The sequence below is a fragment of the Puma concolor genome, chromosome A3 (assembly GCF_028749965.1).
Source record: "Puma concolor isolate L17-30 chromosome A3, mPumCon1.1.hap2, whole genome shotgun sequence".
In the NCBI taxonomy this organism is placed as follows: domain Eukaryota; kingdom Metazoa; phylum Chordata; class Mammalia; order Carnivora; family Felidae; genus Puma; species Puma concolor.
The window spans coordinates 93,984,178-94,056,266 of record NC_141669.1 but is presented as its reverse complement, the minus strand read 5'-3'; the positions used below and the strand labels follow the sequence as shown (position 1 = coordinate 94,056,266).

General features: G+C 40.2%; 1 long non-coding RNA gene across 1 annotated transcript; it reads left to right on the top strand.

The window, feature by feature from the left end:
• The first annotated feature begins 31,258 nt into the window (after positions 1–31,258).
• Positions 31,259–51,721, top strand: LOC147582606 (uncharacterized). The gene is made up of 2 exons (XR_015248754.1): positions 31,259–31,430; positions 51,401–51,721. It is a non-coding gene; the product is annotated as an uncharacterized LOC147582606 (long non-coding RNA).
• Positions 51,722–72,089: the final 20,368 nt, after the last annotated feature.

The window sequence follows — 72,089 nt, the reverse complement described above, 5'->3', positions numbered from 1 at the left end:
TTTTGGGTCAAAATCCAGCCAGCCACCTGTTTTTTTATAGCTCAAGAGCTAAGAATGGTTTTTATGTTTTTCAATGGTAACATTTTAAAGGACTATATAAGCACTGAGATAATATTATTAAATTTTTCCTCTTGACCTACACATCTAAAATATTTGCTGTTCTGTTCTTTAATGAGAGTTTGGCAACATCTGATGCAGAGGAAATTTTAATCTTCCAAAATTCTTACAAAACAACAAATGGATGTTTCAGGCTGTTGTTCAGATCAAAAGTACACAGGATGAAGTGAACATGTGTACACCTTACTTTTGCCAGCAGAGAGATTGTTAATGTCAGAAGAATCTGGTCGAGAAATAGACTACCACATGACAGGAACAAGTTGGTCACGGTCAGAAAGCAAGTTCGCCAGTCAGAATACTACAAGTTAGGAGTGTAAAACCACGTAAGAAATACGCCACGGAGAAATGTATTCAGTCCTATGAATTCATGAATGAAAATGCCAACTTGAACTTGTTTCAACCCATTTTTATTCATCAGTATTAACACTGACCCCTTGTACTTTTGCGTTAAAGCGTGGCATCCACATTACAATCCTTCGCATTAGCAAGTGATACATGTTTGTTCTTAATGATTACATAGACTGTCCTCAGACAGACTGAAGTCCCAACTTTTCCTTCCTAGCCTGCCCAACAGCATTATGCAGAACGGACATACCTACACATGTCCACTTGGGGGCTCCATAGAACAATGTCTGTGTTCCAGGATAGTTTAAAAAAAAAAAAAAAAAATCAATAACATCTCAATTGCGACTTCAGGCCAAATGTAACACATGTCTGCATCACCTGCCCATTTTTTTTTAATTCTTGCAAATATGATAATAAAAGTTATCTGATAATTTCATTACTGAAATTATGAAAAATTGGGAGGGGGTGGGGAGTGAGATTTTTCCAGCCAGAGAAGCCAATCCAGAAGTGAGACTTAAACATTGTCCCCATTCAGGTAAGGGGATTGCGCCGATGCCCACCTAACTTGGAGCATCAGCTGGGTGTGCAGGGGTCACTGCCTTGCTGTTTCTGAAGGGACTTTCTCATGAGCACCAGGCACCATGAACTAAGCATTCCATCCTAGACTCTCACTGTCAAAAATCCAATTTCTAAACCAGTGGATGCCAGGTCTGAAGAAAGAAAACACTCTGAGTGACCCTAACTTCACAAGAAGTAACATGCAAATGGTATCCTATTGATAAAAGAACTATCCATGTCATCAGGATGTCTTTATGGCATGGAAAACATCTCGTAATAATTTTGGCCCTAAGTTTTTACAGCTCTTTATCAGGTTTATGGACTTTCACGTGTGTATCTCATTTTATCTCCTAAAATACACATGAACTATTATTTGATTGAAATGACTGTCCCAGAAATAAATGACTAGCTTTTATTATTCCTTATCCAATACTTACTGTTCCTTGACTACTCTTTGGAGGGTTGAGTTAATTTACTTTAAGCATCTGTATGCCATCCTTTCAACAACATGGTCTTTCTGAAATAGACAAAGCATAAGCTTGTGATGCAAACAGGTACATCTGAGTTATTTCAAGCCATCAATCATTCAGTACCTAAGTTTGTAAAAACCTTTCCCTGATGCACCTGGTTCTGAGAAGTTACCTAAGAGCTAAGGTGGAGTCCTTTCACTAGGATCCTTATGCATTTTTCTGAAATGAAAACAAATATCCCCAACTCCATTTAAACTATATCCTGCCATTAAAGGTACATATGCTCTGTCATGGTCTTATATTTCTCCTCCTCAGTTTGCACAAATGTTACCAGTTTCAGGGCTTCCAGAATTATTACCAGCTAATAATTTCACCAACCCTCTGGGTTTAGAAAACAATACTTGGAAGTAAGCCGTTTCTGATCTTCCACTAATCCAAGATAATTGCTTTCAGGTTTCATAGGGAATCTGAAATTCTCAATGCTGGATTCACTGAATGGGTCTACTGGAAAGAGGCTTTGTAGGGGACTTTCCGCCTCTCCCAGCAACCCTGCTTTTAGAAGAGGTTCTGTCACAAAAGAAGCCTTTATTCCTGTGGCTCTCAGTGGCCAACTCCCTGTAAAAATCAGATACACCTATGAAGGGACTCCGATATTCTTTAATAAATTCCCAGCTTCCTTCCTGCCCCCCTCCATCCTTCCCTCTCTCTCTTTCTCTCCTTCCTTTCCATCTTTATTTCTTCTATTTTCTCCCCAGTTGCTTAACAGACTTCTGGTAACCCCCTAGAAAACAGCCATCAAGGATGGAGAATTTAGAGTAGGTTGAGTGGAGGAGGGTATCCCTGGGCTTGGCTTCTCAGTTCCTGGGAGAGAACATCAGGGTTAGGTTGGTCCCACTGAGACTGCTGGACTTCAGGTAAAATCCTCAGTCGTCCTGCCAGTTTGGATTGAATTCTCAAACTTGCCCACTTGGCAGTTGGTTCTGAGAATTTACATGAAATTAGACTTCATAACCTTAAAAAAGATGTGGGATGGCAGGACTTGATGACCCATTGCCCATATACTATGCCTTCAAGAATAAGGGAGGAGAGGCCAGAATTCTAGAATATAAGGTTCATTGTGGAGAGTGTAGCTTCATCCAGGATGATCTGTTCTTTTTAAAAGACAACCCCCCCCCCCTGTTCCATGGGTACTTGAATTCTGGACACAGATGGCTTCACACCCAGGAATGGTTTCTCATACCTCCATGTTGTAGGAGAATCAAATGTCATTGCCAAGGGCTCTATGTGCCAAGTCATAAATTCACCCTGTATGTTTCATTTTCCCGGAGACATTTGGGTCCATAACTTCCCCCTTTCTTCTTTAGGCCTCAGAGTATTTCCACATACTTGAATTTATTCACATTTACCTATTCAGTCCTTGGACAATGTGAAGGCTCAGGTGTCTGCTTGTCCCCAGGCTGGCTATAAATTAACCCAGAATTAGCTTTGGGTCTTTGGAGGTCTCCTCATAATAAAACTTCAGGGACACCTAAGAAAGCCAAAGGTCACCAAAATGGCAGGACTTCCCTTGCAGCCCAGTGAGTTAGATAGATTCCAATGCAGAAAATTCATCTTAAGGAGAAGCAACCACGACTCAGAAAGTATTATGTGGTTTTGCAACTTCAACCCTCATAAGAAATACATAGGGAGAGAACTATCATTGATGCCCACTTTGCAGAGAAGGAGCTAAACTATGGGGAGTTTAGGTAAATTTCCTAAAGTCACAGAGCTAGCCAGTTATGGAAGTAGAGTCCACATAAGGTCCATCTTCTGGTCTGAAACGTCTAGGAAGCCAGAGACACCAGTGCTAACTGGGACTTACTAGGTGTGTCATATGTTCAATGTTGAGTGATCAGAAATACCACTAGGGAAAACTCGTTGACCCAGTAAAGCTAAGTTCATGTAGCACGTACTGCAATAAAGGAAGATGGCACCTAACAGTAAGGTCTCAAAAGGGGGATGTTAGGAAAAAGTATTTACCGGGTCCTGGGGCTGGAGTGCTTTTTGGCAGGTCTTGCAAAGTGGGGAGCCATTGGCATTGGGCCATTTTTTTTTTTACCTTAGCAACTGTGGATTGTTGGACACAGGAAAGTGAGGAGCATGAAATGGGCCTTAAAAAGCCAGTGTCAGTCTTAATAAGTAAACTATTTAAGTTGGTTCAGATTCTTATTTTCTAGGAGTTGAAAATTCCTGGAGCATACAGGTGAGTTACTTTTGCTTGTTCTTGGTGTTAATACAGCAGATTGGTTTCAGTTGCCAAGAGGTAAGAACAGAATGGTGGCTACAAGCAGGTAAAATTCCTGCTCTCAAGGATCTGTGTCCCCTCTGAAGTAGCCACTACCCTTATCAGACAGCTGAGAAAACAAAGCCTCAGGAAGGTGGATAATAATATTCCAGGTCACAGGTGGGTGAGAGCTGGGCCTGTTTGAATCAGGGCTTTCATTTTCACTGAGCTCCCAACCTCTGGAGAATTTGCACTAGGTTGGGGGCATTCCTCCACCTCAGGCCACTGATGTAACCACAGCAGAATCAGCAGGGGGAGAAAAAAAATGCTTTGGGGGGGGGGATATATTCAGAGACCATTGGAGAAAAATCCTACATCATAAAATAATCTGAGGACACCAGTCATCTGGCTTATCTTTCAAGTTCTTTAAACCTGGAAGAATTTTAATTATGTATTAACCTATAGATCACTGAATTTTAATCTTTTAAATTATAAAATATTCCGAGTGGGGGTATAAGTGTGGCTTGCTGGACAATAAAGAGCATTTGTTCTCTATCAAACTATAGGTCACTAAAGGTCCATTGCTTTATCTTTACTACTCAAAAGTAAACCCTCAGAGGTCTTCCTTCTGATCTGTGTCAGCGACCCAACTGTATGGGAGTAGCAGAATATCACAAAACAGCCTGAAAGTGGAGGTGTTAATTAAAAACAACCAGAAAGAAGTGAAACATCTAATCCAAAAAATGGAGCGACAGCATTTGGGGTGCTTTTTTTTAACATATGCATATTCTTATTCCTAGACATGTTTTCATTTCTATTTTCTAGTCAGTTTTTTTCATATTTTGACTTTATACTCTTTTTTTCTTTCTTTTTTAAGTCCTCTAGGCAGCAGCAAGAAGATTTTGGATGGTTTTGGCCACCAGGGGGAGTATTAGGCCGGCAAATCCACAGGATCTCAGTGGCCTGTGGGGTCCAGCATTGCCCACTAAATAAAGATGAAGGTGAATTTGATTAGACGTGACCCTCCCCTCCCCCAACCGGGGACAAAAAGAAGAAGGAACTCTGATATCCTTTGTTGCATTTTGCCCTGGCCGGGTTGTGGCTTCTTTCCCCTTCCCTGTACTGTCCACTGTCTCCCAGTGAGTTCTGTGGCAGAGGCTGAGGAGCAGGGCATCCTCCTGAAAATTTACCAGGTGGCCTCGGTTCTCCCTCCCCCTCCTCTACCAAAAGGGGGCAACGATTTAAAAGGAAAATGGCACATGACTCTGATTTGTGCCAGGCTGCTCAAGGCTTCAGGGAATCCAGCTTTCTTAAGGCTCAGCTTTTTCAGGATAATTCAAGGAAGACTGACATCAGGGACAAGATAGAAAGTCACCCATTTTTGCTGCCTGTTTCCTGAGTTCAGCAGGGAGGCAGTGTTAGATCAGAGACGTAAATGCCCTGTGTCCAGCAGGTCAGGGACCATGTCTAGTCCAGCTGATGTCAGTAGGCCACAGCCAGAATGAGGTTGGGATTTGTCACTGCAGGGAAGGATCCCAGGACTAACACCTGCCTGGTGACAAGAGGCTGGGACTCTTCTGCTCCTTGTAGGCAGGCCAGAGGGGGGCTCCAAGGAAGGGGAGCACCCATCTCTCCAGAAGTGTTTTTCACTCCTGCAGATGAGTCCCATCATCTTCCAGAACTCCCAGGGCTGCCTGTGTTGTACCCCTGGGAGCCTCCAGCACTGAGCCCAGGCCTGTGGGTCTCAGCCACCCAACTCCTTAGGCTCCATCATTGCGACCTCTTCCTGTTGAACCCAAGGGGTGCAGTTTTGTCTGCTGTCGCCTTTGTGATACCTTAGGTTCCCCTTGCCTCTTTAGTTCTGCAGTAATAGTAACAATTCTTCATATGAAATCTTCTGTGTTACAATAACTGTAGTGGTTTCTTGCTCTGATAGACGTTGCACCCAGAGCCCAACAAATCATCATTATTGCAGATGATTTGGGCTTTGGGTGTGAATTGGAAGAAATGCTAATAAAAAGGGGAGGGGGCAAGGCCAGTGCTGGAGTGGAGTGGCAGAGTTAGCAAGGTCACAAACCTTGAGGACCAAAGGCAACTTGGGGCAGATAAGGGTCTAGCCCACTAAGAACAACACCACCTCCTTGCCCAGGCCAGGCAGAATGTGCTGATCCTCATGGCCACAGTTTTCCCTTTCTGGGCTTTTTCTTCCTCGCTGTTAATCTGCTCTCTTGCCCCAAGTAAAGCCACCTTAGAAGATGATCTGTGGGTCACATTCACAGCACAGATGACTGATAAAACATTAACAAATCATAGAGAAACTTGCATTTTAAAAAAATTACCCCCATGCTTGGAATCCCAAACACTGACAACACCAAGTGCTGAAAAGGATATGGAACAACAAAAATTTTCACCCACTGCCAGTGGGCATGCACAGCTGTGCGGCTGCCTTTAGAAGGAAGTTTGGCAGTTTCTTACAAAGCTAAATATATTCTTACCATATCATCCAGCAACTGTGCTCCTGGGCATTTACCTGATGAGATGGAAACTCCTGTCCACACAAAAACCTGCATATCCATCTTTATACCAGCTTCATTCACAATTGCCAACATTTGGAAGCAGCCAAGAGGTCCTCTCACAGATGAATTAACAGACTGTGATATATAAATACAATGGAATATTATTCAGTGATAAAAAGAAATAAGTAAGAAGCCGTGAGAAAATGTGGAGAAATTTTAAATACATACTGCTAAAGAAAGAAGTCAATGTGAAAAAGCTACTTAATGCATAATTCTAGCTATATGACATCCTGGCAAAGGCAAAAGTGTGGAAATAATTAAAAAAATCAGTGGTTGCCAGGGTTGGGGTAGGGAGGGGAGGGATGGGTAAACAGGTGAAACATAGGGATTTTCAGGGCAGTGAAACTACTGTGTGTGATGCTGTAATAATAGTGGATACATGACATTGTACATTTGTCCAAACCCACAGAACACACAACACCAGTACTAAGCCGCATTGTAACTAATGGATTTTGGTTAATAATAATGTATCAATATTGGCTCAGGCAAAAGAAAACTAGAACAGGGGAGGACAGGGGGCATGTGGGAACTCTGTACTGTCTGCTCAACTTCCTTTAATCTAAAACTGCTCTACAAAAAATAAAACCTATGATTTAAAAAATCAAATCTGGGGCGCCTGGGTGGCTCAGTCGGTTAAACGTCTGACTTCAGCTCAGGTCATGATCTCGTGCTCCGTGAGCTCGAGCCCCTCGTCGGGCTCTGTGCTGACAGCTCAGAACCTGGAGCCTGTTTCAGATTCTGTGTCTCCCTCTCTCCCCAACCCTCCCCCGTTCATGCTCTGTCTCAAAAATAAATAAACGTTAAAAAATTAAAAAAAATAAAAATAAAAATAAACAATAAACAATAATCAAATCTTGGCAAAAAAATGTTGGCAGTGCTTCACCACATGTGTGTGCTACCGGGTGGTGGTCCAGCACTGGGCGATGCTCTTTGTGTCAGCTCTCGGTGTCTTAGTGCTGATTACAGGAAACCCACACCAACTTTACGGGTCCCTCTCCTGAGCTCCTCCCTTGCCACCATCTCCAGCATTTTCCACTTCCCTGGGGATCCCACTTTCTGACAACAAAGCTGGGACTTTGGTTGCCCTGCTTTGACCTGCACTTCCGCCTCTGTGCCTACAGCCAGGGCCAGACAGGAAGAACAGAGATTTTCAAATAATGGTAAATTCATCTCCTGTTCAGTGGTGCTTTACAACGTGGTCTCCTTCCATGATTTACTTCTCTGAGTCCTCAGAAGCTGTCCTGTGCATTTGTCCAGGTATCATGACCACATTCTTCAGGAGAGATGGAGTGGGCTACCTGGGATCAGAACCTCTCACTGTTGATTTAGGATACTCAAATGTTCAAAGCCAAAAGGATAAATATTTAATCAAATGAACTGGCCTATATTCCTCAAAAATGCCAACACTGAGTCACACACACACAAAACCAAGGAGATGTCCAAAATTAAAGAGACAGAGCATAGCTATAAAGGGCATTACTTTATGGAGGAACTGATAAAATGTAAATATGGCCTGTGCATTGAACAATACTATTGTACTGATGTTAAATTTGCTAACTTGAGGACTGCATTATGGTTATGGAAAGGAATATGCTTTCTCTTAGGAAATACACGCTCAAGTATTTAGTCGGTAAAAGGGCATGCTATCTCAACTTAGTTTCAAATGGTTCAAATATGCACATAAACACACGCTTTCTCACACACTCATACACATGTTCTCTCTGACACACAGCGCTGCATGCTCACACACTCTCATACTCTCACAAACTATCTCAACCACTTTCTCACCCACTGACACACCCTCACAGTCTCACACACATTGTGCATTCTTACACTTTCATACTCACACACACACTCATGCCACACACCTGCACAACACTCAGGCTGAAGGGTTTTGAAGAAAGAGCACCAGTGGGAGGAAGGAGCCTGAGGCATGATCCTGGGTCATCTGTTCATCTGCACACAGAGCCATTGACCCTGATGCACCCCACTTTCTTCTTGATGAAATGCAGGGATGACTTTTAAGAACACCTCTGCCTCCAACACACTAAACAGTGTCTATGGGATGTGAAGGAAGCCTCTCTCCCCTGCAGCTGGACTAAGCATGAGTTTCTTGATGGTAAAATAGCCTTTTCTTTTAGGAAAAGTGTAAAGCAGCACTGGTAACAGCAGAGTCCAGGAAAGGTGGAGGCAGCTGACTTCATGCACTATGGCTTCAGCTTCGGGTTCTCCATCCCATTCTCCGTCAGTTTGGGTGGAAGGTTGTAAAGACTGGTCAGGTGTAGTCTGAGTACATGGGTTGTTTACAGCACTGCTCTTTTAAAGTTAAAGGCAGAAGTAAAGTTTAGCCATCTGAAGTTCCAAAACTTAAACTTATATATATATATATATATGTATTTAAATATATATATATATGTATTTAAATATATATATATGTATTTAAATATATATATTAAAATTAAATATATATATTCTTTTAAATTCATTTTGATCACTAACTTCAAAGTCTAAGAAATGGAAATACAACATTAGAAATAGATAGTATAGAAATACACTTATATTCTGGGAAGTCTCTTTTGACTTCATTACAGGAAATGGTGAGGAAACGCTTCCCTGTGAGGGTTAGAAGTCAGGACTATAACAGACAGTCTGCATGAACTCACTCATGTGTTCCTCAGAGCTGGTTATTCTTGGCCCTTTTCAGGACAAGACAACTGAAAATAAAAAGGCCAAACAATTTTCTAGGACATGGCAGAACTGGGATCTGAACCTAAGTCAGTCTCATCCCAAACCCTGGGTCTCAGGCCAGAGGTAAGAGAGAAATGAAAAAGCTGGACATTTGGGCCTGGAACAAGGATGACTGAACCATCACGTGGGGCCACTTGGTCCATCTCCCTCCTTTAAAGGGACCCTTCCTCTAATGGAGAAATGGGAAAGAAAGGATTTGGGTTTGACAAACTTGAGTTCAAGTACGGTATTGGGTCCCAGGCAAGTCACTTCACGGTTCTGACCCTTGGTTTCCTTTTTATACACACTGACATACTGTACCTGGGACACCTGGCACAGTGTGTTCATCAGAATTCTTCAAAGAGACACAACCAATAGGAGATAGATAGCAGAGGAGCATATTTATGATAGGATTGGCTCCTTTGGCTATGGAAGCCAAGAAGTCCAACAGCCTGCCATCTGCAAGCTGGAGAAGGAAGAATACCAGGGCTGTCACTCATTCTCAAGTCAAAGGTCTGAGAACCCTGGTGTAATGGTGCAAGAGGACCAAAAAAGATGGACATTCTGTCTCAAGAAGAGAGAGAATTTGCCCTTCCTTTGCCTTTTTGTTCCACTGGGGCCCCCAACTGATTGAATGATGCCACCCATATTGATAAGGGTGAATGTCTTCACCAGTTTACTGAGTTAAATGCTAATCTCTTCCAGAAAAACCCTCAGAGACACACCCAGGAGTACGGTTTTACCAGCTATCTTGGCATCCAGTAAGTCAATCAAGTTAACACATAAAATTAACCATCACACCAGTATGTGTAAATGCTTAATCTATGGTAATGACTTTGAGAACATAGATGTCTCACTTTTTACAGCCATTGCTTGGCTGTAATACCACATTCATCCTTATTCCACATGCAAACAAAAAGCAGGAAACTTCCTGCTTTAATCCAGAGCAAACTTCTAAGATGCTCTGTGGTGGGGAAAAGGCCACTGCTGAAGCTCTATCAGGGCCTCACAGGAAGGCAACTTCGTGTGAGCCCTGGAGCAGCACTGCCTCCAATACAACACAGTCACCAAGCAGTGTCAACTTTTCCAGTGACCACATTTGTAAAAAAAAGAACAAGTAAAATTAATTTATAATGTATTGTGTATAATCCAATATACCTCCAATATTATCATTTCAACAAGTAATCAGACACAAAATTATTGATGGTATGTTACGTTCTTATATTCTTGTTTTCGTACTAAGTCTGAGAAATTTAGTAATTTTTTTACATTTATAATATATTTCAATTAGGATGATGAAGTTTCAACAGAAGTATTTGGTCTGTATTGAGATTTCACAAAGTTTACAGTTGAAAAGGTAGATTCACATACTCAAGTTGTCCTAAAACTTCTTAAGAGTTTCCAATAGCTGAACCAAGGAGCCCTTCTTAAACTTAAGCTTAGAAATTATTAAAATTAGGCAAATACAGTTCTTCAGTCACACTGACCACATGGCAACTGCTCCAAGCCACCAGACTAACAAGACTAACAGCCGGTGTAGTAGGCCATGCGGTCTTTGACATGTAGATTCAAAACCTTCTGGGTGGATTCCACTGATCTTCCTCTGAAGTGATCTGTAAGGGTCCATGTATGATAAACAGAAAGTCAAATCTCTCTTTTCAAATGATGGACAGCAATCCATGCTGGAAATGCATCTAACTTGAGACAACATTGCCAAGCATTCATTTATTCAATCTACCAATTATTCACTAATTTGTTATTCATTAATATGATGCCTCCTAAAAGCAATTTTATGCCCAGCTTTGCCCTTCAGAAAGGATCCCCTGGGTGTGTCTTTCACAATGAGAAGGAGGAGGCCAACCCAACAATGAAAGAATAGTTGGGTTGAAATAGTGCCTCCTTCAGGCTGACTGTGATGAGTGTCTAGGTCACCAATCTGGGGCATTGTCACTGCATAAAGCAACTCCCAACAGGATCATCTAGGAGGAAAACCAGTCTCCCTTAGGTATCAGCATCTTTCATCCTGACCTCCAGCCAGCAGCAAACAACACCCACCAGGCATTCCACATTCAGATTGAACATGGCAGCACTATAGTGAGTCAGGGTATGTGCACAAATGTCTGGGTCAGCCTGAAAGCCTTAAAATCTGTAGAACAGAACTAAGCACAATGGAGAAGTTTGGTGGTAGACTCAGTATCATTATGCCTCTGGCCCTGTGGCATTCATTCATTTTTCATTTGTGCATTCACTCATTTGACAAATATTCACTAAGCCAGCAATTGCAAGGCAAGGTTGACAGTATTCCTGTGGGAAAAAAAGGCAGACCCTGCCCTCCAGAAAATCAGAATCTACTGTGGAAGAATAATTAGCAGGGCATATAAGATACCACCTGGGAAACTCAGGTAGAAATTGAGAAACTGCAGAGAGCTGGAAAGCATTGCACAGAGGAGCAAACCAGAGAAATTCTATCAATACTGTCAGGCTAACACAGGCTTATCCTAGGATGGAGTGGCTTGGGTGCCACAGGCTACCCTGAGCAGGGGTGGAGAAAATTAGGGGGACCTGTGGGGTGACAGCAGATAAGGGCTATCAGATCTTGAAGAATTCTGTACACTTGCTAAAGAATTTGGGCTTTTAATGAGGAAATCTAATGTTTTAGACATTAAGACAATAGAGAGTGGTAGTTCTCAACTACCGTCTGCCTGATAGAATCAGTGTGATGAGGGGGTGTATGGGAACTCTGTTTTCTGCTCATTTTCTTCTATAAACCTACAATTGATCTGAAGAGTCTACATAATTGATAGTCTTTAAGTCTAAAAGTCTATAGTCTACTAATTATAGGAAAATCACTCTAGACCAATGGCTTTGAAAATACAGTCCAGTCACCTCTAGAATCCTAAGGGTTGTTTCAGGAGAGCCATGAAGTCAGAGCTATTTGCACAATACTGTGCTCCTAAGACACTATTTGCTTTTTTTCGGATGCTTCTCTCACGAGTGCACAGCGGCATTTGCCAGAGGTTACGTGACATGTGCCGTCACAACAGATCGAATGCAGAAGCAGACCTGAGAATTCACTTGTCTTTTGTTAAGCCAGTCTTTAAAGAAAAGGCAAAGATGTAAACCAGCATTGCTGCTTTTACTCATTTTTTTCTGTCTTGGAACACATATGTTTTCAGAAAAATAGTCTTTTTAAGTTGGGTATATCATTGTTATTTCAAAGGAGTTAATAAATGAATAGTTTTGAGTGTCCCAGTTCTGATTTCTAATGCATTAAATATCGTTGGATGTGACCCACACAGATCAAAGCCTTTAAAGTCCTCAATAATTTTTGAAAGTGTAAAGGGATCCTGGGAACACAAAGTTTGAGAAACTGTGGTCTAGACCCCTCTACTAAAAGATAGAGAGCAAGCTTAGAAGTTAGCCAATGATAGAATTGACAGGAGGGGTTGTTTTCTCCTTTTCCTTTTTTTTTTTTTTTTTTTTTTTTTTTTTTCTTTTTCTCATTTAGAGAAGTTTGGGCCTGAATGGAATCCTAACATACAGGCAGGCTGGGTCCATAAAGGGCATTATTTCCAGTCTCCTGGACACTCTCTCCTCCCTCCTCATCAATTCTCATCAATCAGAAGCTTGGATTTGGCATAAAATGCTGACTGCTTCATTCTAAGTCTTAGTTTACACGCCTGTCCTTTGTACCAGCTGAATTAATGACAAACAAAGAGCGAGGAGGATTTCTTTGAAAGTGGGAGATCATTAAGATCTGCTCTGGATGGCTGATGAGAATTCTCCCTTCTTATCACCTAGATTAATTTTCCAAAGACGTTTGCCAATCCACTAGTGCCTTTTCTCTTTCTTACAGTTTAATAAGAGATCAGCTTAAGCCCTATTAAATTACCATTTTTGTATGTTTAAGAAACATAGCTGGATATTGGCCATTTCGTATGATGTAATCTAATAATTTCTGTGGCATTAAGTGCCACATTGTGTCTTACTGAACTCAGCCAAGAAATGTGTTTTGCACCCTTGGGTGCATACAGAATAGCTGCCAAAAAACCCTTTGTTCTGCCAGTGGCGAGATGTCTTTAAATGGGTAGTAGCCCTTGGTTTTGGCCTTATTTTGGAGACCTAGCTGAACCACATGCTGCTGGGTATAGTTGAGCTTGAGAGAAAGCCAAGGTGTGCTGCCTCAAGTCTGTGCTCTTGGAACATGGTGGCCACACACTGGATTGACCAACAATCTCTATTACCTGGCACATTTACATACTCCAGTGTAAGGTTAACTCCTATTTCTAGTGACATTCATTGCAGATCCTCACAGTGCTGTCTGAATCATATAGGGAAATTTAGATTATATCCACTATAACTCCTGAAATCAATGTATCGTATTGCACATAGGTAATCTGTGTTATCTAACTCAAATATTAAATTAACAATACTCTCTCACTCTCTGCTGTCAGATTCATGCATTTCTGCACACTGCTTTTTTTTTTTTTTTTTTTTTTTTTTTTTTTTTTTTTGCTACAGGATTTATCATCTGAAAAGGGTAGAGGATGATAAGTGATATCTACCTAAAATGTGTACTGGTTAAGGGCAATAATTTAAGAGAAGTTCTGGCTCAGTTCCAGGCACATGGTTGGATCTCAAGAACTATTATTTTTTTTTCTCTTTCCCATCCAAAACACACTCACATATACACTCATGCATATGCACAAACTCCTGCAAATACACACATTTGCATGCAAAACACCCTTGCACACACATGCACACCCAAAACAGTCACACACAGTCACACATGCCCACTGTGCTCATATGCATGAATGCTTGTAAATGCCAGGGCTGAAGACAAATGAAAGTGGTAGCCTTTTATACTACTGTACATAGAAGAATGCTTGAAAGATGGCACTGTGGAATAGAAGAAACATGTATCCAGAAATCAAAAACCTGGTTCTTATTCTACTGGGTTGCTCTTCAGTGTGTTATGTTCAATTGACAAATCCTTAATCCACCAGGCCAACCTTCCTCACCTGCAAGATGAAGGTGTGGAAGATGATGGAATCCTCTTGTGATCAGAACAGTTTGACAAACACGAACAAAGGCTTTGGGGTCTGGAAGGCATGGGTGCAAACTCCACCTTCATCCCTCACTAGTTCATTCATGTGGAAGCCCTGCTCTCTCCTGGGTTCAGTGGAGGACCCAGCTTCGTGGCTCATTGTGGAGGTTAAATGAAATACAGAAACACACCTAGCCACTGTTAGGATCTCACAGAAGGAAGGCTGGCACCCAACAGGTGACCAGATCCTGTCTCTACCAGAGCCCCAGGCAGAGAGGACTCACTATCTTCCCTGATGGGGAAATAGAAAATCTTCCCTGCCTCCTCTCAATGAACTTAACACTATATTCAAACATCATGTAATAAAAAAAAAAAGAAGGAAAGAAGGAAACCCCTCACACCCACTCTGGTACACCTTGGTGTTTGCCATTATTAGAACAGCAAACTGAATACTATTGATTCAGAGGGTTTGTGGTTTCCCGACCTGGTGCAGTTAAGTTTCCCTTCTATTCCTGTGACTCATGAATACACATCAAATCCTAAATAGTTTGTTTACTGTTTGAACAGATTTTTGCTTCTCTTCCTATTTCCCTTTGGACAGATAATCCAGGTTGCTTCTTTTCACCACAAAAGCAGATGCAAAACAAAAAAAAAGAAAAATACTGTTTTAGGAGTGAAAGATGTAAGACCAAAAATTTTATGGAGAGGTGAAAAGCTTCAGTAGAGAGACTTCTCTCAAAAAAAAATCTCAGTCCAATATGTCTCAGCATAATAATGCTCCTTTCCACCCCAAAAGTGTCCTAGATTGGGTAAGAAACTATACAATAACCTTACTTAGAAGCAGAACACTTAATTTAGATGGGTGGAGGTAACAGCAGGGCAGATCTTGACTTCCACATGGGGAAGAGAGGATTTATCCTTAACCCTTCCTAATTTGCATGACTTTTAAAACCTTGCTACTTGAAGTGTGGTCCTAGACCAGCAACACCACCCAGTGACTTGAGTGATTGTCACCAAAGCAGAATCTCAGACTACACCTACTGAACCTACTGACCCCAGGTGACCCTTGTGTGTACTCAAGTTGGGCAGCTGTACATTGGCAAACCTTGCCAGGGGCACTGCACCTTGCACACTCTGGGACTCTATTTTGTTCATGGAGAGTTAGGGATAACTTTTCTAAAATCTTAGAAGATTTCCAAGTTAGAGAGACCTTCCTCCAACCATTGTAAATGCATAAATCCCTTCTGAAAGACCTTACCTGGGTAGGGGAGCCCATTGTGGGCTGGGAAGCCTTCTCTCCTAGGAAAAGCTTTTCAAGTGTTTCCCTAAGGCAAGCTCCCTAGAACTACCACCTACTGGCCCATTGTTTACATTACAGAGCCACTTAGAGAAAAGATTACCTCTCTTTGCCTGTGAAGAATTTCCTTCCCATAAATAAGATCCCATATCCAGTTCCTTTAGGAGTCAGTGGGTTCTGAACATCTCACTGAAGAAATCACATTCCTCGGTGCCCTGGAACCACACCCCTGCCGGTGGGGCCACATGAAGCCACATCAGCAGGATGAATGTGGGTCCCTTAACTTTTTTCTGATGCACCAGCACATTCATAAATTATGGTTGTCTACATTATTCCCAGGCAGTTCAGTGGAGAGCTGTGGCTGGTCCAACTCTGAGACAGGTTATCTCTGTATGTCATCAGCCAGTACTTGAAGACGGGCATCTATCTGACAGGCAGGGCTAAAGATAAATCTCAATCAACAATGACAATAAATCTCCAAAAAACAATACTAGCTTCTAGAAACACCAACTACAGCAGAAAAAGTCCAGAACATAGGCACTGACCTCCAATAAGACACAATCTACCTGGAACAGATAGCGTAGGCACCTAAACATCAGTGCATCACTTAAATTTGTTTGGTGTTCTTGGCAATACTTCTAAGAGCAGAGAAAAGGAAGGCTAAATGATCTCCAGGCAACCAACTTAAAAAAGAGTTTCCTCAATAATCTAATAACTGCCACCTACTGGATGCTTCCTTTGTGCTTGGTTCACTCCACAGCTCCTGAGGGGCAGAATCAGGACCAGAACCCAGAGCTATATGCTTGTCAGCTATCTTCTAAAACATGGGATGATACTGCACTCCATTGGCTAAGTTTTTTATCTTCCATACAAGCCTGTCCATCTGGGTGGAGGGATGGGGATGAAAATGCCATAGTGGCAAGAAAGTATGACTAATTCCTTTTAGTCCATCAAAGTAGGGTGGACACATGATTTCAAAAACAGTTGGTGATGATATATTGACATAGTGTAGATTCAAATTCTTCTGCAACACGAAAAGGCTTATATTAATAATTATGATGTTGAGTCATCCTAGAGGGGGTAGCTAATTGAGACAACAGAGAAATGTGTAAAATGTTTTTAAAATATTTCCATTAAAATGGTTACTATAAATTATTATTTATTATTTCATGGCAATGCACTATAAATGAAGTTTTTTGTAGGATATCTTTGGGAGCAAGGCTGGCCTGGCTTTAAATTCTGGCTCTGCCAATTTACTAGCTTTGTGAACTTGAGCAAATAGCCTAACTTCTCTGGACCTCAGTTTGTCAACTCTAGAGTGGGCTTAGCAATACCAACTTCCAAGTCTGATAAAGGCATTGGATGGTAAACTGTGTTTACAGAATAAGGCACCCAGCAATGCATTTATTACATAACAAGAAAATAAATTAATGAGATAAAAATTAAAAGTTGTATAAATCTATAAGAGGTATTTCAAGACATGTATATATATATATATATATATATATATATATATATATATATATATATATATATAATCTCCTTTGGGCAAGAGAATATGGCAAATGTGGGATCTGGGATTGGAACTGTAGGTGGTTTATACTACTTCCTTCACTGCAGATTCATCAAGAAGTTGAATTTAAAGTTTGGGACAGAATGTCAATAATCATTGTGGAGAGGCAGGTGCTCTGTGTTTAGAATATCATGGGCCAAAGCTCGAGAATGAATAAGAAAGAGCTGGAAAGAACAGTAAACATGTGTTGAACTCCGAGTGACAATGAGAGCAGGGCATTGATAGATAATGGGGGAAGTTGGCTTTTATGCCCCACAACAGGAACAACAAACATTTTCCATAAAGGGCTAGATAGCAAATACATTAGGCTTTGTGGACCATACAGTCTCTGTCATGACTACTCAACTCTGCTGTTGTAGTGAGAAAACAGCCATAGACAATCTGTAACTTAATAGGTATGGCTGTGTTCCAATAAAACTTTATTTTCAAAAACAGGTGATAAGTAGGATGTGACCCCAGAGGTCATAGTTTTCCGACTACATCATATCTGATAGACTTAAAAAATAACTTGGAATCTCGTCATCAAGAAATTTCCTAAATGAAAAGGATCCAAAGAAAACTATTAAAATCCTGAAGTCCAGCCCAAGAAAATTTATAGGAAGAGATGACTTCTGCCATGAAAAATAAACTCTCTTCCTATCTTAGAAATGGCTCCCAGGAGAATATCCTGGGTAGGGGAGTGTTTTCTCTACTCTGTGTCTGAAAATATACCCCCAACAGAAAATTCAAATGTGCTAAAATATGCAATTTCTTCCAACCGGAGGTGGCAGTTTGGAGAAATGAAAAGACTCAGAAGCCAGAAGCTGCTACCAAACAGAGAGGTTTATGTTCCAATGGAGTGGAAGTCATGCCATGCCCTCTATGTCGGCTTGGTCTGGCAATGGATTGCCCATTCACCAGGATTTGGGCTTCCCAAGGCAGAGGCATGCACAAGGAGACCTGCTTTACCTCTGCAAAGGAGGAAGCTGGATGCCTGAGGGTGTTCATGATTCCATGACTGGCTTATTGAGAATTTATTGGACACGTTGCACACAGAGATTTTCTTAAGGAATTCTAAGGGACTTGCTGGCAAGAACCTCTATCTAAAGGTCAAAAGGAGAAAATGGCTTAGTTTCCAGAAGAGCCCATGGTTACTATTAGCAAACCAAACAAAAAGCTGGGAAAACAGGTTTTGTTTCTATGAGGTTCATGAGGGGAGTGTCAAGGACTGCCTCACTCACCTTGGCATCTCCATCACAAGGCTCAGAGACACAAACAGTAGGCACTCAGTAATGTTTGCTGCATGGGAGAAAGTTGTTTTTTACTCTTGTGATATTTCTGGTTCTCAACACAGCTGGCAAATGGGCTGGGCTATTGGCTGTTCACTGAAAGGATGAATAAGCATCACAAATCTGATTATTTCTGCTCCCTGTATCCTCAGGAAAAACATACCATCCTATGGCAAATATGCCATCTTGGAGTCTTGAGTTCACCAAACCAGGGGAAGAAGAGCAAGGGGCCCAGCTGGCTCTTGACATTTGGAACACTTCTACACAAAGCCTGCTTGAAAACTTCCCATGAGATCCTGCTCCTTCTGAAGAGGGTGCATAGTCTTAAATCTGCCCAGAAAGCTCACAAGTTTCAGAAATAAAATCTGTAGGAATTGGTTGACCCCACACATCATTGTGCCTGCTCTCAATGATAAATAAGAGGTCTTATATTCAAGAAGTGGAAAAATAAAGAGCTCAATTTCCAAAGTTCAGAGCTAGTTCTTGATCCCATAATTTGCCCTTTACACTTCAAATTAAGTTACTCTAGTTTTAATCTATATTTAACTGAAGTTAAAATATGTTTTGGGTATTAGAAGATATCTAAACTTTGAATTTTTGATCTCCATTTAAATGTTTGCTTCACAAACAATGTTTGCTTCCCAAATGTGATAGAATGGTTATGACATAGAATCAAGGTATTTTTGGGACACCAGAGTGGCTCAGTTGGTTAAGCATCTTACTGTTGATCTCAGCTCAGGTCTTGATCTCAGGGTGGTGAGTTCAAGCCCTGTGTTGGGCTTCATGCTGGGTATAAAGCCTACTTAAAAAAAAAGAAAAGGAATCAAGGCATTTCTTTGTTCTTCTGTAAAATTTGTTAAATCTTATTTCTTCACTGAATCATCCATATATTTCACTACATGTGTATTTTATGAGAGGAAATTTTTTATAAAGGTGAAATATTCACTATTTCCTTTTTTCACAGTACATTTTTCTATATCATTTAACTTTAAAATTTCTTACTTGAGGAAGTATAAACTATTTCATTCTGTGTCCATAATTATCTCATTTGCCAAATAAAATCAAAGAATTTAAAAAACTACTACTGTACCTGATTTGTAACTGTATAAGATACTTTCTGCACATTTTGACTATGAATCAATTTGAAAGCAGCAATTTCAAACTAAGTTAACCTAAAAACAACTACAACATAAGAACAAATCTACAATCAAATTAGTAGTCAAATAACCAACGGCAAGTGGAAATTTGGTCAACATATTATTTCTTCTATAACCTAATTCAAAATGCGACATTTAAAAATGTAAATCTCTCTTTTCAATGTTAGAGAAGCATTGATGAATATTTCTATGAGTAGGAAAATATTTATTAAAATAGTGGCCACCTATTGGTATTGATCTTATTCTTTCAACCGTCAACTCTTGGAAGAGACATCTGGGCCAGGAACCCAAGAGCAATGGAAAATAGAGAGCAAAATATCTTCCACCTGTGATGGCCCACACAAAAGGGGAAACCACAGTTCCAATGCCTTCTACTTACAAACCTAGAGAGCAAATAATAAATCATTATTTCATTGGAAAAAAATTGTCCCAAATACATTGATTGGATGAAGAATAGCTTCTTTGGTAATCACAGTTTTACTGCTGTCTTCTTCCCTTTCTTCTTCTCCTCCTTCCCTCCTTCTTCTTTTTTTTTTTTTTTTGTCTTCCCTTTTTTTCTTCTTCTTCTTCTTCTTCTTCTTCTTCTTCTTCTCTTTTCTCCCTTCTCCCTCTATCTCTTTTCTCTTTCTCTCTCTCTCTCTTTAATGGGGTTGGTCTTATATTATATAACTCTAGTTCTTTCTTTTTTTCTAATGAAAAAATGGATAAAAGTTAAAATAGTCTATCTTCCTGGCCCTTCACCCATCTTCTTTTCTGCTATTCATTTGCATCCCCAGAATTCTAGAACTGTTCACTTTGGGTCTTCTTGTCCACGATAATATCAAATTCACAAATGAATTCATAACTCTATGGATTTAAAGAAGCCTTGCAAAACAGAGCAAGGGAGCCAATGAAGACCTATAACTTCTCTGAAAGGCTAAGTCTTGGAAATATGTCCAGGAATCTAACATTCTACTTTTGGAACCTAGTAAACCAAACCCCCAAAGGTAAGTTCCAATAATATGAGTAGGAAAAACATCATATTGAGGGTCAGAATTCCTACTTTGGATCCCACATCTATCACACTAAACTCTGTAAAACTAGAAAAGTGGCTTGATTTCCTTGAAGCACAAATCCCTTGAGGTACATATGAGTGTTTAACATCACTAGGTCACTTTTTTTTTATCACTAGGTCACTTCTAACATGAACATTCTATGATTCTAAGCCTTAATCCTAACTGAGATATGGATAAAATATGTTCTACTGGAGTTACAACAAATTCAGAAGCTTATGTGCATTCTTTTTTGAAGTGGTAAAGTTTGGTTTATTAACTAGGATCCTCATTCATTTCTTCCATCACCTACTTTCATAGCTGAATTTGTTTGTAACTTGAGACAGCTTTTTCCACCCAAGGTTCTTTGCCTTGAGGAGCTGGAGGTAAAGTGTCCTATAATGTGAGAAGCAGTTCTCTGGGGTTTTGAACCCCTTTAGCCACACAGTAGTCTCCCTGGGAGCCACACTTCTTAGGATTACAATGATTAACTCTTTTGCTCTAAATACATCTGTGCTGTTTGCAAATACCTGACATCATATTTCAGACCATTGTTTTCAGAAGGACGTCTATGGCATATGAAATGAATCTTTATTTTTATAAGGTCAGGTTGGAAAAGAAAATGTGAAAAATAATGATCTACATATAAACTCATTTCTGAATGGTCTCAGCCTTCATGCCCACATCTATATTAGAAAAATAACAATACTTTTCTTCATGGTTTTGGGGTATTGAAAAAATAATGTATGTGCAATGCATGTGAAAGCATTGAAAATGTAAGATGCCATTCCCAAATTCCTAGTTGTTATCATGTAGTAACCCCCGAGCTAATGACTGGGGCTGCTGTTCTTTCTCTACGTTTTTGAAGTCTGCAGGGCAGAATAAAGCCATTTTCAATACATACGCAAAATATGTTTACAGATTTAAAAAATAGACTTATTTAATGATATAAGGCAGTAGGCCACTCTATGAAGTAGGTAAGAGAGATATTAAAATCTGAGTCATAATCTACATTTTAACAAGATTTCCAGGTGATTCTCCTACACATTCACATTTAAGAAGCACCAATGTTAGTGTGGTTGAGAGAATCAAGGCTGGAGTGTGAACTTTTAGTTGGTGCCTTTCAAAAAGTTGCCTTACAAAAAAGTGTTATTTACCAAAAAAAAAAAAAAAAAATACCAATGGAGTTTCAATGGTTAAGCGCCTTGCTTAAAGTGACAACTCTAGTGACAGTATCAGCAACTTATACCTGGGCCAGACCACCAGAATTGGTTGTCTTTACTTTCTAATGCATATCCTCATAAGTGACACATTTAGAAAAGTAAGTACAGAAGCAAGAGTCAGATTCTAGAATGATGCTTCTCAGTAAGCCTTTATTCTCTTACTTCCTACATTTCTTCATAAGGACTTCAGAAAACTTCTCATAAGGGATTGAAAATTTGGCCTAAGACTCCCTAAGATTTCCTAGCTGAGAGCTCTGGTGTCCTAGGTTATACCTGGGTGGCATGTCTTAAGAGCCTAGATCTGGATGCATGTTAAAAGCATGGTTAGCTTTCCAAAGGCCCCAATCAGAAGTCTATTCTCCAGCTAGGGTGTCTGGGTTCTGTCATCCAGCGCTAACACTGGTGCTTCTCAAATTTGTGCAGGTGAATCACCTGGAAATCTTGCTAAAATGTAGGTGATGACTCAGTAGGCCAGAGATCAGGCCTGAAGTTTTATATTTCAGTCAAGTCTCCAATGACTTGTGATGCAACAGGTCTTAGGGTTACAGTTTGGGTTGCAGGTTGCAGGTGTGTTATTTATCATAGGGATATTATAAGTAAGGTTTCACTGGGGAAACAAGTGGTGTTTCTTCTAGTGTTTCTTGAGTGGAGTATAAGCATCTGGCAAGCTCAAGAGTCAAAATCTCCTAATGGACCTGGGACTTCAGATTCTGTGGAGAGATATGTTTAGCCGCATTATGTAGGATTCATGAACAACACAGGAAGATGTGGAGAGGAGACCTCCTTAGTGAGATATATCTATTATTATTGATAACCCAATAACAATAACTTCAGCTTGTTGAGACTTACCAAGTGCTAAGCAAATATTAACTTGCTTCACTCAAATCTGAGACACAAAAAGACTCAGCGAAGTGTCATGTGTGACAATCAGTTATATCTCAAAATCCTTTTCTCCTTTCTTATGCCTTTACTATCCCAGAGTAATACAACTTCTCTGTTTTAGCTGGCACATGGTCATCAGCCTCGCATATAGGAAAGCTAGTCATGTGATTGTGCCCTGGGTAAGGGAATGAAAGTGCAAGTGATTGTACAACTTCTAAGTTGTAACTTTGTAGGAAAGGTGGCCACTGTCCCTTTGACCTCCTTTCCTTGACACAGGCTGGAATTTGGACAGTCTGGAGAGATCTTCCAACAGATGGAATCTGCATGTTGAGAATAGAATATACTGGGACCCAAGAGATATGAATGGGGCAATGAGCACTTTTACTATATATTTAATAATAATAAATGTTTTAAAAGGTAAAATTTTACCTGCTCTTGTTTGGGCCTTACAATGACTATGAGGGTTAGAGAGATAGGTCTAAATTTCACAGATGAAGACACTGAGGCTTGGAAAGGTTGAATAATTAAACTAAGAAACATCTGGACTTAAACTTGGTGCTTTGGCTATAAATCCTGTTTACTTTCTATTTCCTTGTACTGACCTGAGTCTGTGAAGACTTGGCAAGCTCCCTACAAAAGAGAGATTGGCCTAGGTTTGAAAAGCAAGCCAGAAAATATTAAAATGCAGGAGGAAGAAACTCTTTCGCTTGTGGGTGTAGGGTTGGACAGATCACTAGACTCAGGAAGGCTTCTACTTAAGGATGTCTTATATTTTCGTTAAAGGAACAAAACAAAACATTATACAGTCAAATGCTCTACCCCAAACAAAACATGATAAATCCAAAATTTGAAAAAAAAAATATGGGTCTACAAATCTAAGAAGCCTAACAAATTTGAGTTTGGATAAACCCAAAGAGACCCACAGTAGACCTATTATAATCAAACCATGGAAAGCCGAAGGCAAAGAGAAAATCTTGAAACAGCAAAAGAAATGCAACTTGTTATGTACAAGTGATCTTCAATAAAATTATCAGGATATTTCTCAGCAGAAACTCTAGAAGCCAAAAGATAGTAGAATGATATATTTAAAATATTGAAAGAAAAAAAAAACTGTTAACCAAGTATTCTATATCTGCTAAAACTATCCTTCACAAATGAGAGAGCAGTCAAGACATTTCCAGATAAACAAAAGCTACAGGAGTTCATTACCACCATACCTGCCCTGCAATATAGGGTAAAGATAGTCCTTTAAGTGGAAATGAAAGGACACTAGAAAGTAACTGAAAGCCATGTGAAAATATAAAGGTCTCCAATAAAGGCAAATACATAGACAAATACAAAAAACATTATTATTATAATTTTGGTTTATAACTTCACTTTTAGATTGCTATAAGAAATAAAGATTAATGAACAAAAATTTATAAATCTATGTTAATGTGTGTATATATATACATATGTTATTTATATAAATGTAATTTGTGACATCAATAACAGAAGTGGGATTAAAGAGAGTAGAGTTTTTGTGTTTGATCAAAATTAAGTTGGTATAAATTTACAGATTTTTAAAAACTATAGGATATTATATGTAATCCCCATGGTAATCACAAGGAAAACATCTATATAATATACACAAAATGAGAAGGAAATCAATATGTACCACTACAAAAAATCAACTAAACACAAATGACAGCAGTAATGCAGGAAATGAGGGACAAAAGAGCTATAAAACATATCCCCTCCAGAGAAGGCAAAAAGAAGTCCTTCCCTCTCAGTTATTATTCTAAATGTAAATGTGTTAAACTCTCCAGTCAAAAAACTTACAGTCATAGATTAACAGAACAGATTAAAACAAAAAAAAAGAACCAGTATCCAACTCTATGCTGTCTACCTACCAATATACCTTACCTACCTACCGACACACTGGTTGAAAGAGGAAAGATGGTAAAAGATAGTCCATGCAGATAGTAACCAAAAGAAAACAGGAGTGGTTCTACCAACATCGGACTTTAAGTGAAAAGCCATTTTGAGAAACAAAGAAGGACTTTATATAATGATAAAGGGTCAATTTTAAAGAAGATATAACAATTATAAACATACATGCACAAAACATCAGAGCTCCAAAACATATGAAGTAAACAAAATTGAAAGGAAAAATAGCTCTATAATAATAGTAGGAGATATTCATACCGCAGTTTCAATAATGGATAGAACAACCATCCAGAGGAAACCAAAGACTTGAACAACACTAGAGACCAACTGGACCTGACATACATTTAGAAAACACTTCACCCAACAACAGAAGAATACACACTTTTCTCTAGTTCACATCGAATGTTATCCAGGATACAGTACATGTTAGGCCACAAAATAAATCTTAGTAGATTGAAAGAGGTATCTTTTTTGATAACAATGGAATGATATCAATAACAGAAGTAAAGCTGGAAAACTCACAAATATGTGGAAATTAAATAGTGTACTCTTAAATGATCAATGGTCCAAAAAGAAACACAAGAGAAATTAGAAAATATCTTGAGATAAATGAAAATGAAACACAACATATTAAATTTGAGAGATGCAGTAAAAAGCAGTGCTAAGAGGCAAATCTATGGTTGTACATGCTTGCATTAAAAAAAAAAAAAAAAAAAGAGGGGCACTTGGGTGGCTCAGTTAGGCGAGTGTTGTGCTCTTGGTTTTGGCTCAGGTCATAAGTTCACAGTTTGGTTCATGGGTTTAAGCCCTGTGCCAAGCTCCATGCTGACAGTGCATGGCCTGCTTGGGATTCTCTCTCTCCCTCTCTCTGCCCCTCCCCTGCTCACTCTCCCTGTCTCTCTCTCAAAATAAATAAATAAACTTACAATTAACAAAATCTAATAAAAAGAAGAAAGATTCAAAATTAAAAACTTAACTTTATACTTTAAAGAACTAGAAAAAGTATGAGCTAAACCCAAAGCTAACAGAAGGAAAAAAAATAATGAAGATTAGATCAAAGGTAAATAAAGTAGGGAAGAAAAAGCAGTAGATAATATCAACAAAACCAAGAGCTGGTTATTCCACAGATCAACAAATATGATAAATATTTAGCTAGACTGACTAAAAACAAAAAGTGAGAAGACACAAATAACAAAAATTGGAAATGAAAGTAGGCATTTTACTACTGGTTTTTCAGAAATAAAAAAAGATTATGACAGAGTACTATGAAAAGTTATATGCCAACAAATTAGATCACCTAGATGTGATAGAAAAATTCATAGAAACACATAATCTAGCAAGACTGAATTATGGAGAAATAGATAATAATAAGGAAGACAATTAATTTATTATATAATTAGTAAGGAAATTTAGTAATTACATTAATTATAATTAATAAGAAAATTAAATCAGTAATCAAAAACCTTCAAACAAAGAAAACCCTGGATACAATGGTTTCCACCTGGTGAATTCAACCAATATTTAAAGATTTAACACTGATCCTTATCAAACTCTTCCAAAAACATTGAAGAGGACACTTTCGGGGCGCCTGGGTGGCGCAGTCGGTTAAGCGTCCGACTTCAACCAGGTCACGATCTCGCGGTCCGTGAGTTCGAGCCCCGCGTCAGGCTCTGGGCTGATGGCTCAGAGCCTGGAGCCTGTTTCCGATTCTGTGTCTCCCTCTCTCTCTGCCCCTCGCCCGTTCATGCTCTGTCGCTCTCTGTCCCAAAAATAAATAAACTTTGAAAAAAAAAGAGGACACTTTCTAACTCATTATGCGAGACCAGCATTACCTGATACCAAATCCAAAGACACTAAATGAAAACTACAGACCAATATCCTTTATGAATATTGATGTAAAAATTCTCAACAAAATATTACTATACTGAATTCAACAGCATAGTAAAAGGATTATTCACTATGACCAAGTGGGATTTGTTCCTTGAATTCAAGGAACACATGAAAATCAATCAATGTAATATATTACATTGACAGAATAAAGGAGGAAAACATATGGAATTATCTCAATTGATGCAGAAAAAAACCATTGGACAAAATTCAACATGTATGCATAATTAAAAACACTTAACAAACCAGGGCGCCTGGTTGTCTCAGTCAGTTAAGCTTCTGACTTCAGCTCAGGTCATGATCTCATGGTTCATGAGTTTGAGCCCCACATTAGGCTCTGTGCTGACAACTCAGAGCCTGGAGCCAGCTTCAGATTCTGTCTCCCTCTCTCTCTGCCCTTCCCCTGCTCTCTCTCTCTTTCTCAAAAATAAATAAACATTAAAAAATTGAAAAAAAAAAAAAAACAAACCATGGGTAGAAGAAAATTACCTTAATACAATAAAAACCACATATGAAAACCTGACAGTTAACATCATATACAATGGCGAGAGACTGAAAGCATTTCTCTAAGATTGAGAACAAGACAAGGATGTCTGCTTTCACCATTTGTATTCAATATATATCGAAGTTCCAGCCCAAAGCAGTCAGGCAAGATAAAGAAGTGCAAATCACCTAAATTAGAAAGGAAGAAATGAAAGTATCTCTGTTAACAGATAACATGATCTTATATGTAGAAAAGCCTAAAGATTCCACAAAAAATAGCTGTTAGACATGATAACTGAAATTCAACAAAATTTCAACATATAAAACTAACATAAAAATCAATTGCATTTATATACACTAACAATGAACAAGCTGAAAAAGAAATTAAGAAAACAATTCCATTTGCAATAGCACCAAAAAGAGTAAAATACTTAGGAATGAACTTAACCAAGAAGGTGAAAGACTGGTACACTGAAAACTACAATGTTTCCAATTGTTAAAATAAATTTTAAAAAGACATAAATAAATGGAAACACATCCATATTCATGGAAGACTTAATATTCTGAAGATATTGATACTGCCCAAAGTGATCTACAGATTCAATGCTGTCCCTATTGAATTTCTATTGTTGTTTTTACTAGAAATAGAAAAATCCATTCTAAAATTTATGTGAAATCTCAAGGGATCCTGAATATCCTTAGCAATATTTAAAGAGAACAAAATTGGAGGTCTCACACTTCCTGATTTCAAACTTACTGCAAAGCTACAGTAATCAAAATAGTGTGGAACTGGTATAAATGCAGGTATACAGAATAACTGAATAGAATAGAGGCCCTAGAAATAAACCTTTGCATATAGAGTAAAATTATTTTTTATTAGGTTTCCAAGAGTATTCAATGGAGGAAAGGACAGCTTTTTCAACAAATGGTGGAAAATTGGGCATCCACATGCAAAAGAATGAAGTTGGACTCTTACTTTAAACCATATACAAAAATTTGCTCAAAATCGATCAAAGACCTAAGTGCAATACCTGAAACAATAAAATTCTTAGAAGAAAACATAGAAGAGAAGCTTCATGACATTGAATTTGCAGTGATTTCTTGGCTGTGACAAGAAGAGTACTGGCAACAAAAGGAAAGGTAGATAAACTGGACCTCATCAGAATAAAATTAAAAATAATGTTGTACATCAAAGTACACTATCAACAAAGTGAAATGACAGCCATAGAATGGGAAAAAATATTGGCATATAATTTATCCGATAAAGGATTAATATTTAGAATTCCTAACGAACTCCTATAACTCAACAAGAATAAAGCAACCTAAGAACCCAATTTAAAACTGGTCAAAGGGGGCACCTGGCTGTCTCAGTCCACAGAGCATGTGACTCCTGATCTCGGGGTTATGAGTTAACAATTTTTTTTTAATTAAAAAAATAAGTAAGTAAATAAATAAATAGGCAAAGGACTTGAATGGACATTTCTCCAAAGATTACCATTAAGTACATGAAAAGATGCTCAATATCACTAATCACTCAGGAAATGCAAATCAAAACCACAGTAAGGTACTACTTCAGATTCATTAGGATTGCCATTATCAAGAAACAGAATAAAATAGATTAAAGATCTCAAATAAGCAGCATAACTTTATGACTAAGGGAAGTATAATATTTAAAACAAAAGTTAGTAGAAAAAATAAGAAGAAACAAAACAGAGAGTAAGTGTTTACAAAGGATGTGGAGCATTTGGACCCCTTGTACACTGCAGGTAGGAATGTAAAGTGGTGACAGCACTGTGGAAAACTGTATTGACGGTTCCTCCAGAAATTAAGTGTGGAAGTAGGATGATTTAGAAATTCCATTTCTGAGTATGTACCCAAGTTAATTGAAATCAGGGACTCCTAACAGATATTTGTGTATCCACATTCACAGCAGCATTATTAACAATAGCCAATAGGTGGAAACAACCTAAATGTCCACCCATGGATGAAAGGATAAACAAAATATGTATATACATATAGTGGAATATTCTTTAGTCTTAAAAGGAAGGAAATTCTGGCACGTGCTGTAACATGGATGAATCTTGAAAACACTATGGTAAGTGAAATAATTTTCCTCCTGCTGCAGATTTTAAATCATTTTCTAGCCTCCTGTAATTTCTACCTTTTATTGTATTTTATTTTTTAATTTTTTAATGTTTTTTTTTATTTTTTATTTTTGAAGGAGAGCGACAAAGCATGAGCGGGGTAGGAGCAGAGAGACAGGGAGACACAGAATTCGAGACAGGCTCCAGACTCTGAGCCCTCAGCACAGAGCCCAATGCGGGGCTCAAACCCACAAACTGTGAGATCATGACCTGAGCCGAAGCCGGACGTCCAACCAACTGAGCCACCCAGGCGCCCCTTTACCTTTTAGAGAATATGTTCAAAATGAAAGGATCAGGCAACCACACTGAACTGGAAGGTCTGAAAGTTCTGGAAAGTTCTGAATGTATCAACTTTCTGTTATTTTTTCCCACATGATAAACATATAGAGTAAATGTAGAGTTGAAACAATAGATATTATTTACTTTTATCAAGTTGCTCCTCTTCTTCCCTTTGCCCCCTGCCTCCCCTCTGTGCTCCTGTTGAGGTTCCCTCCTGTACCTGTCTCAGTGCCTGTGATGAGGATCAAGTGATCTCGTGTACATGAACCCCAGTAATAAAAAAATAGATGGCCCCAGACATCTAAGGCTGCTACTGTGAAGTAATAAAACTAATTCCTTAAACCATAAAATCCGCATAAAATCCATAATATACCACATACCCATGTTTCCTTGCACTCACATTTCTACATCCATCTTTGCACACACATGTATGATCTACAGAGAAGAAAGTTGTATCGCCCTGGGGATAGCTGTGTGTAAGGCACACTAATACACACTTCCCTGAGTCTTATTGAATCCTCCTAATAACACCATGCAATCCTGAATGTCATCCTCATTTTGCAGGTGAGGAGCTCAGAGAGGTAAAGCAATGGTCATGCTGCTTCTTCCACTGGATGTGATCCCAGCACCATGGTCCCAGCTACCGTTACCATGGAGTTCCGCTGAGCCCCAAATACTAAAATCTTGAACTGAAGTGTATGGGTTTCCATGCTGGGTTTTACTTTCCTAGGTTCTGTTTTGTTTTGTTTTGTTTGTTTTTCCTTTCAGGAGCTACTGGCAATGTTGCTCAGTCTTCCTGCACATGGAGAAAAACAACCTTAGACTCCCATCTCCATTCAAATATTATTACAAATAATGTGCTCTCTAGGATTCGGGCTTCCTGAAAATTTACCTGTGAGGAACTTTGATAAAATAAAAAAGGAGATCATATTTTGGGACCAGATCTATAAAGAATGCCCCTTCTTTGGAATTAATTCAACAAAAAGTTAACCCTTGGCTTCATTTTACAGCAGGAAACAGCCTGTTTAGTGTTGGTTTTTCTGAAGGCCTCTGGCCCTTCCTTTGTCTACAGAGGGTCATAAAGGCAGGTGCAAGCAGGGAGTCAGAGAGCAGACAAAACTGACCTTTAAAGTTTTGTTTCAGGCCAGTGTGTATGACTCCCAAAAGCATACTGACTAACACAAATAACTTTCGACCTCTGCCCTCCTCACTTGTGTCCTGTCTTTGTGGATAAGGCATTCATCTTTGGCCATGACACATCTTTTTAAGAGGGAGAGACTGTGTATTGAGTTATTATGACGATTGTGACCTTCTTCTGTGACCTGTTATTTTTCTCCACACAATGAACATACTGAGTAGATGCAGATTTAAAATAATATATATTGTTATTTACTCTAACAAGTCCGTAGTGTTTCCTTCTCACCTTACCTCCCGTGTCTTTACCAAGCTGGGTTTTACCTTTGTATTTTGTTTAGTTCTTTAGAACCTAGATATGGGGCCAGAGGTAGGATGAGAGAGATAAATACGTAATTCCCTGGACATTCAGTATTTATGAGATACTAACCACGTGCTCAGTGCTGTCATAGGTACTGGAGGAAGGTGGAAAGAATGTATGCAATGGCAGCCTGTGAAGATCTTGCTTCTGAGACAGAAAAAGCCTTGCTCACACACAGATTCTTGCTTTGTTCACTCCCGCTTTGCTGCAGTAACAAAACACCCCCAAGTCTCAGTGGTTTACAGCACTTCTTGCTATGGGCTATGGTGCTGCTCCAATGTACCCTCTCATTTCAGAACCCGGCCTAAAGGAGCACCTCCCATTCAGGACATGCCATTCTCTTGACAAAGTGCAGAAGAAAGACAGCTGGAGGCATCTCCAGATTCTTCTCAAAACCTCTGCTTGAACACAGAATGCATTATGATGTCACTGCTTCACATCTCATTGGTCAAGCATATCACATGCAGAGCCCAAAGTCATAGGGGAGTGATGCACTCACTACAGATGGGGACCTGCATGTCACAAGGAGTAGAGCCCTGTAGGAAGGTGATGGTAAAAAAAAAAAAAAAAAGTGTGAGTAATATAAGCTATCACATCCAGAAAATTCTCATAATGTAATTGAACTGCAGCGGGTGGTACTGATGATAAACACACTACAGGCAGAGACTCATAATGACAGGTGAGAGCAAGGAGAAACTGGAAAGGCAGGAAAAACTAGAGGACAGAGAAAACAGAAAAGAGGCAATGAAAACTTGGATTTTCTTCAGCTAAGCGTAGCATCATGGATGTAGGGATGAGGAAGAAGCTCAGGTGGACATGCCATTTTTTTGCTGCCTAGCATCTATTCAGTCCCTTCCTAATATCACTTGAAATTGCATTTGGGAAATATCTCTTTTCATTTGTGGGACTGTAAGAAAGAATGGTGGGGGCCTCCAGAGTCTTCTTCACTCACTCACTCACTCACTCACTCACTTCCTTTTGTCACTGAGAAGTCAACTGGTCACCACCTACTTTTGACCCATTGGACTCTTTATTAGGACCTTAAATGATGAATAGTTTGCTTTCAGGACATGAGAAGGAGCAATGGCTGATTTATCTCCCACACTGTGGCCATGCTATCATACCCAGAAAGCTCCTTCCCTCTGTTCCTGTCCTTTCTCTTGTCCTGGTCTCCACCCTTCCCATACAGTTTGGGAGGATCCCCTTTATAATGAAGTTAACCAGAATGGTTTCTGCAGCATGTGACCCAAAGGGTGCTGATTGATACAAGGCCATAGACATCATGGGAAAACAAAACTCTATTCCTTCACAGTGTTTGGCATTGAAAATCAGGGGGAAAAACACTTATTACAGAACATGAATGAGGGTGTTAAGTGGCTTGTCCCAGGTCACTTGGTGGCAAAACTACATCTGTTGTGTGAGAGCCCCCCAGTGTGCTGGAACTCCTTTCCCATCTCCATGAGTAGGACTGAGCCTGCTCTAGGAATCAAGGAGGCGGTGTGGAAGGGAGGCATTCTAGAATGGCTTGGGATGGTTCTGGATGGAGTGGAGAACATGCTAACTAGAACAGGAAAAGGGGATTGGTGCAGGATGATGAATGACATGGGCCAGAAAGATTCAGGAAAAAATTTGGAGTGATACTTACAAAGGAATTAGAATAACACAGATCATAATTATGCTAGAATGTTAAATGAAAGAGAAACAAGACATTTAATCTAACATGTTTTATTCTAATAGAATGAAAAACTTATGTACACAAGAGTTTGAAATGACTTGGGTAAAAGTATGAGTGACTTTTTTTCTTTGTTCTACTTTTATGTGGTATCTTATTCTTCTTTAACGGGCATGAATCACTTTTATAAAATGAGGATAATTTCTTTGAAAATTAAAAATGCTCAAGAGTAAACAACAGAAATCTAGGGATGCAACACATTTATAAACAAAATGCTTTGTGCAGTTAACCTCCTGATGATTTACATGTTTGCCATTTCTCTCAGAGAGATGAGGGCCCACATCTGCTTAATATCATCTCTTCCACTTGGTGCAAAGCTTTGGCTAATATCTGCCAGAATTGGGATGGGTTAAGAAATTCGCCTGGATAAAAAAATACCACCTGGATATTTTCAGCTCTCTCTATACAATGCTTTCTTTATTTATGTGCCTCAGTAACAGCTTGTAGCACCTTCATAATGCCAGTGAGGGATACAGCTGTTCCTAAATTTAAGAATGGAGAGACACAAAGGCTTCTGAAGCCTGTGCTGTGGTCTCCCTTTGACTAGAAAGAATATGAGGGAACAATGTGTGTGTTGGCAGAGAGAGGTATTATGAAACAGCCACTAGAAAGCCAAGCTGAGACAACCTTCCCTTGCTCCTTATCACTTGCAAAACAATCTCTAATAGCTGCTATGGAAAAGGAGGCGGGGCCATTTAGGATGACAGCCAAACACCTGCAGATCTTTGAGATTATACCTCATTCTATGGTTGTGGATGAAAGTTTGGCCACTTTGCTTTCATTTTTTTTTCATGTCATTCATGAATTATATTTTCTGAGAGTGCTTTGAATTTCCACTGACTTGCAAATAAGTGTTTCACCTGAGATTAACACTGCATCTTTTTGACAGCTGTAGACTTCTTTCTTCAAGAACTTTTGCACTCTGAAAATTGATGGATTATACCAAGCAAAGCAACCTAGGAATATCAAAGTAGGAGAACATTAGTATATAGAAAGTGACCGTGTTTCTCATATTCCCTGTGAAGCAAGATGCTCTAATACACCAGACTCTAATCCCCATGCAGGGGATATCTAACATGCACTAGGTGTATCTCTTTCCAACCCCAGACCCATGCAGGCACCCATGCATTGCAACTCTCTTTGTTACTAAGCCAGAACTAGCCTCATCATGAAATGGTTCTAGGTTGTTACTACCAAGAGACCAAGAATTGAAACCTCTTTTATATGCCTGACTTCTCTACAGTTGTTAAACCTACCTGCAAAGGGGAGGCTCCAAGTGGCAGAAAACTGCTAGTTGTTTGTTAACATTGGATCTTTCTTAGAGGTGCAAACATGGCTCCAACTCCCTTGTAAGGTCCGTGGCTGTGTGTAACTAAATTCTGTCCAATGGGACACAAGCAGAAAGGATGCCATTGTTCTCCTGGAGGGGCAGAAGGAGGTCTTTTCCTCCTCACTGGCCAAGAGCTATAAACTAAAGAAGCTCCTATGCTCCCGGAGATGATAGCTGGGCTTGAGGATGGAAAACTGCTTACCTGGACAGTACATCTTACTCTGGATCATTAATTTAAACAGAAATAAGCTTCCACCTCATATCAGTCACTGTACTTGTGGTCTCTTTGTACGGTGCCTTAGCCTGCACCTCTACAAATGCATACAGCCAACGAGAGAGCCCCCTTCCCTGCTTGTGCTCTGTTCCAGACAGCCTTCCAAGATCTTGAGACTGCAGAAAATAAAACACAGTCATTTCTTATGAAAATATGCTGCTTTGGAATGAAGAGCTAAAAATAAGTGAGTGTAAGTAATAATTCAGGAAAAGAGGAAAAGGTTGACTCCATTCCTGCTTTTGACCTGCATGTGGGCCAGGAGTTTGAAGGAAAAACACAGCCATCACTAAACAAAGAAGTGGGGAGCCCGATACCCTGAGTACCTGCAAGTTTGTCATTTGCACAAGAATTTGCAGGTAATTTCTTTTTCTGATTAAATGGTGTCTAACCAGAAGTTAATTTTTAACACAAACTTTTTATTTGACTGTTTTTATTCTTGCCCCTCTAATTTTGTTTACTGACCCTCATGGCAACAACTTTCCTTAATATTGGAGAACGTGAGTGTCCCGAAGTCCTCACTCTGATAGACACTGAAAGATGGACATAAGGCTGGATTCATGACTCTCTAAAATTTATTTTTTAAAAATTCACTTATGGAGCACCTGGGTGGCTCAGTAGGGTGAGAGTCTGACTTTTGATTTCAGCTCAGGTCGTGATCTCATGGTTTTTGGGTTCAGGTCCCATGTCAGGCTCTGTGCTGACAGCAGGTCACCTGCTTGGGATTCTCTCTCTCTCTGCTCCTCCCCGCTCGTGCTGTCTCTGTCTCTCTCTCAAAATAAATAAACTTAAAAAAATCCACTTATAGCCCCTGATATTACTTTTTCTGAGTGGAGGAGGCTCAGAATGACAGACTGCGGTGAAGACTCCCTTCCCCGAAGAGGATGAGGGAAACGGGACCTTCATCTAAATGTGAACAGTGTTCCTTTTGCCATTATTGATTTCTTGTCAACAAGACAACAATCTATATAAATTTGTCACGTTTTCTAACACCTGCTTTTTGGACAACAAAGAATTGCTCACATTTTTTTTTAAGCCCAGCTGGGAGAGAAACAATGGAGAGTGAATGGGAGACAACCACATGGCTTCTCCTAATGATGGGTGCTTGCCTCACCAGGGACTCCAGGCGAGCAGAAGCTCCTGTTGTTTTATGTTTCTTCATGCAAATGGCTCAATGGTGATGCAAGAGAAAGTATCACTGCCCATCTGGTGGAACACAATTCTTGTTGAATGAGAAAAAGAGAAAGAGTTGGTTGCCTTCCCCCACCCCACGCCCTTTGTGCTATGTAAGAAGCTAGAAAGTCTTACCTAGAATCTGACATCTGAGTAAAACCTCAAAAGTCAATAATGTGACCCAAACCTGAACCTTCACAAACAAGTTTCCAAAGCCCAGCTGAGAAGAAAGGGCAGGTGCACTATTTGATTGCATTTCTTTTTGCCACAAAAGATCCTACTTGTTTCAAGTCACTCTATTTGAAGTGCACTTTTCCTGTTGTTTTAATTTGCGTGTGTGTGCAAACCTCCTGAGAACAAGGACTCCCATTGGTGCATTCCTGTCCCAGAGGCTTAATCTTGATGTCCCTTGTTTATACCCTCTCCTTTCTTCATCTCATTCCCTGCCGGTGCTTCCTGAGACCATCTTCCAGATCATTTACTTGCTCTCAAAATCCTCACCTCAGGTCCTCTTCCTGGGCATCCCTAAGATCTCTCTCTCTCTCTCTCTCTCTCTCTCTCTCTCTCTCACACACACACACACACACACACACACACACACACACAGAACACACACAGGTACATTTAAAAAAAACTCAGAGCACAAGAGCAGCTATGTGAAAAGTCCAATTTTATTTTCAGTGACAACTATTAATTTCAGCCCCCATTCATTCCATTTGATGTCTCCAGGAAATTAGGGCTAACTCAGCACCCCCACTCATGCTCCCCTGGGAGTGTGTGTAGTTTAGGAGCCCCTAGCCCTGTACCTTCTACTGCTCCCACATCCTGTTAGGGTGAAGTTTATACCAATAGGGATTTGGGGTTCTGTGAAGCTAGGTGCATCAGAATTTAAAGTTTGTGGCTGTTGAATACATGCTCTTGAGGTTTCAGAGGTGAAGTCTATGTTTTTAACCCAGTGCATATCATTTATTCTTCTTGAGAGCTGAAACCAAAGGGATTGATTTTCTGACATCTATTAAACAATACCGAACCTGGTGCACTTTACCCAGGCCTCTGTTGCATTTTCTACTCCTAGAAGATAAGACCCTAAACCAACTAGATTATTAATTAAAACTAATGCTTGTGGGGCACCTGGGTGGCTCAGCTGGTTAAGCATCTGACTCTTGATTTTTGGCTCAGGTCATGATCTCACAGTTCGTGAGTTCAAGCCCCACATGGGGCTCTGTGCTGACAGTGCAGAACCTCTTGGGATTATCTATTTCTCCCTATCTCTGTCCTCCGACTCCACTTGCACACACTTGCACGCACACACACTCTCTCTCTCAAAATAAATAGAAACTTAAAAAAAAAGACTAATGATTGTTCATCAAGACTCACTTTAAAGTCCCTCACTTTGCTGTGCTCACTAATGCAAAGTTGTTGTATCATAAATTGCCCACCCAGGCTCTAAAACCCCACAGATACCCTCCCATGACTTTGCCATTCTGAGACATGGTCAAAACTCTCAAGGCTGCTTTCTTGACGGACATGGTCCAGAACTCCGAAGTTTGCTTGGTCAACAGGTTTTTTGGGTGATCTCATGGGAAGTTAGCTGTAGATCATCCGTCTTGCTACATGGCAGTGAGTCAATACAAAGCCCTATCCATGGGAAATAATCATCTCTGTACAGAAGTCAGTGATTTATAAAAGGACAATAGAAGGAAGAAAGGCAAAATCATGAACTGAAGAAACAACACTTTAAATTTTTTAATGTTTTTATTTATTTTTGAGAGAGAGAGACAGACAGAGCATGAGTGGTGGGGGGGAGGCAAAGAGAGAAGGAGACACAGAATCCAAAGCAGGCTCCAGGCTCTGAGCTGCCCACACAGAGCCCGACACAGGGCCTGAACCCATGAACCGTGAGATTATGGCCTAAGCTGAAACCAGACATTCAACCGACTGAACCACCCAAGCGCCCCTGAAAAATAACACTTTTATGGACAAAAGGGAATAAGTAGCAAAAGCACTAAAAGTAACCCCAACTTCAGAGTCTCTAAAGCCCACCTGTCTGCTACCCTCTTAGGGCACACTGACATCAGGCTGGTGAGAGCAAAGTCTGGTGAGCAAGACGGGATGGAGATGTCTGTGGGCATGTCTAAGACTGCACTAAGTCAATCGAGATAGAGAGTCATTACAGAGCTGGCAAGTCCTAAAGCCTGAATTTACTTTGTGTGGAGGTGGCTCTGCTGATAGTAGGTTACAGGGCCTCTGTAGAAGTCCATGACCAAAGACACGGGAGATCATCAGGAGGCAGTGAACTGCTGTAGCTTCTTTCGGAAGTGGATCATTCCCACCCCCACCCCAAATCCAACAACATGTCAGCATGCACACATCCCCTTTTGTACAATGAACACCAGGACACCAGGCATCAGTCTTGGTCATAGAGTCAATGTGGTGTGTGCAATTTATATTTAAAATCCACATAGTTTGGGGATGCCTGGGTGGCTCAGTTGGTTAAGCATCTGACTTTTGATTTTAGCTCAGGTTGTGATCTCACAGTTTCATGAGTTCGAGCCCCACGTTGGGCTCTGAGCTGACAGTACAGAGTCTGTTTGGGATTTTCTCTCCCTCTTTCTCTCTCTGCCCGTTCCCTGCTCATGCTCTGTCTCTCTCAAAATAAATAAATAAACTTAATTTTTTTTTAAAAAAATTAAATTCACATAGTTTTATCTCAACAAAGCAGCAGTTAGGATGCCATCCTACATTCCCTAATTTCCCCCAGCCCCCTGATTCTCAAATGTCGGTGGGCAGAAAAATCTCTTGGCATTTCCAGACTCCTTTGTCAGAGATCAGATGAGTGCATCTGGAATGGGGCCCATGAATCCGTATGTTTAACAGTACGTAGGTGAAGGAACTCCCGGGGAGAATACAACTGAGGCTAAAGTAATATGTTTCTGAGCAGGGCCGACCTTACATCCAAGCTCTGATCCTGGCTGGCTGTGTGGCCTTGGGCAAGTAACTCAAACTCTCTGTTCTTCATCCACAAAGTGGAGATCTTGGTGCCCACTCCTCATGTTTATTCAAGCTGTATAACAACTGTAGTAACAGTGAGGCACTTGTAGCATTTGTGCTTGTGTTTGGTATATATTCATTGTCCAGGAGCTCTGGCTCCTGGCTCTGGCTTTGAGCAGGACTGTGTCCACAAGGAGCAAATAAGGTATTCGAAGTCCTCAGGGCATTTGGCACTACAGAGGGCAAGTACTTGTGGCTTGAGGAGGAGAGCTCCAAGAGGGCTGGTCTTGAAAATGCTGGTCTTTCAACTCAGTCCCACTTCTCAGGCATCTGGCAGCTCAAAATTACTGATGGACAATAGCACCATGAATTGGGTTGGGATGTGTTCCATAAGCACCAGCCAGGTGCAGTCTTGATTCAGGCTCTCTGAGTGGCAGATCTTATGCCTGGGGTCCTGGTGGGAGTAGCTTGTCAAGGACATGCTCCCACAAGAACCGGGAAAGGAGTGGGGAGCAGGACAGGAAGGGAAGAGAGCCAAGCGAAAGTGTGCTCTCAGGTGAGTCCCCAACCTCAGCCTGATCCCCCAGGGACTCCAGATTATAAATGACACTTCAGAGGGCTTTTTTGGCAAGTAGGTGAGTGGTCATCTCTCCCTACTTTCTTTCTTTCCTTTTATTAATGTTTATTTATTTTTGAGAGAGAGAGAGCGGGAGCAGTAGGAGGGGCAGAGAGAGAGAGGGAGACACAGAACCTGAAGCAGGCTCCAGGCTCTGAGATGTCAGCACATAGCCTGACATGGGGCCCCAAACCCACGGACCCTGAGATCATGACCTGAGCCGAAGTCAGACACTTAACCGACTAAGCCACCCAGGTGCCACATCTCTCACTACTTTCAAGATGATCCAGCGCTGGTAAAAGGGACCCAAGGGGTTCTAGCCAGGTGCCAGGACTGACGGTTCACTACAGATGCCATCCCAGGAGCTTTGTGTCCACACCTGGGGCTTCTGCCCCATCACCATCCATGGATTCTGACTACTTGAGTGGATGGCCCACCTTAGTCTTCGAAATGGGGAACAGGATGGGGACCCATAACTGATAAGCTCATGTGAACAATAAAAAAATACTTGAAATGTGACGAGCCTGGGTGGCTCTGTCAGTTAAGCGTCCAACTTCGGCACAGGTCATGAGCTCACGGTTTGAGCCCTGAGTCTGGCTCTGTGCTGACAGCTCAGAACCTGGAGCCTGCTTTGGATTCTGTGTCTCCCTCTCTCTCTGCCCCTCCCCTGCTTGGTCTCTCTCTCGCTGGCTCACTCTCTTTCTCTTTCTCTATCTCAGTCTCTCAAAAATAAATTAAAAAACATTTAAAAATACTTGCAATGTGAAGACCATTGCGAATCATTATATTATTATACCCATGGTATAGTAATTTTTTACTATTTTTTTGAGCTACATGGACACAGTCAGCCAGTTTCATGTGTCTGAGCCTGCCCAGCAGTTATGAAATAGAAGTCACCACTCATTCAAGTGTTGCTATGTGCCAGGTAGCCCTCCAGACCCCTTATATTAATAACTCAATCCTCAAACAACCTATGACTTAACATTATCATTAGCCCTGTTGAGGGGATATCGTCAATAATAATAATAAATATCTTGACCAAGGTCACAAAACCTAACATTTCAACTCAAGTTCAATCCCAGAAGTCAGGATTTTAACCCAAGTCTGTTTCATGAACCTGGCCGAGTCTACCATGCTGCTTTCAGTATTTGTTTATTTTTTTTAAGTTTCTTTGTCTACTTATTTACTTATTTAGAGCATGAGCAGGAGAGGGGCAGAGAGAGATGAAGAGAGAGAATCCCAAACAAGCTCCACACTGTCAGCACAGAGCCCCACATGAGTTCTATCTATCTCACAAACTGTGAGATCATGACCTGAAGTTGAAATCAAGAGTTAGACACTTAACCAACTGAGCCACCCAGACGTCCCCAGTATTTGGTTATTTACATGACTCTGGGAGCCTCAGAAGTAGCAGCACTTTCCTGTTCACTCTAGTATCCCCAGCATCTGACAGAAAAATTAGACATTCATACACATTTGGAAAAGGAAAAGAATCATTTTTAAAAACACCTTGAAACACTTTAGTCTATGATTTCACCTGGACTAGAACAAGCCCAACAACTACAGCAAATTATGAAAACCCAGCCTTAGCAACTCATTTGGTCAAAAGGGACTGAGTGCCCATTGCATCCCTGGCATCATGCAATGAACAATGGTGAAATCGAATACTTTTCTCCCAACCCAGATTAAGCTTAACAGACTGAGCACGGCTGTCTACTCTGAAGGCTCCTGGCTGCTCCCTGTGTGATCTGCCTCAGGCCCCTTGCCCTCCAGGTGTGCCAGGAGCTCTGACATTGACAAAAAAGAGACCCAAGTCCATCCTCTGGCCTTTAGCATATTAACAAGGGAGCTCCGTTCCTCCTTGGGTCCCCTCCCCCTCTCACCTTCTTCCCCTGTAATTATAACAGGTTAATATCTCAGATTTATGGTGAGAAAAAAATGTGCCAGCACGGATAGTGTTTCAGAACTAATTGTGAGTCACCGGATCAAGTTTCTAAAAGTTGAATGCACTGTGGAAAATATTCTCTGACCACCGAGAATTAGAATCACTTCCTGTGTGACTCCTCTGTGACTTATAGCTTGTAACTGTTAACTATTTCTAAGGGAAGGAATTTGCTTCAAATTGTTTTTCTTTTTCTCCATTTTCGTTTTCCAATGTATCGACAAAACCACCATGGTGTATTTTTAAGAAGAAATAATATAAAAACATTCTCCTCTGTTCTCCTCTTGAGTTTGGTGAGTAATTATGGTGATGAATAATTTTCCATTCTCAGATAAGGATGAAAAGGACTCTTCCTTTCACATCCTGCTCCTGAAGTACAGGTCTGGAGGCAACAGGGAGTGAGTGGGGTTTCAGAATTCCCAGGGGCAGACAGCCAGTCTCTGGCTCAAGGTCTCCACCCCTGGGCCTCCATTCCTTATCTATGTTGTCTCCCAAGCTGAGACATTTCTCAAAGTGAAAAGGACACTCTTAGAATTAGCCTGGGTTAGCTAGAAGCTGGATTGTCTTAGGTAAACCTTGCTCTGATGTCACCATGGTCCCAGGGAAACATAAGATTCCTCCCAGCTAAAACATCCAAAATTACAGGCATTTGGATCCCTACTGTGTGTCCCACAAGGGCCCAAGTAAGCTCCATGAGCCATCATTAGCTATCAAGCTTTAGCAGTAAAGGAGAAATGAACTCTGTAGGGGACATATCCAATTCCGATTTAAATTTAATCTGTGTGGTCAATTATTTGTATAATAATGGAGGAAAATAAAGACTATTTCACCAAAGTCAACTCTGTAATTTTAGAGCCTTTAAGACATTTGAAAATGCCTTGTGCAATTATGTGGCGCTTAATACTCAGATAATGGAACAATGAAAGATGTATGTTTGCATTTTGTAAAATTAAACTGTATGCAGTTATTTATCTTTTACCTTAATTGTTTGAGCTTGTTTCTAATGTAAACTGTTGTAATTTTAAATAAATACAATAGAAAAAACTTTCATAGGTATCAAGAATCCAGAGTAAATTTACTTTGCAAATAGGCTTTGTAGGTATGTTTTATGCTGAGGATCTTAAACTGACACTTTCATTCAAAAATCTTTTGAATTACTCACTGTTTGCCTCTCTGAGGTCAGATGGATTTTGAGGAGGCTGGATTTCACAATGGAGTTTGGGTGACTTCATCTTATTCCAAGTCTTGGAATATGGGAAATGTACAAAATTGGTGTGCTGGAAGGTTGGAAGTACATTCTGGATTGACGTTCATGCTTTCATTTTTTATGTTCTTCTTTCATTCCTGGGTCCAATTTGGTCTCCTTTCTAGTCAGATTTCTCATCTGCTTCCACTTTGCTAGCTTTATATATTTATTATAAAAAGTTGTAAGTATCTGGGGGTGGGGGATGAGAGAATTTATAATATATGAATACATTTGCTAATATTTAATATGGTCAATATGAGCCAAATATACTATTGTTTGAATTCCAATGTTGTGGGTCTTTCTGATGTGATTGTCATACCATGACAACAAATGCTTGTATGATAAATAAAGACAGAAGGTAAGGCAGAAATGATTCCCCCTGGACTTCAGAGCATTGCAGGATGATGCTCAAGCACATCTTGATCGATATTTTATAACTTCAATGTCACTGAGTCACTACAGCACAGAGCTTAGAAATATAAACTTTGAGGGGCGCCTGGGTGGCGCAGTCGGTTAAGCGTCCGACTTCAGCCAGGTCACGATCTTGCGGTCCGTGAGTTCGAGGCCCGTGTCAGGCTCTGGGCTGATGGCTCAGAGCCTGGAGCCTGTTTCCGATTCTGTGTCTCCCTCTCTCTCTGCCCCTTCCCCGTTCATGCTCTGTCTCTCTCTGTCCCAAAAATAAATAAACGTTGAAAAAAAAAATTAAAAAAAAAAAAAAAAGAAATATAAACTTTGAAACTTGATACACATTCCAGCTCTGCCATTTACTCAGTGTGCAACCTCAGGCATGTCACCTGAACCCTCTGAACCTCAGTTTCCTTATCTGAAAAATAAGAATTGTAATCATACCCAAGTCTTGGAGGAAGGGGTTGTTTGTTTTATTTAGTGAGATTTGAACATATCAATATATATATTTTTTCATTTTATTTTTTGAGAGGGAGAAAGAGTAAGTGCACACATGCGAGCAGGGGAGAGGGAGAGACAGAATCCCAAGCAGGCTCCACACTCAGCATGAAGCTGTATGCGGGGCTCTATCCCTTGACCATGAGATCACAACCTGAGCAGAAATCGAGTCGGACGCTCAGCTGACTGAGCCACCCAGGCACCACTGAATGTATCAATATATTTTTAAATTAACAGTACCCAACACAGATTAAGCCTTCTATGGGTTATGCATCGGGTAAAGTTTTATTTTGGAATAATTTCAGATTTACAGAAAAGTTGTAAAAAATGTACAGAGAACTATAAATTTTTCTCTCTACTTGTCAATATTTTGGCATATTTGGATATCATTATTAGTTTTCTATTGCTATGTAACTACCTATCATAAATTTAGCAACTTAAACGAGTGCACATTTATTGTCTCACAATTTTCAGGGGTCAAGGGTCCGTGTACAAATCTACTACTGGGTTCTCTGCTTAGGGTCTTGCTCTCGTTTTCAGAGTTCTCTTCCAAGCTTGCTGGTTGTCCGCAGAATGCAATTCACTCCATTGTGGGACTGAGGGACCTATTTTCTTGCTACATATCAGATGGGGATCATGCTTAGCTCCTAGAGGCCTCCTGTCATTTTCTGCCATGTGAGCTTCCCACAGAATGTCAATTTGACCTCCAATAGAAGAGTATTTCTCTGAAGGTTCACCTTTAGTTAAAGGGTTCACCTGATTAGGTCAGGCCCACCCAGGGGAATTTCCCTTTTGATTAACTCAGAGTTAACTCATAGTCTGTCTAATCATGAGAGTGGTATTCCATCATACTCACAGGCTCTGCCCAGACTTAAGGAGAGGCAATTATATAGGCATGTACAACAGAATTTGAGAATCCTAGGGATTATCTTAAAATTCTGCCAAATGTATATTTTTCCCTGAATAAGAGTAAGACAGACATAATTTGTCATCATCCCTAAATACTTGAGGATCTTTTTCTGTGATTAAAGATGTTATCTTACAAAACTACAATATAATTGTTAAAATCAGAAAATTAAAATTGACACAATCATCTGCTTTAGAGACCTTACTTGTCTATTGCAAATTATCCCCAAATTGTCTTTTATATTAAAGAGAAACAAAAATCTAGTCCAAGATACAACCCACATGTTGCATTTATTTGCCATGGTTCTTTAGTCTCCTTTAATCTGGAATATTTATCTAGTCTTTAATTGTTTTTAATGACATTGATACTTTTGAAGAAAACAGCCTAGTTATTTTGGGGGTTGATACTTTTTCATAATTAGATTTAATGGATACATTTTTGCCAGGAAAATGGTAGCAGTGATGTTCTGTCCTTAGATTATCATATCAAGAGGCACCTATGTTAGTTGGTCCAATTATTGATGATATGGTTATTTGAACATATGGTTAAGATGGCGTCTGCCAGGTTAGTTACCATAAAGTTAGTTTTCACATAATTAGATGAGCATTATACAGGAGTAAAGAGTTAAGAGGAACAAAGAAACACAATAAACTTTCACATATTGTGCACGGGCTTCAAAGCATGTTGAGGGTTAGCCAGTAAACAAGTCTAAGTATGGCTGTCTGTCTGCTAAGCAACAATATCCTTGTCTTTCAAGGGTTCTGCTGCTGGGTCATGCAACTCTTTCCTATATCAAAATTGTCTCCCTCTCTGGGAATGATTCTCAACACAATATCATCACATCTTACTTTGTTTCATCAGAGACTACGTTCATGGTCTTAATCTCCTCACTCTCCTCTTGGAATGGCTCCAACCTGGCCTCTGTCCTCATCACAGCACTAAGAATAAGACAAGTCATGTCAAGGTCACCAACAATCTCTATGACACTAAATCCAATGGATGTATCTCTGTCTCCATCATTTTTGAGCCTTCAATGGCATCCAACACAGTCAGTCACAATCTTCTTGAAATGTCCCCACCCCAGCATTCTTTGGCAACATATACTATGGGTTTCCTCTTGTTTTGCTAGCTGTTTCTCTGGAGTCTCTTGAAGTCTTAGATATTCTCCATGGGGACCACCGGACTGACATGGTTCTGCTCCATGTGGTAAGTCATCCTCCAGCAGGCCAGCCCAGGTGTGTGTCCATGGCAGTAGCCCAGGTCCCAAAAGAGGGAATCACAGCATGCGGTGTCTTAAGGTCTAGGCTCAGTTCTGACCCTAATACATTTCTGCCACACTTCCTAGGCCACAGTGAGTCACAGGGGACATTGTATAGGTCAGCCTTGATTCAAGGGGAAGGGAAATAGATTTCATATCCTGATAGGATGAGCTGCAAAATCTCATTGCAGAGTATGTGAATACAGGGAGTTGGGGAGAATTGGAACCATTTTTGCAACTAATCACTAAATCCACTAACAATAGCCCTGGATGAGAATGGCCCTAACTATACTTCCCGCTGCTTCTGTATTTTTGGTCAGGTGTAGTTCATGGTTCCTACAGATTTTGACACACTCATGACATACACTCAGATATTCTCGTGCCCTTTTTTTTTTGCACCCACCATTCCTCCCCCTACCCGGTTTTATTGAGATATAATTGACATATAACACTATATTAGTTTCTGGTGTACAACATAATGATTCAATATTTGTATATATTGGGAAACAATCATCACAATAAGTCTAATTAATATCCATCACCACAACATAGTTACACATTTTTTTCCTTGCGATGAGAACTTTCAAGACCTATTCCCTTTGCAACTTTCAAATATATAAGATAGTATTAACTATAGTAACTACACTGTGCTTGACATCCCCAGGACTCCTTTAGCTTATAACCAAAGGTTCATACCTTTTGACTACCTCCACCCTCTTCCCTCACCTCCTACCCTGGCTTCATACAACCACCCATCTGTAAGTTCTATGAGTTCAGTGCACTTAACTTTCACGTACAAGTGAGATCATACAGTGTTTGTCTTTCTCTGTCTGACTCTTTTCAGTCTCGTGCGCCTTCTGATAAAGACCTTGGCTTCTCCCACACTTGTCCATGGAAATTTCCTGCTGACCCTGACCTCTGTGGATTTCTGTTTCTGCCAGCTCTGTATTATATTAGGTTGTAAGGTTATCAAATGATGTGGGGAGGAAGCTTAGAGAGAGGGGCACCTTGTTGATACCCAACAGAGCTATACGATTGATTACATAGAGTTCACTTCTCCCACATCAGAATTTTCTAATTCACCCTATTAGCTCCAGCTCAAGTCATTCACTTCCTTTGTCATATTTATCAGTCCTAAGGCATAAAATAAAATAAAATAAAATAAAATAAAATAAAATAAAGTAAAATAAAATATTTGGGGTGTTTTTCCTTTGGTTGAGAAACCCTCTGACCCTCTACTATTTATTCTTTGAAAAGACAGATTCACATTTACAAACCAAATGAAATTAGAAATGTAGTCTGTTTTCTTCAATGTTGTGCTAAAAGGAAGTTCAACCAAACTGGACACATTTTTGGAGATAGGCTTACTTGCCATGTCTTTTCTATTTATCATGGCATCCGTGAAGGCTGTGAGACCCACTGGGGCATATATATTCCTTCTAAGCGTATCATTGGAATCACCTGGGTTGCTTAGAAATAATCATGGCTTGTCACCACCCCAAGGGATTCCAAGGGTCAGAATCACCTGTGTCTGGATAGAACACAATTATCTGTACTTTTCAAAATCTCTTCAGCCCCTGGAATTTTGATGATCAACAGGATTTGAATGAATGCTGCTTGAATTATCCCTCAACCAAAGCCCACCTAAATGCCATACAGGTGGAATGATTCCTTGTTCCTTTTTTAAAAAGTTTTATTTATTTATTTTGAGACAAAGCAGGGGGAGGGATCAGAGACCAGAGAGAGAGAGAATCCCAAGCAGGCTTTGCACCATCAGTGCAGAGCCTGATATGGTGCTCGATCACATGAACCATGAGATCATGACCCGAGCTGAAATCAAGAGTAGGCCGCTTAACAGATTGGACCATCCAGGCATCCCATTCCTTGTTCCTTTTAAATAAGTCAGAGAATAATGTCCAGAGTATCAGGCATGGGGACTTAGATTCTGCATCATGTATTCTCCGGGTAATGTTTCAGTCCAGCTCACCTTGATTCGTTTAGAGAATTAATCATAACCACATTGGTGACCCTCTGCCCTAGTAGAATTGAAAATTAGGAGGTGGGCTACTCTATAGGTTCAGGATAATAAGATTTCTTGTCATTCTACAGGAGATGAAAGGAGGTAGTCTACCTTTGGAGGCAGATGGGACAGACTGTCACAAAGAAATGATGGAGCTTTGATCCCAGGCATCATGAAAAGTGTTCTATGGGCATCCGTGCAAAGGGAAAGAAACAAGTGGGATGTGATGCATAAGATCAAGTACTCTGTTAATAGTGCAAGATTCAAAAAGCTTTTGGCTTTAGGGTCTTATGTGAACAAGTCTCTTTCAACAGACAGGAAATATGTCAGTGCAGTTGTACCAGACTTAAAAAAAAATGAGGGTAGGGGGCCTGGGTGGCTCAGTTGGTTAAGTGTCTGACTCTTGGTTTCAGCGCAGGTCATGATCTCACTGTCATGAGTTCAAGCCCCGCATTGGGCTCTGCACTGAAGGCATGGAGCCTGCTTAGGATTCTGTTTTCCCATTTGTGCCCCTCCCCTTCACGCTCTCTCTCTCTCTCTCTCAAAACTAAATAAATAAACTTAAAAAAAATGAGGGTAGCATGTAAAATATGCAAGCCATTTTGTCAGAAAGAAGGAAGTAAAACTCTACATTTCGATGTGGTTTTGTGTGTGCCACAAAAACTTGAAAATTTACATAAGAAACTAAGAATATGACTTACCCAGTTAGAAGTGTGAAGTCTTGATAGGGGTGGACAAGAATGGGACAGAGATATTTTTATTCTATCTCTTTTGGCATTTTTCTGGTTTCCAAACCATGTGATTTTAGTGCTTATTCAAAAATGTAATAATACTAGTCTTATCTATTGAGAAAATACCTAAAGAGACAGTTCCTGTGAAGTCAGCAAAATGTTTACATTAATTGTGTTTTATCAATCACCGCAGCATTTTTGTATGTTTGAAACAGAGTAGTGCAGATTAGCTCAAGACATATCTCACCAGGCTATGGCTGATGCTAGGAGCACATATGATTCACGAGCCCATCTTAATGACTCCTTCACGTGCCATGTTCCAGGGGAACCCTGGTCTCCGGAATGCCCAACTCACCTGACATTCCTGGGTCACTCTCCTCTCCATAAAGCCAAGTGTCGGACAGATTTACAACTTAATATCCCTAATGTTGAAACCTTATAATACTTGTAACAGAGCTAGTGAGATGCTTAAAAAGAGCTCAGAACATTTGTTTCCTTCTTTCTCCCCCAGGGCATGGAGACTAGCTGGTCTCCCTTGGCTATATTGCACCTGTGGAGAGAAAGGATGGCCTTCATTATTCTCCTTGTGCTGGTGTGTCCTGTGCTTTCTGATATGTTAATATTTCCACAAAAAAAAAGCAAGTTGTAGCTCAATGTTTTGGGCAAACATAATCCCATTAGCAGCTGTCCCTCCCTTAGCGGCCACATCAGCCCTTTGCCATATCATCCTGGCTTCTTAGCACCCACAGGCCACAGTGCTGAGTGTTATGAAGGCAGCCTTTACTCACCCATCTGGAACATCACAGGCACCTTCACAGATTAAAAAGCCTTAGAGTAAAATAACTTTCTTAGCTTCATTTGAACCAGCATCTCCAAGTTCACTTTCTACTCAAGTCTTTTTTCAAAGAACACCTGCAAGTACCCCAAGAAGCTCTGACCTAAATATTATTAACCTCCTCCAAGGAGACCGGGCAGGGGCCCCTTACCTCCCATGGGCCCTCAAATCCCAGGAGCAGCAGGCTTTCTCTGCAGTACAAAACACATCCTTAACTCGGTAAGTATTCCCTTCCTCCTGTCTGACGCACTTTGTAGAATATAAAGGTGGTGGGTCACACTTGAATAACAAGGACAGAGGCAAACCTTTAAAGCCAAAACCTTCCCTCAGGAAAAACAAAACAAACAAACAAACAAACAACAAACAAAACAGTGGAAGAAACAGAAATCTGACTCTGGTTGCCTATCATTTAAAGATTCCAAGGAGCTTTCTTCTATTTGAGGGAAAAGCTCAAGCCTTGCTAAGTCTATAACATGTCAATACACGTTTTCAAAAGAAACCACTTCGCTTTTGACCACAATTGCTTCCATCTTGGCCGTGTAAAAAGCCAAAGCGATACCTTTTTTTTTTCCTTCTACTAAACCAATGGGAGACATTCCAGCTGGGTCCGCTTGCTCTGACCACCTCTGTGAAGGGCAAGCAGTCCTGTCCCTGTCACTTGTGCCTGTTGCCCTTGTAATGGATGGTGGTGAAAACCCCAGGCTGGCTGTGTCTAGACAATACAACTGAGCCAGCTGGGGAATGAGCAAGTCAGCACTGCCCATTGCCTTAGCAAAGTACCAGTGCATCCCTCCACCTGAGCTTCTGTGGTGCATCAGTTTGGTTGTTAAAATGACTAAAATTATTCAGTGGTCCCTGTTCCGGTTGGCTAAAAATGCCCTCCATTCAAGGAATGTACTGTGTGGTTTGCCACATTTGGGATTCTCAGCCTCTTTGGGGATGCTATCTTTAGCCTCAAACCCCACATCCATTCAGTGCTGTTAAGCAGATCTCCAGGGTGTAGGTGACAGTTCAAGCAAGGGTATTTTCAGATCTATTAATACCCCTTGGTCACCAAGTGGCATTTGTTTCCCATATATTTCCATGAAACAGAACAGCAAGGGCCAAGTTTTCTCTGGCTTATGAAAAGGGGCTCACTCTACTGAGACTGTTTGCCTAACTTAAAGTTAAAAACCCAATGGGTTTCTCGGTCCTGCTCGGATGAATTCATCCCTGGATGAATTTTTGATGAACTGGGAAATCACATCCTTGAGGCAGGGAAGGGGGTGAAGTGAGAATTTAAGCCAGAACTCTGTGTATGCAGGGGAATGCACATGAGGATGTGGGGGAGGGGGGGTGTTTTATTTCTACAAGTCTGTTTAACGGGTAGGTCTAATGGGGAAGAAGGAGGACACTACTAAGCTTTCCAGTTGATCCTGATTTTTCATGAGAACCATCACACAGGAGCAGTGAACCCTCCCTTTCTGAGAACAGCCACCAGGTTATTCCACTCATGACCTAGCGCTTCTAGAAATACCACGGTCCTAGAAGCGGGTAGACTTCTCTGCTGCTTGCCGACAGTACCAATTTGGGGTGGTTAATTTGGTTTCTGTTTCACACTCCTTATATGTACAGATGAGACTCCACGTGAAGATTGAGTGCTAAATGTTATATTGCATATCTAAGAGCAAAACATCTGGCGCAAAATGATCTTTCCATACCTCTTCTCCCCTCCCTCTTCCTCCCCACCCTCTCCCCCCCCCACTGCCCTCTTCTCCCCTTCCCTCATCTTTCCCTCCTCCCTCCTTTCCTACCTCCCTTCTCCCTGTGCTTCCAGCCTGCCCAATCCATGTCACTTGTCTGTAGTCTGTAGTGGTCTGAGAAGGTCACTGTGGGGGGGATTTCAGAGAAAACTGGTAGCATCTGCCCAATCCCTGACTCCACAGAGTGTCCATCTATCTGTGGAACACAGTAGGATTCAGTTTTGTTTTTTGAGTTTAGAAATCCAAGGGCAGAAACCCAGCTGTCCAGGGACTGGAGGAGACTGTCCTGCTGAAATGCCACCCATGTGGCTGTGCTCTCCTCTCCGTTAGATGGCGCCATTTTACTGCAGTGCGGCCATGAGAATCCTTGCTCCGTTTCAATTAGTATTCCTTGTGCAAAAATAAGAAAATTCCTTCATTATGCTGGTGGCTGGTGGCAATGTGATAATTAAGGTGGTGCACCAGCATCTCTATTATAAACTCCATTTCTCACATAGGGTTGCAGCTCAGCAATAAAAACTTGCTAGCAAGGTCTTAACCTTAGGACATTTCAAGATAAACATTGCATTTAGCTTTTAGAGGGTCTGTCTTCTTCCTAATTATATATGTCAAGTGTCATCCAAGAAATTTTTTTTCTCCATGTTACTGCAAAGGAATTATGACTTTATGTAGGATTTTGATATTCTCAGCAAGGTATCAGTTTGTGTTAAAATAAAATGCAAAATGTGAAGGATATTTCGATAGAAAATTGAGAGCAACATAATCTTTTGAATTTTGAGATTTGGGCTCCCAAAGATGGGTTGTGCTTAATCATTTCTATCACCTCCTCCTTTTGTTTTGTTTCTGGGCAAATCTAACAATGAGGCAAACCTAACTAACTTCTGAGACCATCAGAACATTCCTTTGGGAATTACCTAAATAATCCTTTCATTTCCTTGCTACACTTTTTCAGTAGCAACGTGATCATGGAATTAATGCAGAGGTGACTTCACACTCTCAGCCACTCCGTGGGACAGGAAAGGTGTCTGGCAGTTACACTCCACGTGCACCCAAGGCAAGACTCCTGGATGTTTTCAGAGCAATCCCCATTTCGGATATCCTGTCCACTTATTAAGCATGGTAGCAAATCATGTGTGTTCTCTTTTGGTCACAAAAATACCCGGTCAGATAAACATCTGGACCGAAAGGGGTTTCCAATCTATTGAACAATACCTGAAAATTTTCACCCCCTGCGCCTACATGAGCCACCCCAAGTAAAATCTCTGACCAATGATGGCTTTTTACTACCTGTACGGATGCTTCTTGCTTTAAAATGATTGACAATTGGAAGTTACTTAAATGTTTTCTATTTAATTTTCTGAGAGAATGCCATTAAAATTGGAATTTGTGAATTAACATAAATGAGTAAAATCCTAGGTTTTAATCATTGATAAGGTTTCTCTGCTCTATATTCACTTTGTGTGATCAGAATAAAATGTTTTGGGGAGACTGGCTGGCTCATGTTGGTAGTGTGTGCAACTCCTGATCTTGGGGTAGTGAGTCAGAGCCCCACGTTGGGCACAGAGTTTACTTAAAACAAAACCAAACTAAAGTATAAAATTCATCAACAAAAAAAAAAAAAAAAAAAAGAAGAATAAAATGTTTCAGGTGCACATTTGAACTGATTCACATAGAATGATATCTGAATGTTTGATACTAACCTTGATGCTAGCTGTTATATATGTTAAATGAGAACAATTTGCTTGACTGAAGAGACTCAGACTTGGGACTAGAATAAAGCAGGTTACCGTTACAAGAAGAAATGTTCTAGAATTTGTGCCCCTGAAGAGCCCCAATGCATTCCAAGAGAGGTCATGCATCCTGGTGTTGGAGGTGAGACCAGAAGAGAGACTATGTAGGGGCACTTGGGTGGCTCAGTCAGTTGAGTGTCTGACTTCTGCTCAGGTCATGATCTCGTGGTTCGTCAATTTGAGCTCCACATCGGACTCACTGCTGTCAGCACAGAGCCTGCTCTGGATCCTCTGATCTCCATTCTCTCTGCTCCTCCCCCAATCATGCTTATCATGCTTTCACTCTCTCTTCAAAAAAAAAAAAGAAGAGAGAGAAAGGGAGATTATACAGTGTCACTGAGGACTTTGCAAGGTGCTAAACAGAGAAACTGAGCGTGAGTGGACAGAGCTGAATGTCTTTTGTCTTCCATGACGGGGTGCTCCTAAACTAATATCACCTCTTATCTTTTCACTTCCTGTCAAATAGTAAGTTTGGATTTGCTTTTAAAAATTTTTTTCAATCTCAAAGTTTGGCCTCAACTTGAATTGCAGATGACTCATAGAGAAAGACATTGAGGTGTAGGGGTGTGGAGGTGATTACTCTGAGTGGCAGGTAGACCCCAAAGCCTTGTAGTGGGATCCAGAGTGAGTTAAGGGCTCCCTAAGATGAGCAGGGAGGTTGTCTGTGGCTTAGTGGCCTTTATTTGAGGTAAGGGATAGAATTTTGCACACTCTGTTGTGATTATAAGACACAGTTTTTTCTCACAACCCCAATTTCAAGCCAATAATGTGTCTGGTCAACTCTCAATTTTCCATGATTATAGACACAAGGATCAATCAATGACTATACCTCTCAGAGAGTACAGAAGATTTGAACTTGAACTTTCTGGAAGTGTCAACCCCTGCTACAAGCCAAAGTGAATTTATTGATTTTTTCCTCCTGGGCACCTTCTGGTACATGTACAAATGAGCAGAACCAAGAATGAAAGAGAGAAGAGAAGGACAGGAAACACATACAATTTGTTGTCTCTGCTAGTCTCTGTAGTTACATTGAAAAAAAAATGTTCACAGATGACTCATAAGAATGAGAGTAGAATTACTTTTGTGTAACTGATATGGACGATGGAAAACAACTCTTTTCTCTCTCTGGTATTGGTTTCAGACCACAGTGTCTATTTACAGAGATAAAGAGAGAAAGAGGGAAAAAGAGAGAGAGAGAGAGAGAAAGGGAGAGAGTGAAGCAAGCAAACTAGATTTTGAAATGTTAGCTTTATTGAAAATCAAGGTGGATGACCAGGAAGTTTCAACTGGGTAAGACTTGGCAAAAGGGAGGTGGGAACAGAGTAGAAGCAGGGTTGTAGTGACAGGGATGTCCAGAGAAAGTGGGGGTTAGTTAGGTATATGAAGAAGAATGATTGAGTCCAGGTTGCTGCACTGCAGTGAATGGCTAGGAAGAACATGGCAGCTGTCACTCATAGGTCAGCTAGGAAAGTCCTGAGAGGGGGAAAATGTATTGCTAAGAGGCTTTTGGGGATAAACTGCTATTCAAGTAAGTAAGCTGAAATAGAAACTAGGAGACCTACTGACATTTCAGAGTTTAAGTGGCTACAGATAGAGTAATTTTCACCTGAAAACATTGATGTGAAAAAGTGGAACCATTGTTGGAGACTGTACAAGGTGATTTTATAACCAATGTCTATTGCTAAATTTACTTGAACCCTTAAGTTCTTGAAGATAAAACAAAATGAATTGTTCCCAACTTCACAGTGGTGAAGTGGTCTCAAATAATAGAAACAAACAAACAAACATGTAGTCCAGAAATGGACTTGACCCCCTTCTTTGCCAAACTCCTATTCATCCTTCAAGACCCAACTCTACATGTCTCACTCCTTCTGTGAAAGCATATTCAGTTCTTTTCTCATACCCAATCTTCCTTCTGCAGCATTTTGTTCATATTCCTTCCACTGTGAAATGTACTCCTATAGAACACTCACTAGATTAGAAAGCCATTCTTCTTGCTAGACTGAGTTCTTCAGGATGAGATCTTATTAAATTCTGTATTCTCAGTGCTTGGTACAAACCTCACATATAAGACTAGATAACATAACTAGACATTGGCTAACAGATGATGAATGTATACACAGATGCTGGAAAGCTCTTGCTCTATGGTTAGTCTTTTATACTTGAGTGGCTATGGAGAAATCACCAATGGCAAAAAGCCAGAAAGTTGTCATTGTGCCTGCTGCAGACGCTTTTGGCCAGTTTCCACACAGTAACCTAGTTTGAAGAGAATGCCCAGAAACCAACCTGTGTTCCAAAATGAATGCATAGAACTTCTTGGGGGGTGGGATATCAATCTGGTTGAGGATTTCATTCCATTATTTGCCCCAGGACTCAAGCCAACCCTGCAACTCTTGGAGTAAAATGACTGCTCATTTACAGGAAGCATTTGGTGGCTGGAGATGTGGTCAGTCAGCAATGTATTGTTCAGATACCTGGTCTCTGTTTCCTAGGAGATCGCACGTTAAGTACCTGCTGAATCATGAGCTTCCATTGGGTAACGATGGGCTTCTCTGACAAGATGTGGGAGGTTTGGCTGCAGCAGATACTTGGCACACACTTGACTGCCTGAGCTAAGATAGAGAGAAGGAAAGGGAAATGTGCAGCTTGACTCACTGAGAATATATTTTCATAGGGTTTGCTTCCAAGGGTGTGTTCTCAGACCAGAAAGAGCCAAATTTTTTGCTTCATTCATTTGCTTTTTAGAGAGAGAGAGAGAGTGCAAGTGGAGGAGGGAGATACAAGGAAAGAGAGAGAGAATCCTAAGCAGGTCCCACACTTAGAGCAGAGCCCGACACAAGGCTCGATCCCGTGACCCTGAGATGATGACCGGAGCTGAAGTTAAGAGTCACATATTCAACCAACAGAGCCACTCAGACACCCCCTACTTCATTCATTTGTAATAGTTCTCCCACTCTCCCTTTATGTTATCATATGAAACTAACTCCCTTTTATTTCTTGCTGCCTAGATTTAATGACCTACTTATGAGTGAAAAGCCAATGCAATGGCACATCTTCTAAACCAGGGGTAACTTTATAACAATCTACCTTAAAAAGGAGGTTAAAGGTCAATAGATGAAAAACAGTAAATCATGGGTCAGTTTCAGTGAAATGCAGGAAAAATTTTCAGCATGGCAGAGAAAATAAATTGGGAGATAGTTAAGCTATCATGAAGTCATGATAGTCAACCATGAAGCTTGAAATGTAAATATAAACCCAGATTCTGTTTTCCAAATGTTCTTCATTCTCCCCTTAAATAGTCAAGATAATTGTCTATGATACCTGGAATCATTAGCACTCCAAGACCCTGCAAAGGTTAATGGCAAGAACCAACAAGGACTTGGGGACTTCCACCTATGAAATAATGATGAAGACTTCATTTGAAATTCCACATTTCTGCTTCCTAAAATAAGCAAGAAGCATTTTGGTAGGAGATATTTTAAAGGCAGGAGAACCAGTTGGCCAACTCAAGGAAGAAAAAAAAAAAAAAACATTAAAGACTCATCCAGAACTTTGTGGATTTTGGTTGGTCATTGGTTTGGTTTTGGATGACTAGGCTGAAACTAAACTACCTGGGAATACAAAACTAGTTAAAAATTGGAAAACAGGGGCACCTGGGTGGCTCAGTAGGTTGAGTATCTGACTTCATTTTAAAAAGCTAGAAAACAATGGTTTCTTTAGAAAAAAAAATTCTTTATCCAGCTATCCCACTGGGAAGCCATCCTCTTTCTATCTTGGGTCTTCCTTCTCCTCGTGTCTTAAAATTTCATACCCTCTGTGAAGCTCCTGAGAAATCTAGTTATTACAATGCACCAAAGCATAGTACACTCATCCTTTATCTCTGTTCTCTGCCTCTTTGCACGTGAACTTGGCTTAAAATGAAGCATGGTGGTCAGTTGACTCCTGCAGGAGAAGGGGCCCTGATGGCCACCAAATGTACTGCAAGCTTATATATATTATAACAGCAGTTGAAAAGTCAAACTATTGATCAAATTATATAGTTGTTAATTCAATGCCAAACTAAATATATGTTATCTTCCCCACAAAATTGGTTAATTTAAAGAAATTAACTTTTTTTCAACAAAATGAGTAGACACTGATGAGTATTATAAAATATATTAGGATATCACATAGGTGGTACTCTAAATAATTTATATCAGAAAACATTAAAGGACATGTTTTCAAAAAATATGTGATGCCATGGGGAAGTGCTCACATATTATTTAAAGGAGAAAAGAAAAAAAAAAAGAAAGCAAGAATCTACATACAATATGACCCCGAATCTGTAAAAATGTATATGTGTATATATCAAAATACTAATAATGGTGATATCTAAGCTGTATTTGCAAATCACCATGTATTACTTGTGTAAATAGAAAAGAAGCCAGAAAAATAATGTTCCCTTATTTTAAGGAGCTATAAAGAAAATTATGACATGGAACTTTCTAAAGCTTTGCTTCTATTAAAGGAGCCTAATGGCTCATTGTATAACAACATTTAATTATGAATATTTGCTTTAGATATTCTGCCTGTGTTTAACATAAATACTTTGCTTCAACACATCCATGTGTAAGAAGAGATCAACTACACAAAAAATACAAGGGTAAAGTGAAAAGAATGTTAGACACCTCAGGAAATTTTCTAATGTGGTCCTTCCCCAGCCTTCATTCAGAATATGAAATTTCAGAAAGGATTTGTGAGTAAGAAACTGCTCAGCTTATCGAGGAAGAAAACATCTACATAAAAAATTCAACCTGTTAGCTGGGTTAGATCAAGTGCATGTTAATTCTATAAAACCACAAATGCAGTCTATCCATAAAATAAATCACACTATGATGTTCAAAAGTTGAAATTTTTCTTGAGAGTAGTCCTGTTTTCCTATGAATGAGAAGTAGGAATTATTTCTTTTTAACACATCTTCCAGGAACCATAACCTACGTGACCTCATTTCTTTGGAAGATGGTTTCATCTTCCCCCACCACCAAGTCCTACGTATGAAAATGCGGCCTTCCCCGTGGTGAATAAAACCTCATTCGAATGGGTGCACACTCTCGCTCACATTTTGAAATATGTTTGCATAAGAATTTATTTATGGCTGAAAAGGTCCATGAGGTTTCCCCCGCCCCCCGCCTTTTACTCTCTCAGGGATTTGTGATATGGTGCCTGCATTGAGTCTATCACATAAGCTCATACTCAGGCAGACGCCTCTGTGTCCTGTGCCTTTACTTCCCCATATGCCAAGTGGTCATCCTGATTCCTTCCCCTTCTTTTTTTTGAAATATATTTTTAATGTTTATTTCTTTTTGACAGAGAAAGTGTGTGTGTGTGTGTGTGTGTGTGTGTGTGTGTGTGTGTGTGTGTGAGCGAGGGAGGGGCAGAGAGAGAGGGAGACACAGAATCTGAAACAGGTTCCAGGCTCTGAGCTGTCAGCACAGAGCTTGAAGTGGGGCTTAAACTCACGAACCATGAGGTCATGACCTGAGCCGAAGTCGAACGCTTAACTGACTGGGCCACCCAGGTGCCCCTGTCCTTCTTAAGAGAAATGGGGATAACAAGGCAAGAGACCTACAATTTATGGAAACATTTTATATGGTTGTCTTAAACTTGCAGATTTAACATTTACTAAGGGCCATGCATTAATTGTTCATTTGCAGAGGGACAAAGTTGAATAGGACAGACTAAGAGGCTGGTGTATAGAAGCAAACACTCAAACTACTGAATCAAACCAGCTGCACACCTAATGCCCCCACCTGCCTGGCTTTTGCTGTAATTTGGTGCTTATTCCAAAAATTCCCAGAAATGTAGTGGTCACCTCATGAGGCTGGACAAGGAAACAGGGGTTGCTGGTTATAGAATGATCACAGAATTGATGGAATTCACTTTCTCCTTTAAGTGATATAGTACTTGGTTGAAATGAATTGGGAGACATTATAATCTATGGTGGTCTTTTCAAATTTAGGGGTGTGTGACTGCCTCAGGATACATTTCTCTCAAATATAAAGATTCCATGACAAATGACTCCATGATAGTAGGGACAGAAAATAATTTAACTTTTCCCTCTAAAAACTGTTACCTAGGTAGAATTCTAACATGAAGGAAACAACCACCTCTTAAGTATAAAGCCTGCTTCGTTTGTTGACTTGCAAGACTTCTGCCAATTTAGGCAGAACTAAACTAATCTTTGCAGAAATCATGAGGTTGGATGCCATGGTGAGCCTGACTTCGAGCCCTACCTGCATACAGAGGAACACCTGGAAGGGCATACCTTAAGAATAGATGGAGCTTGGGTCCGTTTAACGAGCGATGTATAGGGCAGTCAGAACAGCAACTGGGCACATTGCTAGAAGCCAGAGACATGGCCATCCCACCCAGCTTTCCTACTAGCTCTGGATTTCTCTGGCTAAGGGGCTTCCGAGCACACCACTGGAGGTCTGAGTTAGACTTGGGAGCACCTGCCTGCAATGTTCTGGCTTCCATTTCTTGGCAAGCAGAGGTAGAATAATCCTATCTCATCAAAAGGAATCTCTAATGAATGGGCTCCTCTTCTGCTCAACCTCACCTTCTGCCCCCTTACCCCCATTCTGTATGGACCTCAGCTGCAGGGAGGATGGAACTGGAAGCCAAAAAAGAAGGAAACTTGCATCAGTGCGTAGAAAGCTCAGCCACCTGTCTAAACGGAATGTTTCTGCCAGGCTGAGGTGGAGAGACAATGCCTCCAGCTATTGGGGTGGGAAACCCATCATCCTTCAAGGGAAGGGCTCACTGGTGTTGGGGCTGGGGATAGGCTGTGCATCAGTTCTGAGACTGCCCCTGAAGAGGAGGTGTGGAGGTGTTGGCTTGAAGTCCTGCCTCCTGGGTGCAGACCCTGCTGGCAGATTAAACAAGGAGAGGGTTGTTTGTGTGGACAAACAGAACCCAGACGGAGGTCCCAGTGCGGGAGGAGCCCTATTCCCTTTCATCCTGGGTGGGATGGTCGACTTGAAAACTAGGAGACTGTTCGAGGGAGAAGATTCCCATACTTCTTGGAAGGGTAAACACTTTTCAGGTTCTTTCCCAAGGGTCGACCACCTGTGTGCTTTCCCATCTATTCATCCTTTCCATCAGCATTCACTGGGTGCTTGGTGCACAGTGTTAGATGCCGGGGGTGGGGAGGGGGAGGACAATATAGCTTGGCCTCTGACGGCACAAAGCTCTTACTCACCTTCCAAATCTTCATAAACGGTGCCTGCTCCACCTGGTTCTCTTTTCCTGAGATGTGATTCCCAAACTCAAGGACCAGAGGTGATGAGCACTGCTCTCACCTGGCCCTGGGGAATCAGGTGTTGTTGACTGTTACTAAGTCGTAGGAAGCTAGGATGGGAGAGACCAAGAGTTAAGCTGGTCAACACCCTTGTTTTCAAGTGGGGCCTGAAATCAAGGCATGCAGGAAATTCAAGGCAAGTGAAATCAGACCCATCTCCCTGACTCCTGACCTAGTACTCCCTGCCCTATGCCTGGTGCATTCCACCTGCAGGAGCCTTCTCTCTACTGGCCCAAATGTGGCTGAAAGTTTTATTCAAATATGAACAGAAGGGAAGTACTCATTTAGACAACTTCTTACTGTAGTTACTATTTGTTAAGTAGTTTTGGAAGACACAGCCTTTCCCCTTAAATAGTTCAGCAGCTAGTAAATGTACTAAATCAGTAGTAGCCAAATGCCACACATGCCTTCAGTATGAAGATTTGTCTTGAAATAGGCTTTTTCTCCTGAGACCAAAAAATAAATATGCTTCCAGGGTTTTCTTCTCCGAAGCATTTGTTTCTTTAAAAAGCAGGTCTTATGGTTACATGGCAAATTCTAATGATGATTCTCATAAATTATTAGGTACAATTGAAAACTAAACATATAACTCTTCTTCTCTCTTTCAAAGCAGAGATACTAATTTTTAAAAACAGTGTTATGAAATCTTATATTTTGTATTTCTCTGTAATCTCTGTACTTCTTACTCTGTCACAGAAAGGAAAAATGAGTTAACAACAACATTTGACGTGGAATTTGAAGTGTTTTGAAATAATTTCACTCATTTGATCCTGAGGAAGTTAGGAGATTGGCAAAAGAAGCATTTTAACCCCAATTTTTGGTCTTCAGCATTTTTTTTAAAAATTTCTTTCTTAATGTTTATTATTGAGAGACAGAGAGAGACAGAGCATGAGCATGGGAGGGGCAGAAAGGAGGAGACACAGAATCTGAAACAGGCTCCAGGCTCTGAGCTGTCAGCACAGAGCCTTGACGCGGGTTCCAACCCACAAACCGCGAGATCATGACCTGAGCCGACGTCGGACACTCAACTGACTGAGCTACCCAGGCGTCCCTATGGGCTGCAGCATTTTTTAAAAGAAGAAATATATTTAAAATTTTAGGGGACTCCATATCATCCAGCAAAGTGGTGGCAATGCCCGCATTAGAACTTGGGCCTTTTGATGATTAGTTTGGAGACCTTGCTGCTCAGCCACATTAAATGTACTGCCGTCATCTTGCCATTGGTCTCCTTTGAAGATACTGCTGTGTAAAACTTTTGATTACAATAGCATATCAATATAAGAATAGACAGGTTAAAGGAACAAAACAGAAACCTAGAGAGTCTAACATGTATAAAAATCCAGGATGTGATAAGAGTAGGTTTCAAGATGATAGAAAAAGAAAAAAAATAGAGCTAATCAGATAATTCATTAAATATGAGGGAAAAATAAAATTTAAAGTCCTATGTAATATCAGACATGCACTCACATGCATTCCAGATGAATTATAATTTCTTTAAAAAAAGATAAACAGTGTCATGAGTTCTTTAAAAAAAAGATAAAAACAAAGGGGATAGAGGAATAGATAATTTCAGGAGAAGAAAGTGTTGTGTAAGCATAATAGCAAGCAGAGATAGCCACCATGTAAATGAGTGCTGTATTGATTATGTAAAATATCAAATTTCAAAATACACACACATACTACGATATACATAGCAGACAAAAGACTAATGTCTTCACTATATAAAATATTTTATAAATATTTTTTTTAAAAAGAAAAAAAGAACCTTATTGCACTGTTGGTAGGAATGCAAACTGGTACAGCCACTGTGGAAAACAGTGTGGAAGTTCCTCAAAAAGTTAAAAATAGAACTACCCCATGATCCAGTAATTCAACTACTGGGTATTTACCCAAAGAAGATAAAAACACTAACTTGAAAAGATATATGCACCCCTATATTTATTGCAGCATTATTTACGATAGCCAAAATATGGAAGCAGCCCGTGTCCGCTGATAGCTGAATATATATATATATATATATATATATATATATATATATATATAGTATACATATATAATGGAATATTGCTCAGCCATAAAAAAGAATGAACTCTTGCCATTTGCAACAACATAGGTCTAGAGAGTATAAGGTTAAATGAAATAAGTCAGTAAGAGAAAGACAAATACCATATGATTTCACTCATATGTGGAAGTTAAGAAACAAAACAATGGAACAAAGGGAAAAAATAGACAAACAGAAACAGACAATTACCTATAAAGAAAAGACTGATGGTTACCAGAGGAGAGGTGGGTGGTGGGATGAGGGGAATAAGTGATGGGGATTAATAATTTATTTATCATGATGAACACCAGGTGATGTATAGAATTGTTGAATCACTATATTGTACACCTAAAACTAATAGAACACTATGTTAACTATACTGGATTTAAAATGAAAATAGATACATGATAGATAGATAGATACATAGATAGGTAGGTAGGCACATCAGTAGATCAGTAGTTTTGGCGAAAGATAAGAACAGGCAACTCATCAAAGAAGAGTAAGAAATGAATGATAGATGAAAACAATGATCTCATTTGTAATCAAATTTCAATAATTTCAAAATTTAGCATTTGGATGCATATATTCAACATTTATCCTATAAAACTGGCCAAAACCATTTTTAATGAATATTCCCTTAGTAGAAGTGCAAAAAAAAAAAAAGTTAAGCATTCATGACAGCTCATGGAAATGTAAACTGGAAAAACCATTCTTAGGGGTAATTTTACGATAAATATAAAAGCTTTAAGAATACATTTTGTAGGGGCACTTGGGTGGCTCAGTTGGGTAAGCATCCAACTCTTGATTTTGGCTTGGGTTATGATCTCAGGGTTCATGGGTTCAAGCCCCACATAGGGCTCTGTGTTGACAGCAAGAAGCTTGGTTGGGATTCTCTGTCTCCCTCTCTCTACTGCCCCACCCCTCAAAAATAAATAAATAAACATAGAAAAAGAATATGTTTTCTATTATCCTGGAGTAGCCAGATGGGGCCCAATGTACTCACTCGGATCCTTATAAGAGAGGGCAGGAGAATTAGGAGAAGTTAGTCGAGAAGGAGAAGGGAGGATGGAGGAGAGATTCACAGATGGAGGAAAGAACCCCAGCCAAGGAATGCAGACAGCTGCTAGAAACTTGGAAAGGCCTGACACAAATCCTTCCCTAGAGCCTCCAGGAGGGAGGTAGCCCTGGTGACATCTTGATTTTAGAACTCTGACCTTCGTAGCTGTAAGAAAAGAAATTTGTGCTGTTTTAAGCCACTAAAAAATGGCTTTCTCTTTGAAGTAGGATATACGATGTCAGGATACGAGACTCTCCTAAGGATTCAAAGAGGTTGGCGGAGAGATGTTCACTGTGGCATTGGTTATAATTGGGAAAAAAAGGGAAACAATCTAAGTATCCAATAGTAAAAACATCTAACAAATCGTGGTGCGTGTGCACAAGATTGGAGTCACATGAAGATAGTAGATGTCATGTTGTCAACAAACATTTAATTATGGAAACAATTTGCAATGTATTTCTAAGGGAAAAATTACCAGACTATGTGTATTCCTTCATTTATCCAGCACGTTAAATGCTGGGCTTAATTACATAAATAATAATAGTTTATATCTATATGGAAAGAAAATAGAGAAAAGACAGGAAAATAACAAAGATTACTTTTAAGTGTTGAAATCATAAAGAAGAAAATGGAAATCATCCATAATTCTACCATTGTTCACTTTAATAAACATGATACTTTGTAAGTCAGAGTAATAATGAAGATTTAAGATTTAACATGCTTTAAAAAAATTTTTTTTCAACGTTTTTTATTTATTTTTGGGACAGAGAGAAACAGAGCATGAACGGGGGAGGGGCAGAGAGAGAGGGAGACACAGCATCGGAAACAGGCTCCAAGCTCCGAGCCATCAGCCCAGAGCCTGACGCGGGGCTCGAACTCACGGAGCGCGAGATCGTGACCTGGCTGAAGTCGGAGGCTTAACCGACTGCGCCACCCAGGCGCCCCAAGATTTAACATGCTTTAACATGTTATGTTTTTTAAGACCATATTTTTTGCTCTTTAATATGGCATGCTTTAACATCATGCTTTTTTTCTGTTATAACATGCCATGGTTTTTATTTTGCAAAATGCCTTTCTCTAAGAGTTTAATAAGAATACAGTCAATTGATGGGGCGCCTGGGTGGCGCAGTCGGTTAAGCGTCTGACTGCAGCCAGGTCACAATCTCGCGGTCCGGGAGTTCGAGCCCCGCGTCAGGCTCTGGGCTGATGGCTCAGAGCCTGGAGCCTGTTTCCGATTCTGTGTCTCCCTCTCTCTCTGCCCCTCCCCCGTTCATGCTCTGTCCCAAAAATAAATAAACGTTGAAAAAAAAAAAGAATACAGTCAACTGATAGAGTTCCAGTTGCTTTCTTTGCTTTTTCTCTGCTCTTTTCTTTTTTCTTTTCTTTTCTTTTCTTCTTTTCTTTTCTTTTCTTTTCTTTTCTTTTCTTTTCTTTTCTTTTCTTCTTTTTTCTTTTCTTTCCTTTTCTCTCTTCTCCCCTTTCCTTTTCCTTTTCCTTTTCCTTTTCCTCTCCTCTCCTCTCTCCTCTCCTCTCCTTTCCTTTCCTTCCTTTCCACTAATTACCCTGAGCCACTTTGAACTAATTACCCTGAGGGTCTGTCATCTGTCCTCCATCAATAATCCACTGAAAGTGGTCTCCTAAAGATCAGCAACTATTGACCACTGTGAGCTCCATCAATTTCCCCCACATCCTCCACCTGCATTTCCTCTTTGAACCAGGCCCCCTGCTGATTACCTACCAGCTGCAGAAAATCTCTCTTGGTTTCTTTATCTGCTACTGAAATTTGCATACTGCTCAGGGTTATGATGCAATATTTATCTTTTCTAACCCCTTGTCTCTCATATGTAAACTTACTGGTTCTTTTAGTTACAACTATCTTTTCATATATGTGACTTCTAAACTGGAGTCTCTAGCTCATCTCTCTCCTGAATGGATACAACCACCATTTCCTCATCCCCATCACCAGCCCTCACCTTTTATCTCTGACCAATTGCCATAACATCCTAACTTGTCTTCCTGTCTCTAGCTTCATGCCCCTGCACCCCCCCCCCCCAACCTTCTGCAATCATAATTCTAAATCAGGTGTGGTCAGAGCTCCCAAAGACCCAGATCAAAACTTGGGGCATATAAGGAATAGCTACTCTCCCTTAAAACTCTGTACAAACATCTTCAGGAAAGCCAAGAAATATTTTTAGAACTTAAGAAATATTCAAATCCGTGATGGCTGTGAATATGAAATGTGCCCCCCTTCCCAGAGTTGTGCAGTGCCCGACTTGTACAACCATATGCAGGGTCTCCGGTACTGGTCATACATTCCATAGTCACCACATCAGAACAACTAGATTGAAAGTACCTGTAAAGGTCATTGATCCCAATACTTTAGACCGTCCACATTTCCAACAGTCTTTTGGGCCCGCGTGAACATCTCCAGTGACTGGGAATATGCTATTTCTGAAAGTATCTCTCTGTTTTCCCTTATTGAGTACAGAAAATGAACGTGCTGCCTCTTGAGATTGTATTTATGGTAAGCTGGACATACTTTAGGATCATTTGGAACAAGAAATCAGAATAGGATAGTGGTAAAGGGCATAAGTTGAATAATCAACAGAGCTATGTCAGAGTGGTTTTGCTATTTGCTAATTGACCTTGAACAAATTCCTTAGTTTCTCTATCCTTAGCTTCTTTATCTTGTAAAATAGGGATCATAACATCACTGCTTATCATCTCCTTTTAGGATTTTGAGAATTGAATGAGGTGATTCCCATAGCAAAGATGTTGTTAAGGTGCAATGTTAACTACCAGGCATTCATTTGCTCCTGCCCAGGTAGATTTATTATTATTATTATTGAAGTATAAATGACATAGAATGTTATAGTAGTTTCAGGTGGACAACATATCACTTTAACAATTCTATGTTTTACTCAACACTCACCTTGGTAAGTGCAGTCATCTTGGAAGATGCCCAGGTAGTTTTTTCACATTTTCTTCAACTTTCTGTATCTTACATGATGGGTGGCTCTTCCCAGGTCCTGAACACATTCTTCTCAATGCAGCCTCTCAGAACTAGGTGTCTGGACTTTGGATATCTCCACATCTCAGAGTGGTAAATTCACCCCGATTTTCATTTAAGACTCACTATTATTAATGCAACCAAGAGTTTTGGTAGATGTTGAGAGAGCCACATGATACTTTCAACTTCTAAAGCGTTTACAGAAGAGGAAGCTCCCAGGTGCTTTCACTAATACCTGCAGCTCTGCTATATCAAAGATCCTCAGGCCTGTATTCCTCTTTCTGTGCTGCAATCCATGACTTCCAAGCCTGCTGTTAATAGCATGCACAGTTGTCCAACATGTGGCCAAGCAAATTGTGTGTGTTTGCCTGTCTCCTTTTAGACTGTGAGTTCCTCAAGGTGTCTTATTCTCTTCCTTGTGACCTACCATGCCCAGCGCATCACAGATAACCCACAAATATTTATCACATTTTAGCTCGGTTTTGATTTTAACCTTTACTGTTTCATGGGTAGAAATAGTCTGAGATGGGGAGTGACCTAATTTGAGTTAATATTCATGTGTTTTCCATTTGTTCCTCAGAATCCTACGCAATTCTCCCTGACAGCTTGTCTTTGGCTTTCTAACAGTCTTGGTGGTCAGTTTTTGTTTTCTTTCTTTTTTTTATTGTTTTTTTAAGAGCTTTATTAAGATATCATTCACTTGTGATGAGCACCGGGTGGTGTATGGAAGTGTTGAATCACTAAATATTACACCTGGAACTAATATTACACTGGATATTAACTATACTGGAATTTAAATAAAAACATTTTTAAAAAGATAGAATTCATATACTGTAAAATTGATTCAAAATGTAATGTTCAGTGGCTTAAGGACTTGTGCAGCTATCACCACAATCTAATTTTATAACATTTCAGTCCCTGCTCCAAACCCCCAACCCATTAGCAGTTATTCCTCATTCTACCGCCAGCTCCAAGATCCTTGGCAATTGCTAGATATGCCTATTCTGGATATTTCACAGAAATGAAATTATATACTATGTGGCCTTTTGTGACTGGCTTCTTTTACTTGCCATAATATTTTCAAGATTCATCTGTTTTGTTTTGTTTTGTTTTCTTTGCCAAGTAATAATCCCTTGGATAGATATGCCACATTTGTTTACCCATTCATCATGGTTCCTACTTTTTTAGCTACCACTTTTAGCACTGGATGGATCTAGCCTAAGAAGGCTCCCAGGAAGACAAGTAGAGCGTCATTTTCATACTCTAGTAAATGGCGTATTCACCAATGCAGCCAGGTCAGAGATGGCCCATGGTTTGCCCATGTCCTCATCTGGGAACTCAGATCTCTGTCCCTTGGTGATTATTCCTTCATTTCTTAGTTATTATTATTATTTTTAATACTAAATATCAATATTCAATTTGTTGTAGACACACTTTACTTCCTGAAAACTCTGTAACTCAGCCTTGAACATCTTTGAGTGTGGGAAAGAATGGGCCTATTGACTTTGTGAGATCATTTACTCAACTGTGAGCCTCTAGTTTTTTGGTGTTTTACAACCACTTCAGACCAGAAACAATGCTGTGTACAATACTCTAGGTTTCTATGTGTGTGAACACAGAATACTGAAGGAGAGATTCTCAAGTGACTTATTTCCTCAAATATATATTACTCCCCCACACATGTACTATTTTTTCTTACTCTTTTTCTACTGTAGACAATATGGCAATTTCCTTTCAAACACTGGAAAACCTGGCCATAGTTTTGGTAGTAATGAGATGCTTTCTCCTTATTTGTGTTAGTTTCTCAAACTCCCACTCATTTAACCTCAAAAAACCTCAGCTTAACTCTGACCAAAGAAGTTGCTAAATACGCTTAATCATTTGTAATTACTACTTGTAATTATTTGCAAACTGTACCCAAATAGGAAGTTCCTATAGGATCTGCTATTAAAGCTTTGCATTATTCTATGTGGTTATATTATTTTTTTTGAAAAAGAATTATTTTATAGGCTATAAAAGCAAATGTATAAATGTGTCCTATAAGAATGTCCTTTTATATTCTAATTAAAAAGTATTTGTATCTGTCAAATAGTTTTCACTGTTTCTTTTCTCTGACTCAAGATATTTTTCTGCTCTACAGTAGGCAAAATTTCCAGACTAGCTCCAATGAAAAATAAATACATTTTAGAATATATTAATATATGCTATGATATTATATTATATGTATCAGATATAATAATGTATAATATATATATGCACACATATAAAATCCCCATCACCTTTCTGTGTACTTTGCTGTAAGAGAAAGTAATCTCATTCTGCTCCTTCATTTTCTACAATGAATTTTGGGGTGTGAGCAAGTAGAGGTGAAAATATCAATACAGATGCCTGCAATTGTCTCTAAATGTTTTTCTGCACACTCAAAAGCCTCATTATGAACAGAAGTCTTATGTTCCTTCACACACTGATGAATGTTGACTTAGCTTGAGAAGAAAAACTAATTAAAAATGTTGTGGAAAATGCAAAACATGGTTGATTCAAACAGCCAAAAGAAATTATCCCCCTGTAATGTAAACTACCTATGAAGTGTGGAAGTTCCTCGAATCAATTATAGTTTTTAGAAACCAAATAAATGATCTTCATCTTGTGCCCAAATGATGAAACAGAGGTTTGGTGGAAGCATACTTCAAATTCAAGTGTTCACACTGGTTTTTAAGATTTTACTCTTTTTAATTGTTAGGTAGTTAAAGACTGAAAGTAGCTAAACAGGATGTTTTAATTCATGGTGATGGAATAAGATTCATGAAGTCAGATTTTATTTTGTTTTGTTTTGTTTTGTTTTGTTTTGTTTTGTATGTTTTGTTCTTTCTTCTTCACCAACCCCTCATTCCAGAGTTTCATTTTGGAGTTTAGCAGAGCCAACTGCTTCCCAGCCCTGTTCTCACCAACCCTGTTTGCTGAGCTCCACGGGGTTTGCCCACAAGTTCTACTTGAGTGAATCGTATTTGGACAACTGTATATTTCATGTAGGTCTTTGGCAATGACTGGGCCAAGGTCAGTTTTAGATCCTACTGAAATCATACAGTGACACTTGAGATAAACAGAATGTTTACTCTCTCCATGTGAGCTGAGGCTGATATGTAAATTTATCCTTATTCGTTCATCAAATTTGCATTTCTCCTCTTAGCCAAACATGACAGGGTTCCAAATCAAACAGTTTTAATGATGGTCAACTCTTTATGACCGATGGCCATATCAGAGGAAGAGAAATAGCAATTTAGATTAAAATGAAAAGCACAGCCACAACATAACCCTCCTCTCTAGGTTAGTGGTAATTGGATGAACTTTCCGTACAAGAGGTGTTTTGATGCTTCACTGCTTAGCAGTAATTACCACAGTCTTCCAGCTTTGTGTGTGCCAGTTCAGCCCCATGTTATCTGCTATGAACACACTGCACTCACCTATCACCAGTATTTTTTTTTTCCTGGCTGAATAAACCAAGTACCTTTAAACAGATCCTTTATGTTAAAAAAGGAAGAAAGAAAGGAGGCTACAAAGGGAAGGCTTGATCTTTTCTGCAAAGTGGCTAACGCTAGCAAGGAAGAGATTTCTTGGCTAATGCCAAGAAGAAGATGCAATAAATAATGAAGAGATGCAATAAATAATGACAGTATCCAAAGTGGAATGTGAAAATCAAAACCTTGGTTTTTGTAGGCAAGGGCTGTTTTCCTTAGAGATTATTCTGTTTCCAGCATGTAGTTCTACAAAGGTGAATGGCCCTGGGGCAGGAGCCTGTGTTCCTCACTTACTCCAAGGTGAGCAGGAATCTCATAGGTAAGAAGCCAAGAGTATCCAAATAGCCTCTGGCCCCATGAAAAACCACTACCAGAGGCTTAAATCTCTCTGATGCAGTTAAACAAGGGTGAGCCTCTGAGAACGTGAGGGATAAAATTAGTACCTGTGTTTGCTCTCCATTCTTTCTAAACAAAAGGAACTATTTCTGTGTTATGAGTTTGCAGAACACAGCGGGGATTAAGCAGTGAGACCACACAACTCATTCCTCTCAGGCTGGGGCCTGGGTTAAAGACTAGGGCCCAGCCCCCAAGAGCAGTGACAGCCCACCGGTTTGTTATTCCCTCCTGAAATTCGGGTGGTTTGGGCCTTGCTCAGGGAGGAATAGGGCTGGATGCTCACTGCATAGCCCTTCTTATGCTGTGTTTTGTTTCTGTACCGAATGCGATGTTAGCAAGTTCAAAGCAAAGGGTCTTGGAGGCAGGCCGCACAAAGAAGAAAAAGTGACATTCTTTCGGGGGCTCCCGGATTCTGCTTCCTGTAAGGAATAAAAAATGAAGACTGTTGGCTCTGAGCCTTGCTAGGTTACTGAAGATCTCCCACTTGGAATGTCAGACACATCAGTAAACGGCTTGATCCAGCAACAGAGCTAACATAATTCACACCATCGATATAACAAGACGAGTGTCTCTGCCCAACTTCAGTGCTTGTCTTATGAAGAAGAAGACAGAGAAAAAGAAAGAAAGGAAAAGAGAAAGCAAAGAGGCAAGGGGGTGTGGGTGAAAGGCGGGGGACACAGTTTCCTTTTCAGTGTGGCTGTCAAATGGCGATCTAATTGTGGCCAGGCTGCAGGAGAGCAGATAGCTTTTCTGAAGCCTGCAAGTATTTCTGCCATTCATGAGGCCGAAGGATGCCACACACAGTCTGTTTGTTCAACATAAGCAAACAGATTGTAAACTGGCTGATAATTTTTGTACTGACAATGTCATTTACAGCTGTCAGCCTTTCGTCTGCCTTGTTTGCTTTATTCAAATATGAACCAAGTGGACCTCCCTTCCAGCGCTTTCTTCTGCATTAAAATCACATCCATTCCCTTCCAAGCTGTCTTATCTAAAATTCATTGGAGGCCAATCAGTTGGCTGAATGCTTTGTTGTTTCCATGGAGGCAAGAAGTCTAGTGTGGACTTTTGGGGATTAGGAAGTTTCAGATTTATAGCCTTGAAGTGTGCATTTCTTTCAGTTAGGTTGGCTTCTTTTGATTGCATAGAGGCAGGAAATTTAAATGTAATTTTATGTCTGAGCCCAGAAGAGGTGCTTACGAAGTGTCATCACGCTAGCTTGCAGCTTTTTGCACCAACACTTGGTGTCTCCTCCTCTGATTTAGTCCTTGGAATGTGCCACCTTTGGGGCACCTATTGGACTTCTTGGCTCCCCTTCCCCCCACCCCACCCCCGGGTCATAATAGCTCCTCTGCTGGCCAGCACCACTAAGTCTCACCTCCTCTCCAACATAGCCTGATTTTGGTTGCCAGCTTGCTAGGGCATCACCCACAAACCTGGATGCCTCCTCTGTTATTAGGGAGGTCCTAGTACTTTCTGTTAAGAATTCCCACCAGACCAGCTGTCTGGTGGCAGGCAGGTGGCTGCAGATACTGCCACTTTGCTGAGTGGATGAGGCATATCCTTAAAAAAACAAAAACCAAAAACCAAAAACAAAAACAAAAACAAACAAGGGTTCAGCATGGTCACCTACCTCACTGCATCTGGTGCTGGTAATCTGGCTGTTGCATGCTCCCACTTTCAGGAGACGCTCAGCTGTTTGTACTTCAGTCTCATACTTTAAGGACAGCATCAACCCAGAGGCACCTTTTCTGACAGATCGTTTGCTGCCTTCTTTGGGAAAGAGTGATCTTTCAGAAAACCTGTGATTTCTTGGTCAGATCCCAAGTACCACGGCCATGTATTAGACAATCTATTACTTAAGTTGGAACCTTTAAAACATAGTACCACTGGCTGATGTACTCTAATTTGATTTATGACCATGGCAAGGTGCTTAAACTCTCACCTCCTCAATCTTTAAAATGGGCCTAATGTTAACCCCAATAAACAAATACTGAGAATAAACCATATGTATCAAGAAATGAACCACAAATGCTTTTACATACTCAGGAAAAGTGTTAAAATCCAGCCCACCTCAAATTTGCAATTTTTTCTTTAAGTCGACTGCAACCAACCTCATATATTTGTTTAGTACCAAATATACTAATGTGTTTACTATGTGTTTAGTACCAAATATAGTTTAGTATAGTATAGTTTAGTACCAAAAATAGTTTACTATATGTTTAGTACCAAATATACTAACGTGTTTACTATATGTTTAGTACCATATATTTGTTTAGCTTAAGAAACAAACATTCTAATAGATGTACTGAATGGGTAAGATGCATGAAGTCATTTGAGAAGAGTTTGAGATAGTATCCGATCTCATGCTAGATGGAATCTGGCTGGAAATATAACAAAATTCAAATTTCAGAGAAAAGAGCTTTCCATGGAGGCTGCTAACTGGGGACTATTCGTTCTATTAGTAAGAGCCATCTATTGAAAAGCTGGTGA